We start from the raw sequence: 71,485 nt of genomic DNA on the forward strand, positions 1-71,485 counted from the left end.
TGTAAATATGAAGCAAATAAATATTTAGGTTTTTTAATACTCCAGCGGAATCCAGCAGTTCCATTCACAAAGCAGCCTGGGCTCGGCCTGGGGTGAGACTTCCCCATGCTGCACGGATGAGCCCACGCCCTCCACCTCAGTCCTGACTGTGCTCCCAAGTCCAGCCGCAGTGTGGGCCTCCTCCACCAGCACCCACCTGCTCAGACCCATCTCTCCTCCCCATGGGCCCCCAGGCCTGGTGCCACAAGGAAAGGGGGTCTGTCGGGGTTGAGGTGGGCAGTCAGAGTTGCCTCCCTTCATGCAGCTCATGATTGGTGAGTGGCCTCCGTGTGAATCCAACACCCAGTCCAAGGCCTGGCCCAAAGGAGGGGCAACTGAATACTTGATACAGGTGTGGAAATTCACACCAAAGAGAAAGAGCCAAGAGAGGGTTGTCCAGGAGGTTTTGAGTAGACCCTGTGGCCCTTGCTGTCCTTCAGGTTGGCCAGGCAGTAAGAGTAACATGAACACATGGTCATCTGTTTTGCTTATATGGGCAGTAACCATTAGAACAGGGTTGGCCACAGAGTACTGCTAGGTCCAGTGCTGACAACCCTGATGTCCCCTCAGATGGCAGTGCTTATCAGGACAAAGGCTCCGTCACACTGCCAGGGTCCCCAGCTATGCACCTGTGGTGTGTGAGCTGCTAAGCAAAGGAGTTCTGATTTTAGAGTTTCCCCAGCTGCTGCAGGGGACCCTAAAGATTTTTCTTCTGCAATTAAAAAATTTGAGATATAATTCACACACTATAAAATTTGCACTTTTAAAGTATAGAGGTCAATGGCCTTTAGTATATTCATAGAGTTGTACAACCGTCAATTCTAGAACATATTCACCACCCCAGAAAGAAACTCTACACCTGTTGGCAGTCACTTTCCATTTTGCCTTTCCCCCAGCCCCTGGCAACACTAATCTATTTTCTATCTCTATGGATGTGCTTATTCTGGATATTTCATTGTGATGGCTTTTATATCTTCACTTGGGCTTCTCTATGGGCCAGCCTGGACATCCTGCTTCAGTATCTCAGCCAGGCCTGGGACCTGCTCGTGGCTTTGAGGTCATCCAATGAGCAATGTGCCATGTGTTTAGGAGTGAACTTGGTGCGTGCCCAAAGCTGGGGTGTCTCCCTTTTCGAGGCTGGGCCTAGTTTCTGACACTTTGACAATAAATAGGCTGAAAGCTCAAGACATTGAGACTCAGAGCAATCAGAAAGGGTTGCTCTACTGCCCCTGTGTGATCCACCAAAGCCATGTTTTACAGTTACTGCCACGTGGTCTCAGCTCTCTGTCTATCAGACTATTTCTGAGATTACTTCCATTTCAGATCTCCAAGCAGATCTGGACTCGCTCACACTTTTTTTTTTTTTTTTTTTTTGAGGAGGGGGGACAAACAGGCTTTTTTGATGGAGCTGTGCACCTGCTACCAAAGGTGTGGGAGCCCCGGGGAGACACAGCTGGCCACACTGAGACCCAGATGTAACTCATTCCCTCATCTGAGGCAGGTTCACGGTGGGGGAGATGGCGGGGGGAACGACACCGTTTTTCACTGCTTTGGAAGTGACAGTAGCTGGCATGGAGTCTGAACAAATTTCTCCCTGGAGCCTTTCCAGAGTTTCATGTTCCATTTGTGGTGAGAATGTGAAATTTCACAGAAAGATATACACAGAACTAGATGTCACTTACTTGAGAATAATAGTTAACAGTCTTCTCTTTTCAGTTTTTGTTTTTGTTTCTTATTTCCATCTTTTCCTAAAGAGAAAGAAGAAGAAAAGCATTAAATATGGTGAATGTTAAGGAGCTTTAGGTCTTTACAGGGGAATCGACCCTGGCTGCACAGGCACAGCCTCCTCCGAGCTCCTCCCTAAGCAATCCACTGGCACTGGCCCCTCACAGACCCATCCTGCCCTGGAACCTCACCTGAGAGACATCCTCCTCCCAACCTCCAGCCCCCCAACACACCTGTACCTCCCAAAACTCCTCCTGTGTGCTCATTCACTTTTTCTCTCTTTCACTCCTTCCTGGAGGTTATCAAGTCTGCCACTGCCCCAGACTGAGTGTCCATTCTCTCCCACTCAGGGCCACCCCCCCATCTTTCCCCTTCCCCTCCACTCAGCTGCCAGATGCTGTCACTCTTGTGATTTCACTGCAACAAGAATGAAATTGAAAGTCCTTACCCAACCACCTCTCTGACTCCCACTCCTCCCTCTCACTCAGTGTGGATGCTGGCCACAGTGGCCTCCTCTCTGTTCCTCAGACACTCCACTGCTGGACCTGCATTTACCATCCCCTCTCTCTAGAATGATCTTCCTGGGTTATCTGTGGGGCTCGCTCACTTCATTCAGGTTCTGCTCAAATGTTTTCTTTAATCCTAGTGCTCTGGGAGGCTGAGGCAGGAGGATCGCTTGAGGTCAGGAGTTCCGAGACCAGCCTAAGAGTGAGACCCCATCTCTACTAAAAATAGAAAAATCAGCCGGGCGTTGTGCATGTGCCTGTAGTCCCAGCTACTCCAGAGGCTGAGGCAGGAGGATCACTTGAACCCAGAAGTTTTAGGCTGCAGTGAGCAATGATTGTGCCACTGCACTCCAGCGTGGGCAAAAGAGCAGGGACCAGTCTCAAAAAAAGAAGATTGTGAATGCAGGAATGAATCTTTCAGGCTCAGCTTGGGCGTCTGTTCCTTTTCTCTTACTTTCTATGCCTTTATGCCTTGGTTAGGTATTGCTCCTCTGGGGTTTCGTCCATCCTCCTCTGTGCTTTCATGCATCTGGTATTTACCCCTATTAAAAAAATTACTGATGGCAATATACTGTAAATTTTTCTATCTACAAACTTGTCTTTCTGCCTATCTAATCCTGTTAATCCCACGAAGACAAGAGTGTTTTTCCTACTCACTAGCGTGATTTAGAGCCTGGGTCTGTGCTTGGCACAGAGTAGGTACTTAGTGTCTTTTGCATAAACTAGGCTTTGAAGGTGGGGGTGGGGGGCCATCTGGCCCCTTCTCTGCTCCTGAATAGGCCTAGATCCTGCAGTAGGGAAAACACTCATTGGAATGAGCTGGGGGCCTTGAAAATAACCTCAGGGTTGCACTTGGGAAACACTAGTGAGTCCTAGGCGGGGAGGCATATAGGCATACAGGACGCCTCAAGAGCTCTTTCTGCTCTTCCACTCAGCTAGGTGACTTTGGAGTCGGATCGCTAGATAAAATACAGGGCACCCAGTTAAATTTGAATTCAGATAAACGAGTAATTTTTTAGCATACGTATGTCCCATGCAATATCGCAGACATTCTTAAACTCAAACGTTACTCATTATTTATCTGAAATTCAACTTTAACTGGGCATCCTGCATTTATATTTGCTAAATCCAGCAACCCTATTCTGGCAAGTGCCTGTAGGCTGGACGTCCCTCTCTGGGTTTCATTTTTCCCATCTGTGGAATGAGGATATTTCTGTGAGACTTGCCTCGGGGATTCCTCAGGCAGAGCAACCCCCACCAAAGGGTCGTTCTTCCGCTTTGAGGAGTCATGTGAGAAGCGCGCTGGTCTGGGGTTGTTTCTCGCTGAGTGAATACGAGAAGCCCCTTCCTCTGGGGGCCTCGGTTTCCTCATCCGAGCAAATGAGACCGTCAGAGGTGGAAACCACACTCTTAACCACCGCTTGGCGGAACTGCAATACCCCAGCTCCCAGCCTCTGGAATCCCTTACCACAGCCGCTTGTCTTTTAGGCAGCGGACTTCCGGTAGCGGGACGTCACTTCCATATCCAAGCGCCTCCTAGGCTTCGAGCCACGCACTCTCGCGCCCTCTGCCGGCTCGGAGGAGGGACCGACTTTACCACACAGTGATAAGAAACTAGGCGTGGTCCATTGGCTGAAAGACGGAAAGACACAGCTCCGCCTCCCCAGCCTCCACCAATGGAAAACCGACCCTTTGCCGAGGGCGGGGCTCCCACGGGAAAGGGGTCAACCCGGGACGGAGGCGGCTTGGGAAGGGGCGATCTGCTCTCCGCTGGGCTAGAAGGGCCCAGCGTAACGCCGGAAGTGGGCTCCTTTGCCCATCAACTACTTCCGCTTCCACTGACGGAGGATCCGAGCGAAAGAACCAGAAAGATGTATGGTTCTAGGGAGACTTGTCTCTGGTGTTCTCCTCAACCATTCATTTCATAGCCGAGAGAAGACACCTGCTGAGTTCACTCAGAAAATGAGGGGCCTTGTACTAATTCTTGGTTTCCAAGCCAAGGAGTTTTACATTTTAAAATCAAGAGCACCTGGCGTCCGCCAGGCCCTGCCTTCGCCCTCACGCATTATTCATTTAATCCACCCAAGCCTGTGGGGTGAATGTTATCACACGGACTCCGACCCCTCACTGTCTGTGCTGGGATCCTGGTTCTGCCGGTTATTAGCTGTGTATCCTGGCCCAAGTTCCTCTCTCTGCCCAGTTTCTGTGTCTGTAAAATAATGGGATAATAGTACCTACCTTATACCATTGTTCTAAAGACTAAATAATTAACATTTAAAAAACAGAACATCACCTGGTACATGGTAACCATAGTAACCACGTAAGTTATTTCCATTTACAAGTTAGGAAATTGAGGCTTAGATATGAAGTAACTTACCTAGAACAGATAGCAGTTAGTGGAGGCAGTTAGTGGGAAGCATCTCTGCCTAAACTGAGGGACCTCTCAATCACCATACCCTCCCAGCCCTCTTCCTGTGTTTAAAGGAAGTCTGTGAAGACTATAATTGTCTTCATAGTACCGTGTGTATTTAGTAGCACCCTATTACCAAATGGCTGCTCTCTGGGCATTTTAATAACTCTAATGAAGTTGGTGAGGTTCTATAACTTGTCCCTCACACCAGGGGCAAGGCTTCTGGGAGAAGTCAGAATGGATGGCTCCGAGATCTGTCTCCTGCTAAGCCCACTGATGGAAAATCAACTTCTGAACATGTTACTATAAATTCAAGATCCTATGAGATATCCAAGTGGAGATAATTGTGATTTGATGTGGTAAGAACTGTGTTAGTGGAAAGCACAGGGAACCAAGGGCAGTCCGATTACAGATACACAGAACTGCCTGCTGGGGTTAGGACAGACTTGGCAGAAGCAGCGGGTCTTGGTGTGTGAGTAGAAGCTGGCCAGGTAGAAATGGGGAGGTTGAGGGGAGCATTCCAGAGCAGGGGAATGGCATGTACAGGGCAATAGTGGTGTGATTATTCAGAGTCCTTTCTTGGGAACTAGAGTACAGGGTGGAAGATGAGAATGGAATGGAATTTGAGGACATATGAAGGGTTATGTCTCGGAGGTATCAGCAGGTCATCAGAATTTCTGAGCAGGTGAGAAAGGTCAGCTTTGCACTTTAGATGGCACATGAGGAGGCAATGAAGAGGGTGTGGTAGGCAGTCTCTAAGACGTCCCAGTGATCCCATAGCTCAGTATTCATACCCTGGATAATTCTCTCCCTTTGAGCATGGACTGGGTTTATTGATTCCATTCTAATGGATAGAATATGTTAGAAGTGATGGGTTGTCATTTATGAGACTAGATTACAAAAAGCCTGTGGCTTCTGTCTTGGCACCCTCTCTTGCTCACTTGCTTTTAGGGAAAACAGTCATCTGTGAGCTTCTCTGTGGATAGGCCTGTGTGTCAGGGAGCTGATGACTCTGATCAATGGCCAGCAAGGACTTGAGGCCTTCTAACAGCTGTGTGAGTAAGCTTGGAATTGGATCCTACCCCAGGCAAGCTTTGGAATGACGGCAGCCCTGGCTGCAGCTATGTGAGAGGCCCTGAGCCGGAGGACCCAGCTGAGCCACACCCAGACTGAGGTAATAAATGTCAGTGGGTTTAAGTTTTACCTAATTTTAAGGTAATTTTTGGTGCAACAATAGATAACTAACACAGAGGGATTAGAAGCAGTGAGAGAAAGTGAGGAAATTAGGAGGAGATTGTTGCTGTAGGCCATCTGTCTGATGACGAGAACCTGAATTGGGCAGTGGATGTGGGGGTGAAGAGTGGGGGATGAATTTGAGATATGTCTGGAAAAAGAATGGAAGATGTCTGGCAATGGAGTTGGGTGTGGGAGCAAGGGAGAAGGCAGAGGGGAGAGCAGCACCAGTGTTTGGTAACATGGGGGTTGGTATTTGCTAGAGCTGCCAGCAGGCAGGTCACAAGGGATGAGTTTAAAAAGTAGCTCCTTGAGATTTCTGACAACAACAAGATAGATCAACAAAATAGGCTCAGGGTTGGACAAAGAGAAAATAGTCACTGTGAAAGAAATAATGCAGAAAAATAGAATTGAGCAAGAGCTGGAAGGAACTTTCTTCCCTGAGTTAGATTTACTTGTCAAAGTATATAGTGTACCACTCTATTCATCCAGACATTCATTTAGCAAATATTTACTAAGTGCCTTCTCTGTGTCAGGCATTGTTTCAGGCACTGGGAGCACAAAAGTGAACACAAAAGTCCCTGTCTTCATGGTGTTCATAATTTGGTTGCAGGGAAGAATCAAGATTTTTAGCTTCTGGATGTCACTATCTCTAACATTGCTTAACTGTCTTAATCTTTGAGAATTTCAATATACACAGAGAGAAGATCCTTCCAACACTCTGTCCTCTCAGTTTCTTGGCTTCCTTCAAAGCTCTGTCCTCAGCCACTCGCTCCCATGGTCACACCCTAGACCATGCCATGAAGCGAATTCTCTCAGCATCACTTGTTGTAGTTCCAGTTATTCTCTCTCATATTCTGACTCTAACAGTCCTTCAACATCGGGGACTGCAACCTATTAATCCTATATTTTGCATTATGTCTCTCCCTGTTAATGTCCTTTCTTCCAACTATATAAGTCAGAATAAGCTAACTGGTGCTGCAGCAACAAACAATCCCAAAATTTTAGTGGCTTACGTTTTAAGCTTTAAGATAAGACTTTCTTGAGGAAGAAAGAAACATTTATTTATTGATCCCCTACTGTGAACCCCTTTGTGAGTGTAACGACCATGGACTATACCTCAAAGATTTGAGAGGATTTGCTCTTTTGTTTGCCAGAGAGACAAAGGGAAGATATTTGCGATGATGGGGAGGAGATGTACAAAGGTACGCAGGTGATGGCTTTAGTGTGTGGGCAACAACGATGATGAGGCACGTTGCCTCGGCCTCCTAAACATCTCTTGAATTCAGTTACTTCTCAATATCCTGCTGCTACAGCCAAGGGTCCAAGTTACCATCATCTCCTATCTCTCACACTGTCTTCAGCGGCCCCCGAATCCATCTCCCCAACTACAGCCTCAACTCCTCTCCTGTACATTCTTTAAGTGTAAGTCACAGTGATCTCCATAAAATGAAAATTTGATCATGTTCCTGGCTTGAATCACGCTTTCTGCATGAAGCTAGGACTTTTAAGCCAGTCCTGCACAGCTCTGAGGGTCTAAATCTGTGTGTCTGTTAAGTTATCCACCAGCTTCCTGTGGCCATGGGGCACTTGAAAAGTGGCTAGTTCAAATTGAGATGTGCTAAAAGTGAAAATACACCCCAGACTTCAAAGGTGTAGTCCAAGAAAATATTGTAAAAGATCTTATTAATAATTTTTACAAATACTACATACTGAAAAATTATATTTTGCATATATTGGGTTAAATAAAATGTATTGTTAGAATTAATTTCACTCATTTATTTTTACTTTCTTAATGTGGCTATTAGGAAGCTTAAAATGATATATATATATCTCACATTATATTTATATTGGACCTTGCTGACTAAGCCTAGCTTCATCTCTCTTCATTCCTTTATTTTTAGTTAATGAAAAGTTTTTTTTTTTATTGAAAGTAACAGAAAATGACTTTGAGGGGAATCGAATATTAAAAATTAGGGGAATTGTTTGCAAGGGCCTTCTGAGTCAAAGGAATTGTTGATTGACCAGTCTGGGGAAGGAGCAGGGCAGCTCGAGGGGCCTGAGCAGCAGAGGTTCACAGACATTAACGTGACTCAGCTCCATTTCTGGGTCTGATGTCCCACATTCCAAATTCCTGGGAAGAGAGAATCTGATTAGCTCAGTTTAAATCAGGTACCTCTCTGGATCAGTCCTCTGTGGCTACAGGAAAAGCTCGCTGCGAGTTGCCCACTGCTTATTTCCCACCCCTGCCCTGCAGCTTTCCTACAAGGCAGCATGAGCTCTCTAACCTCTAGGGGTCAGCAGACGTTTTCTGTCAAGGGCCAGATAGTCAATATATATTTTTTGCTTTGTAATCCATAGTGTTTGCCTTGCAACTACTGTATTCTGCTGTGCAGAGCAAAAGCAGCCAGAGACAATACATAAATGATTGGACTTGGTGGTGTTTCAATAAAACTTTATTTACAAAAGCAGGCAGTGGGCCAGTTTGCTAACCCCTACACTGCACTTTCTGTTTCCTCTGTTCCTGGACTGTCCTTTTGCTCCTTCCTTCCAGCAGGCTCCTAGTCATCCTTTAGGTCTCGGTTTAGGCACCACTTCTTGGAAGCTTTCCCTAGTGACCTCTGGTGACCAGTTAGTTGTCCCTTCTCTGTGCTCCCACAGACCCCAGTACCCCATCACTTCTCATACTCTGATGTCATTGTTCAGTTCTAACCATTAGCTTACTAGTTCTGGGTCTCATTTGTTGTAAACTCATCCCCTGGCACGCCTGGCACACGGTAGACACTTGAGTATCACTGGATGAGTGGAAGAAGCCATGAACCTTGTGGCTGGCAGACAATCAGAACTAACATCCTGAGATCTTGGGCAGTGGTGAGAGTTCTGGACTTTTTTTTTTTTTAATTGGCTATGTGAGAGTCTCCTCCTGAAACTCTCTTACCTCAGAAAAGCACAGATAACGTGAATACTTTAAGATAGGAGAAGTGGAAAATTCTAAGGACCGCAAGCTTTGGAAAATGTGAGAAGCCTGGGGTGAAACCAGGAGTGTGCCCGTCCAGTGCCTGGAGGAGACTTTCTGCTCCTTGGAAAGTTTCCCTGTGGGGGTCCCACAGACCCAGGGGGCCCCAGGGAGGCAAGGGGAGGCAGTGTGTGGTCAAGGGCAGCCTTGGCCCACACTCACTCAGGGCCATAGCTACAGGGCGGCAGAATGAACTTCCTTGACCCGAGGGGTTGGTGGGTAATGTCCGACAGAACCTGGCCAAGGGCAGGGGAGGCTGTGCAGCCACACACCACGATTATGGCCTCTGTGAGGCTTTATCCAGCTGAGCACATCGTCCCTGTTGCTTCAAGAAAGTAAGAGTTTCTCCTCTTAATGTCACACCTGAATGCCACATCTTTGGGCAATACAGACGTGAGAGGGCTTTTCCCAAGCGTTTTGCACAAAGAGACTAAGAGTAAAAGAAATGGATCCTCCCTGTCATTGTAGTCCTTGAGTGGCTTACCTGAGCCCCTCATGGGGACGGCGGGCTGGGCCAGGTGACCCGCAACCGCCGGCGGCACGTCTTCCATAGGATGCAGCTGACGACCAGCAGAGTGGACGAGGAGAGCAGTGCCGGGATGGCAATCAGCACAGCTTGCAGGCTACCCACGTCTGGCCAAGGGGACGGGGCGTCAGGGTAGGGGGAGTGGACTGCTCCCCCGGGGCCGGTGTGCCCCTGCCCTCAGCAGCTGTGGCCCACACGACATTGGGCTGCCACACATGGAGGAGGCATGGTGCAGGGTGAGAACAGGCTGGGGGCAAAGAATGAGGGACCTTGGGCAAGTGGCCAGTTGTCCTTTCCTTTAGTTTTTGGAACTTGGAAGGTGCTTGGTACATGTTTGGGGACCAAAATGGAGAGATGTGATACTGATGACACCGGGTACATTACATGCCATATCTTACTCATCCTGGCAAGCTGCCTCTGCTGTTACCACTTACCAGCTGGGGAAGCTGCGACGCAGAGGCTGGCTTCTCTGAGGTTACGTTTATAAGGGGCAGAGGCAGGATTTGACCCCGGGTCTGCATACTGCCAGGGCTTCATGCTGTCCATGGGTTTCCCTACACCCATGTCCTGAAAATTTACCATGAGCCAGGCATGTGGCCCAGCCCAGTAAGACAACACCTGGCACGTGGGAGGCCTTCAGTAAATTCTAGCTGTCGTTGGGTATCACTACTGTTTGACTCATTTGGTCCTCACGGCAACCCAGCAAGGGTAGATATTTTTATTCCTATTTTCCAGATGGGAAGACTGAGGCTAGTGAGGTGAAGTGTCTTGCCTAAGGTCACACAGCTGGTAAGTGGCAAGGCCAAGATGCAAACACAGGCCGACTCCCTTTTTCCATGCCAGCGAAGGTGCTTAGGTAATGGAGGCATCTGATAATACTGCCTCCGTTTATTCAGCTGCAGAATGAGAAGGTGTCCTTGGAAGAGGAGTAAACAGAGGACCTTTAAAGGGCTGTCCTCCGGAAAGGACACCAGTCTTATCTGGGGGGATCAGAAGACAGAGCTAGGACCAGTGAAGACACACAGGGACCCATGTAAGGAAAGACATCCTAATAATGATTGTCAGGTAGCAGGATGGGCTGCTGCACAGGTAGTGAGCTCCCTGTCATTGGAAGCATTCTGTGGTGTGGGAGACTGTATGAATCAGATTCCAGAAGCACCTGTGGGCGCTCTGGGTTCTTGTCCCACAGCGGCTGCCAGCTTGCTGTGCCTGTCCTTTCTGGGGCTCTATGACACAGGGGTATGAGGAGTCGTCATCAAGCTTTGAAACAGCTCCTCGTGCTCCCAGGAGAAATTCCCAGCTCCTCACCCCTTCCATCTTTCCCTTCCTCCAACCCCCCCCTGCCCCCAGGCTCCAGCCCTGCTGGCCCTGCAGCTTTCTCTCTGGGCTCCCTGCCTCCAGCTTCGCTGCACCCTGCACAAATGTGACCATGCTGCTTCCTGCTGAGAACCTGCCAAGGCTCCCCATAGCCCCCGGGGTGGCTCACGCATGGTTTGACCCTGGCCTGCTTTCCTCTCTAGCTCCATCACTCTGACCTTTCCTCACATTTGACCCTCAGCCACATGGTCTCATTTCTGGCCTCTTGTGCCTCACACAGGCTGTTCCCCTTTCCTGGAACACCTTGCCCATCACTTAGCCTGCAGGTCTCGGCTTTGGCAGTATTTCCTCCCGGAGGCCCCTCCACTCTGGCTCCTGTGACCCCCTCTTCTCCTACCTGCGTGTTCAGCACATGTTCTGTGATTGCCTGGTCACCACCAACTCTTTGACAAAGACCTGGGACTCATCTGTTGTTGCTTATCCCAGGGGCTAGCACGCAGGAGGCACTCCCTGGGGCTTATTGGGTAAGTGATTACATGAGGGAGTGAGGGCGTGAAGAGCACAGTGGGGCTGTCTTAGAGGAGGGTGGAGAAGAAGGGGGGTCTCTGGCCCAGCCCCCCCCACAGGTAATGTCACCTCTTCTTTCTTGGGGACTTGCCCAAAGCCAGCACTTCTCTGGACTGAGTTCAGGGAATGTAGCCCCAGGCTGGGCTGCACAAACATGGCCTTCTCCACCTGACTGCCCCAACCCCATCCAGTTCTGGGCGTTTGACTGCAGCCCAGGTGCTGTTTCTGGTTCACCTGCATCCCTCCGTGAAAACTAGCCAGTGCTGAGAACACAAAGTCTGGATTCAGCCAGCTGTGCCGTGAACTCGCTGTGTGACCTGGAGGAAGTCACCTCCCCTCTCTGGCTTTAGTTTCTTCAACCGTAGCAAGGGAAAAAGTATCCCTACATCCATCACAAAGTAGTATGGGGCTTGGAGGGATAATGAGAGCATAGGTTTGGGTGTCACACAGCGCTGGGCTCAAATCTGAGCTCTACCACTTAATTGGAAAAATCATCTTAACTCTCTGGACTTTGTGTTCTCATCTGTGAAATGGGGATAAAAATGGTATCTCCTTTTAGGCTTGTTGTGAGGGTTAAATGACATGACAGCCAGTAATAACTATTATGTTAATGATGTCTCAAACAAGACCTGGTGCATAACTGGATCCAACAAATCGTCAGGTGTGCAGGAATTTTGAGAGAAAAGAGGGCATTTGAAGACGTGGGTTCCAATTGGGTTACAGCATCCAGAGCTGGGGAGGTGCCTTAGGAACCACGTGGTCCATATTTCCCCTCATATAATCGGTGAGGAGACTGAGATCCCCAGACAAGGAGGGATCTTGCCCAAGATCATACTTAATTCCACATGATTTGGCTAGTAAGTTCCTTGGGCAGAGCATGGGCTTGGGCCAGGACGTTGGGTATTTGCTTTGGGAATCAGAAAATGTTCAAGTGGCTCAGCCCCCTTCCCATCCTACCCCTGGTACCCACCTGCCCTTGCCCCCTCCCCAGTCCCACCAGTCTCAGGGAACGTTGGCCCAGATACAAGGGCAAGTAGCACTGCCCTCCGCCCAGCCTGAGTCTGGAGGCCCCCCCTCCTCACAATCGGGACCACCCAAGACCCCTACCACCTCCGTCCCCACTCAGGGGTCCAGGGAAGTGGCAGAGGAGAGGGGTGGGCATCTACTTACTGCACCGGTGGGCAGCACTGGAGAAGTTGCAGGGGGGCTGCATACCCTCCATGAGGTGCTGGGACTTCAGCTTGGGAGGGCGGAGGCGGCAGGTGCTCAAGGCCTTCTCAAGGCATTTTATTTCTGAAAGGAAGCGGCAGGCAGAGGGTGCACCCTAGAGCAACAGGGCGACTCAGAATGGGGGTCAGGAAAAGTAGGCATCTGGGGGGCCCCGAGGTCAAACATCATATTAAACTGATGCTGTAGAAGATTATCTAATGATGTGGGAAAATGCTCACGGTCTTTTATTAAGTGGTGGTGGTGAGGGAACAAAAGGCTATGGAATGATAATAGGTAGAGTGTTTCAGTTTTTTAAAAAATATACTCACACAGAAAAAAGACTATAAACTTTATCACCAAAATGCTAGTAGTGGTGATCTCTGGACAGTGGCTGATGGCTGATTTTTACTTTGTATATCATGACTTTTACAAATTTTACAAATTTACTTTTACAGATTTTACAAATTTACATATTTTATAAATTTTCTACAATGAGCATGTTAGAAGAAAAAAATTACATAGAAAAGCATCACATTTCAGATGAGCAAACCTTTTGACCAACAATTCCATTTGTAGGAATTTACTCCGTAGAATGCATAGAAAGATGAAGAATAGTATGTGAAGGAAAATCATATTTTTGTAAAAGAAAATGACATTTTGTTTATGCATAAGCAAAAATGCCTAAAGGGACTTGCACCAGCTGTTAACAGCTGCTGACTTCTAGTCTCTGCTGGTTCTCCCTGGTTCTCCCTGCACAAAATCTGGCTGGGGTGTGGTCCGTGAGCCTCGTCCTGGGGGCTCAGCTTCCATTGGAACATCTTTAGGGAGGGGTTATGTCTGGTCTCTAAGATTCCTCCCAACCTGGAGATGGGGTTGTTTCACGATTCTAGCTTGACATTAGCCAGTTTCAGCCTGCAAATGTTTTCTGAGGCCCTCGCTGCACCCAGTGGGAAGAACAGGAGGACACGGTGCCTGCCTCGAGACGCTTAGGGTCTAGTGATGGTGGGAGACCCAAAGTCCTTCTTTGAAAGCATGGGAGCAATGAATTCTGCTGGACCTAGTGACTGGCACAGCCTGTCATGAGTGGGATGTGACGGATGGGTCAAATTTCAACAGGAAGGGAGAGGAGGGCACGAGGGGGAAGAGTATTCCAAAAGCAGATGTGTTAAGGCCCAAAACCACGCTTACCATGCTCTGCTTTGGAGCCCAGCACTCCAAGTGCTCAGATTCTAACATTCTATGCACTGTTTTTCCTCCTGCAGAGGAAGCCCTGCAGACAGAAAGGCTGTGGTGTGTGGCCATCATGAGCCTGTGTCAGGGTGCTGGTGGCCAAGCGTAGGACAGACCCTCTTGATAAACAGGAGCCACCACCACGTCTGGCCTGGTCTGTGCCCACAGTCATAGTGTAGTGCTGCCCACATGGTGTCATAAGAAGTCCCCTCTCCCTTCCTATCACCCGCATAGTCTTCCCCCACTGCTTGTCAGGGTGCCTGAAATGCCACCATTGGCTACTCTTTAGGGAGCAGTTCCTGTTACAAATGTACATAGGTCAGGGACGGAGAAGCATCCCAAACCATGAGCCCATTACCCTGAGGAACACGGGAGGGTCAACTTCGATGGAGGAATGAAGGAATTGGGGAAGGGCTTTCCAGGAGTGTGGTGGAGGGAGGTCCCTGAAGAGGAACAGGAGGGTGAGGGGGGTACTATTGGGCAAACTCCAGGAACCTGCCTCAGGCTAGAACCTTAGCCCATCCCTCTTGCTGAGACAATGCGGACCAGAGACCCTTAAAGTGGCGATGAAGGGAGCTGTCCAGGGTCAGCAGTGAGTCAGGGACGGAGCCAGGGCCCACTCCAGGTGTAGCAAGGTCTGCCCACGTCTCTACCCCCAGCCCCACCTGGGTGAGATGCACACACCTTCAAACCACCTGCGGTCCCAGGGCTGACCCTAGTGCCATGAAATCAGGGCACCTCCTTGGGCCATCAGTCCCAACACCCTCGCTTACCTGGGAATCCCTGCAGCTCTGGCAGCTGCCTGGGCTGGGCTGTGTCCCTGCTGGGGCTGGTGCTGGCTGTGGACTCTGCTGCCAGCCAGGGAGGGGGCGGGTGTGTGCAGGCACCAGCTGGCTGTGTCCTGCAGAAAGGGCAGTTGGGGTCCAGGCCAGCTCTCCCCAGTCCCTGGGGAGGAGGACAGAGGAAGGCTCCCAGCTCTTGGTGCCTGGGGCTGTGGGGGCCCTGCTCACTCCTCTTCTCCTTCTGCTCAGGCACCAGGGTCCCAGGGGAAGGAGGAGGCACCAGAACCCACAAGGGGGGTTGCAGGTTGCATGAGAAGAGCCAGCGGCTGCGAGTCAGGAGACCAGGGGCCGGGCTTGGCTGGGCCCCGCAGCCCGGTGTCTTTGCATCTGGGTCTCAGTTTTCTTCTGTGTCAGTGGTGGGGTTGAGGTCAGTGGTCTCTCAGCAGCCGTGCTGGGGTCTGTGATGCTGTCCAGCCTGCTCAGCTAGACTGTCTCCACCCCAGACAGAACTTCTTGATTCTGTCACCATTTTGTCCCCTCCTTCCCCTCTCTGAGGAGCTGCAGTTCCCAACTCTGGTAGGCACCCCTAACCCCCTTCCTAGACCTTCCTAGATGTGGGGCCCTTTCCCTGTGAGCGCCGCCCTCCCCAGCCTGCCCCTGCCCCTTCCATCCTGCCTCGGTGCTCTCAGCTCGTCAGCGTCCCTCCCCTGCGTGTGACTGGGAACCAGGACACCTGAGTGCTGGGCTCAGCTCTGCAGTGTGCTGTGTGGCCTGGAGCTAGAAACTAACCCTCTCTGGGCTTCGGGTTGGGCTGAGGATCACCCAGACTCTTCCAGCATTCAGACTTGATCACATCTAGTCCCACAGTTTTGGGGAGCTCAGCAGGACTTGGGGCTTTGTGTCTCTGACTCCAGCCCCCTGAAATGTCCTCCCTGGTCCTGACATCAGGGTAGGAAGCCCCTGGGCCTCTAGTCCAAAGCATCAACCTTCCCCTACTTCACCCAATTCCTAGGGCGAGCAGGGAGCATTTTGTAACAGTCAGAAATACGATAAAACTGCCAAAATTTTGAAAGCTGGTAAAAGACTGTTTGTTCTACTCTGTATCTGGGGTTAAGAAAACACATCATTTTCATCACGATAGAAAAGAAAAACAAAGAAAAATGAACATATTTCAAAATAAAAGTATCTCTGCCCCCCAAAGCGTTCGTATTTTTTTGGAGGCTGTGCCTCTTGACTGCATCTCTCTCCCTCTCCCTCTCCCTGTCTCCCTCTCCCCTCTTTCCCTCTCTCTGTCCCCCTCCCTCTCCCTCCCTCTCCCTCCGTCTCCCTCTCTGTGTTCTTGCTCTGCTTCCCATCATCTCCTCTTCCCTTTTGTTGTTCGGGATTCCAGGGATATCGGGTGGAATCGTTGGTGTCCCCGAGTAAGGAGAAATTACCGTGTCCTGGTGGGAATGATGATTCAGCACCCTGGTTAGTACTCCACCTCCCTCTCCCACCTCCCTCCCACCCCCCACCCCCTGCGTTTAAGCCTGTGACACGGGTCTCTGTAACTGACCTCCTGATGGTGTGCTTGGGGGTGGCGAACAGAGCTGGGACCCAAGCAGGCAGTACTGCCCTTTTGTGAGCAGTCAGCCTCCCGGGACGGCCTGTCCCCTGAGCCCCTGAGCCAAGCTCTGTGTTGCCAAGAGACCTTATCTCTGTTGTTTTCTGTCCCGGCTGCCACCCCAGAGAGAAGGATCCAGAGCTAATGGCTTTATTAGGTGCTGATCAGGGCAAGCCGTGGGACCCAACATTGGACTTACAGAATCCTGCACCACCAGAGCTGGGACCCTGGCAATCAACTAGATCCCTAACCCCTCCCCAGTAGAGTCGGGGAAACTGAGGACCAGGGAAGGAGAGAGTCCTGCTCAAGGTCACATGGGGCCTTCAAAAGGCACCCTTGGCCCCAGGAGACACATGAGGCTTCACCGCAGTTGAGACCTGACTCACAGTTGCACAGTTCCACAGCGGATGGAGTCTGGTTAAACTACCGCTTTGAATCCCAGGGCATCACAGTTCTGGTGGCTGCTGCCTGTCACGAAAGCTGCCCTCAGAGTTAAGCAGCGTTTCCAGAGAGGTCCAGCAAGCGGTTTCGCTTTAGCTTTGAATCGCCCTGGTCTGATTTTCAGTTCTGCTGAGCACTGGCCGCGGGTCCTCTGGGATGTAGTTTCCCTGCTCCAACGATGGCACAGTGACAGCAACCTCATGGGCGTGTCTCGATGGTTAGGTAAGGGGGTAAAAAAACACCATCACTTTGCTTGCTGTCTACAAATGGGGACTCCGAGTGAGGTGGTGGCCATTCAATCGATTTTTTCCAGCCCAGGGGCCCGAGGTGGGGCTGCCTTCGTCTCTGCTCTTCACTAAACCGCCTTAACTAGGGGGTTCCTGGTATCAGCCTGACAACCCAGCTTCTTCATTCAGGAATTCTCTGGACACGCATGCAAATATACCCCTTGGAGGCACCCTAATTTCCTGGAGTCCCCAGTTGATATGCAAATTAGGCCCCTCCAGGTACTCCCAGACACTTGGAAACGGAGAGGGAAGCGTGGGAAGTGCCAGCACTTCTTGGAGCTGTGCCGAGGTTGAGTGGGGAACAGGGCGGGAGGGCTGTGGGGGGGCTGCTCCTCCTCCAGAGGGAGAGGGCAGAGTGAACACAGACTCACCGAGCAAAAATGGGAGGGCACGGTTTTGGGGGAGTCATAGGATCTGAGAGAATGGGGAGTTTGGGGGTGCTGGGGCTTCAGAATCCACCCCCATAACTTAGTTGTAAACTGGGCTGCTCTCCACCCATCAGAGACCCCCCTGCCCTCCCCCATTTACATCCCTCTTCCTAGAAACCCAAGCAAGTCAGCGAGTGGCGTTCCTGCTCCTTTCTCCCCACCTCCAGGCTAGAGACGAAGACCCACCTGGTCCCTCGGAAAGCATCCAGTCTAGTCTCCCTCGTTCTGCAGGTGAGGAGACTGAGGAATGGACCTTCAGGGTGAAAAGGAGTCAATGAAAAGCCAAGACGAGGCCCAGGACTCCTGCCTCCAAGGCTGCCGCACTGCACGACTGCAGAGGCCCCTGGGCCTCCCCCTTCGGTGTGTCCAGGTGCTGGGACTGTCGGCTCCTGGCCTGGCTGCTTCCCCGTCAGGCAGAGTGGGATGGATGGATCTCCTTCGACATGGCAGACCTGGGGACTTTCCTGGCCTGGGTCTTCCCATGCCCCTCCCAGGGCACAAGGAGGAAGAGAGACTCCTTAGGGTCAGAGCCAGAGGCTCAGGGGACCCACAGGGCTCCAGGCACTGACTCTGCGAGGCAGCTGGAGGGAGAGGCAGGGCCTCCCTAAGTGCACTGCACTTTACAGCTTTCCAATAAATCATGTGAAATTGGTGTTATTATCCCCATTTTCCACGTGGAAAAACTGAGGCCCAGAGAGGCGAAGTCAGGTTTCTAGTCACCCAGTGATGGAGCGTGGATTCGAGTCCAGGTCTGTGTGGTTCCAGAGACCAGGCTCTTGCCACTGTCCCACGGGCACCCCTCTGCCTGCTCCCAAGGCAAAGACCGACAGTCTTCCCTGGCTGGGAAGTGTCTGGACAGGGTCGTGGTGTGGCGTTCACCAGTGTGGGACATGGCACTCCAGGCCAGTCACGTCCTCTCTCTGAACCTCATTTTTCCTCCCCTGTAAGATGAGCATAATACTACTAATATTCACCCGGGAGGGCTGCTTTGTGGATTAGCCATGCCTGTGTACGCACACTGCCCGGGACAGAATAGGTGGGCCTTTGTGTTTGTCAAAATGAAAGGAAATGACGACTGACATCCCATAACTTTAATACAAATCGATCATAACTCACAAAATGGGCAACATTTTAAATAAAAATACTGCTGGGGTGGCCCAGATTCTGGTAGTGGAAGGGGTGGGGTGGGCCTGAGGATTATTCTTGCCCAGGGAGGCCCCAGTGGGCAGCAGCTGTTGAGTAGGAGCCCCCCAAGTCCAGCCCTTCTGGCTCCTTTGGGATGGTGAGCTCAGAGACCCCAAGCTCAGAATCGAGGCCCCACGACTAGGAGGAAAAGCTGAGGCCGGGAGACGTTTCGGCTCGGTCTTGCAGCCCACTCCTTGGGTGCCCGCCTCTGGGCAGGGACAGAGCCACAGGGCGGGACAAGGCCTAGAGGTGGGCTCCAGTCTCTCCTGAGTTCTTCACGTTGAGAACACCCCTCCTCGCTGCCTCCTAGCGAGCCTTTTGTGTGGCTGACACTGGGAAGGTGAAAATTACGTTTCCCGGACTCTCTTGTAGCCAAGGTTCTGGGTCTGACTCAAGTGTCCCCAGACAGAATCCCTCGTAGAGATCTGGGTTTGGAAACTGGGTTAAGTGGGAGAGCGGCAGGCCTCGGGACATCCGTTTGCTGGCACGGCTGGGGGCAGAGGGAGCACAGTTCCGCAGTCAGCAGCTTTCTGATGCAGTGGCTTCCTGCAGACGGGAGCAGCTTTCCCAGTCACAGCAGACATGATGAATTTGGTGGCTGGGAGCTGTTCTTGGAAATTCAGTCGCGTCTGCTCCTCCAGCCCTTCCAAGGATTTTGCAAGCCACCAGGGACCGGGTAATAAATCCTTGTCTAATTAAGCCAGCTAAAGTGGCTCTTGTTTTCTGCAATAGGATCCTAACTGAGATAGATGCCAAGTCTGGCGAGGGGTCCCAGCCAACAGCTCCTCCCAGCACTTGGGTCCTAATTGTAACAACTATTCCCAGCAGCCTCCCCACACCCTAGAAGGTCACGGGGTCTGGCTGACGAGGGCTGGCTGGACCCTTGTCCAGAGCTGCTGCGGACCTCGATCAGCCAGTGAGGCTTGTTCTGCAGGTGGCTTTAGGCTGATGGACTCTGCACCAGCTTGGGGTGTGTCCTCATCTGGCCCTTAGTCCTGTGGGCGGAAGGTGGTGACACAGTGACTGTAACATCTGGGCCTGACTACCGGGTACCTTCCACAGGCCCCAGCACCACTGCTCACCTGCAGATCCGTGGGAAAAGCAGGAACCTTATAGTTCTTGGGATGGGGGTGACAGGAGAGTGTGGTTCTCAGACGAGCCTAGAACCAGCTGCTGCCTGTGTCCATTGTGGGCTGGGGTCAAGGGTAAAGTGGCCCATCACTAGCTCAGTCAGGTGCAGGTCTTAGGCCACGGAGCGCAAGAGGGCTCTGTGTATCCTTTGGGTTGCCAACCACTGGCCACACTCCGACACCTCCTGAGGCCAGGCAGCTGGGCAGAGGGAGACACAGGGAGGTAGTCCCCTGCCCCTGAGAGGACGGGGATGAGGCTCGGGCAGGGGTTGCCCTGAGGAGAAGCCAAGTCACATCCTTGGACCAAAGCTGTATCCCCATCAAGGTCAGAGCTACAGAACACCAATGCTGGAAGACAGTTCAGGAATCATGGGGCACAAATTCCATGTTACAGAGAGAGAAATGGAGGCTGATGGGTAAACAACTGGCCTGAGGTCTCAGAGTGGCCTAGGTGGGCCAGAGTCCAGGGTTCCCATCTTCTGGGCAGGGCTCTTGCTGGTGGCAGTGGCCCCAGAAGGCTGTGGTCTCCAGCGCCGGGACTAGATCCGGACGGTGTTGATCCGCAAGGGCTGGACATTCTTGCCATTGGCGTGGCTCTGGCCGGGGCTGAAGTAGGAGCAGAGCTTGCCGGGGAACTTCTCGCGGAAGGTATAGAGCCAGGACATGTCATCGGCGTTGTAGAAGATGAGCAAGCCTTGGTCATAGTCCAGGAAGACACCCACCTTGTCGAGCTTGTCCCGGACGTTGAGCCGTGTCCAGGGCTCCGTGCAGGCGCTGTACTGGTTGCCATCGTGCATGACGATGCAGTAGAAGCCACGGCTGGGCTGGATCTGGATGCTGCCCTTGCGGCTCGCGGCTTCATGTGCCAGCCCGATCACCCACTGGGTCTTCTCGGCCACCACCACCTCCCAGTAGTGGACGCCGCTACTGAAGGCTTCAGAGCCCAGCACCGACACCTCCACGTCGAAGCGCTTTGGCGAGTCCTGCAGTGGCTGTGGGTGTAGGTTGCCATAGGCCACGATGGTGCAGTCGTCAGACAGGATCAGGCGCTGGTGGGCAGTGCCTGGGTCCAGGGTCAGAGCGGCTGGCACTGTGGGGGCAGAGGAGGGACAGAAGATGAATACAGAGAAGCCTGCGCACCCTCTATGCAGTGTCTCCCCGACGGCAGGGTTCTGGTTCGTACCCAGGAGGCCACTGCCTGCTGTGTGACCCTGAATATAAGCTCACCCTCTCTGGGCCTCCTCTTCTTCCTCTGTGAGGGTGATGGCTAAGGTCTTTCCAGATGTAAACTTGGCTGCAGGAGAGCAGGGGCTATGGCTGCTTGTTCACTGTCTGATGCCCGGGCAAGACACATAGTGGGCACTCACAAATGTACACTCAGTTAACTAGAACTGGTCCAGAATTAGGGACTTTTCAAGCTGGGAGGGAGCTTAAAGACCACATAGGTGCTACCGCCTGGTAGGGGGTGATTTGGAAATTTGTGGGGGTGTTGGGGTTGTCTCAATGACAGGTGGGACCCAGTCATGCTAAAGACCCCGGAGGAAATGCACAGGACAGTCTGACACAGGGAACTTCTGCCTCACACCTTCCCCCACCCCCAGGGATTTCCAAACATCCCACCAGACATTTACGTGGATGAAAAATCTTTTTTTATAAGGACCTGAAACTATAACCTAACTCCATTTTATGTATGAACATGAAATAATTTTTGCAGTTTTAATATATACTGAATATTTTGGAATGCTACCCTGTAACCTAAGGGAAGGCTGGATTTGTTTTGTTTGGAACTTCACTAAGAATTGTTGGCTTTTTGGGAAAATACATCTATCACTAAGGGCAACAGCACTGACTGATACAACCCACCTGTTCGGGACTGCACGTGAGGGAGAACGGCGTTGACCTTTGACAAGAGCCCCTGACTACCATTGCGTTTTCTGGCGTGGTTGAGAGTGGACATCTACATATCGCCATATGAAATGTTTTATTACAAATAATTTCCTTCTACTTTTCCTTTATAGTATAGCCAGAGTATGTATACACACATACATATACACACATCGCACTTGAGATTGAGAAAAGGTTATACTTGAAATTGTAGAAAGGTTATATTATCTTTGAGATGTTCTAAATTATTTGCTACAAAAAGTAGACAAGGGTCTGAAAGGTTGAAAAACACTAATGCTAGGCCAACTCTTCCATTTGACAGATGGGGAAACTGAGACCCAGAGAGAAGACATGACTCGTCTCAGGTCACCCAGCAAATACTGGCTGAGCGGGGACTGACCGAGGCCGTCTGCAATCTGGCCCCAGCCCACCTCTCACTGCCACTCCCCACCCCACTCAGGCCCACAACAAAATCCCCTGCCCACTCTGTTACCCCGACCCCCACCTCTTTTCTGCTTGTTGCAATCACAGCCACGAGGCTCAATTCAAGGGGCCCATCCTTGGAAAGCCTTCCTGGTCACCCAGCATGTTTGCTGACTCTTGCCTACGAAATTCCTTAGTCTTGTTTGTGCCCTGTCACCGGCATGGGGTACATAGTCTTCTGTGCTCACATCACATCGTGTCCCATTTGCACCAGGAGTGCAGGGACTGTGTACCCTCTAAGGAGGCTCTCTCCTGCGTGTCTAGGGCCCAGCGCAGGGCCCGGCATGAGGCAGGTATCCAGAAAGACTAAGCAAGTTAAATTGGCTCCATTCGTGTCGGGCAGGTGGCACAGGCTGGGTCACCCGGCTCTGGGCTGGCCACACCGGCTTAGCAGGTCTGGCTCTAAAAGTCTCACGACCTCTCGTCAAGACCTCTGCTCACTCCTTCCTCCCTGAGGGACCTGGTGACCAGCCAAAGGAGGAGGGGAACCTAGGACTGGCTCTTCTTAGCCTGGACAACCATTTCCAGGCCAGAGCGAGACAGAGGTGAGGAAAAGCGGAAGAGGGAAGCCCGCCTCCATTCCTCGGAGAGAAGGACTTCTGCGTCCATTCTCTGGCTCTTTCCGTCTCTGGTGGGGCGGGGACATGACTATGCTTGGCCGGAGCACCCCCCCCCCCCCCCCCCCCCGCTCCCATCACCTCTGTTGGCTGCGTGCACACACAGAAACAAGACGCCTCAGTGGTGGTGACTGTCCCCCTCAGGGAGCGACAGCCAGTCCCCGAGCCGTGCTTCTGTTCATACGCCCCTGACAAAGCTCACTGCCCCTTCCAAGATCTCTGTCAGGAATAAATTCAGTTTTGCATTTTATACTTTTCTTTCCTCTCCTTAGAACTCAGAGTGCTGTATGGAAACAATTAGCTCTGTGAAGAGAGGGCTCACTGGAAACACAACCCTCTGTCCAGGGACATGAAAGAGGGGGGCCGTGAGAAGACAGACACGGAGTCCGTGGGTGGACGCCTCGCCCTGCAGGCTGACTGGTCACAGGGCGGCATGTCAGAGCCAGCAGGCTCCTGTCCCCCGGAATGCGGGGAATTCCCACAGTGGGGTGGCGGTAGGAGGGGACGGGGGTGTGAGGTGTGCTGTGGCGGAGGAGCTGGGGAGAGAAGAAGAACCTAATCAGATACAGACGGGCAGCTCCTACGGCAGGGGCATGGGTCACACTCAGGTGTCTACAGCAGGGGGGCGAGGGGCAGAGCAGGCCAGTGTCCAGGCGCGAGTGGCAGCAGTTCTGAGTGCCAGGGGAGACCTGGGCCTTGTCGCTAAGGTGCCCAGGATGGTTTGAGACCAGCAATAGGTAGGAACCGAGGCTCAGGGAAGGGGTGGGGGGCTCAGCCTCGGAAGCCTACGCAGGGTGAAAGGGGCATGGCAACACCCTCTCCCCCTCTGAGAAGCTGGTCCCTGTGGAGCGACTGGCAATCCCTCCACCCATCCTTTATCCTCAGGAGAGGTGACAGACCCAGCACAACAAAAGCAGTCCCCTGGGGCTCACTGTTTTACAGGTCAGAGCTCATTTCTAGGTCCCAGGACACCCAGTTGCATAAAAGCAAAAAGCCAGTGCCTACTGAGGCAGCCTGTCTGGTCTCCAGGTGTGCTCTCCACCCCTTTAAGCCTCTCTCAGACCTCAAGGTCAAAGGCACTCAGGAAGTCACGGACTATGGAGGCCTCAGGAAACATTTCCCGGCCACCAGTCAGCCACTCTGCAGCGGCCCAAGCAGCAGAGAAAACCCTCCCAGGACACAGCCCAGCACCTTTGCGTGGCAGCCAGCAGCTTTCAGTGTTTCTTTGTTCTCAGAGACTCGGATTCCAGCCTGACAGGACAGGAAAAGCCTGCGGCTGTTTCCTCTGGCCAGGCCTTTGAAAAATTGGTCCCTGAGGCCCTCCACTTCTCAGGCCCTCAACTGCACAGGGCAGGCGTTTACAAAACGTCCTCACACCCACTAGCTCATGGGAACACCACAGCAGTCCGAAGGGCACAAACTACTGTAACCATTTTTCAGAAGAGGAGACTGAGGCTCCAAGGAGACCTCTGTGAGTTAAGTATCTTGCTCAATTTGCTGCTTGGGGTGGAAGCAGAGTTGGAGCTTGAGCTAAGGTTTTTCACATCATGTTCTTTCCATCACGTGGCCTCCCAAAGCCTGTTCGGCAAGATGGAGGAACCATCAGATGGTTCATGAGCATAAGGATAACAAACAGGTATCAAGTACCTACCAAGTCACAGGATTATTATCATGAATAAATACTTTAATTTTCACACCTACCCTGAGAGATAAATGTGACTATACCTGTTTTATAGATGAGGAAATGAAGGCTCAGAGACGGGAGTGCTTTGCCCTGGGTCACACAGCCAGGCAGTGACTGTGCTGGTACTCAAAATGATTAGATTCAGCTAAGTGGGGGAGGGAGGAGCTTGGCTCAGAGTGGGAGCTGGCGGGAGTGAGGAGGGCAGTGTCTGATGTCCTTGGGACAATGGCTGCCTGGCCTGGCTGGGGAGGCAGTCTGTGCTGGGAGCTGGGGAATCCAGACCAGGTAGGCAGGAAGGGTGCGTGGGAGGAAGGCTTTCTGATGCTAGGCTGGGGCTGGGGCAGGGGGTCAGGGGTGGTTTAGAGTAGAAGTTCCAGAGCAGGGGAGTGACAGGTGCTAGATGGGGTTCTCAGGTGACCCAATAGGAAGCCTGAGCCCGAGGGGAGGGGCAGACAGGAAGCTGCTAGAATCTGTGGGCTAGGTCTCTGGGGGCACCGCTCCCATCTGGACATAAAGGGCTTTGGTGCTGGCAGAGGAGCCAGAGTGACTTCACAGGCCCCACAGACAAAGGAAGGGGCCCAGCCAACCAGGTCACTGTTCTCTGAACTCCCCAGGGGCCTCTGCTCTCGGCAGGATGTTCAGGGCTCGTGCTACTAGCTGCCACTCTCTCAGCCTTTCTCCTGCAGGCAGCTTTCTCCGGGGCAGTGGTTTTCAACTGGGACCATTTTGCTCCTCAGGGAGCATTTGGCAACATCCAGAGACATTTTTGTTTGTTACAACTGAGAGGGGTGGCTACTAGCATCTAGTGGATGGAGGCCAGGGATGCTACTAACATCCTACAATGCACAGGACGGTGCCTACGACAAGGAATTATCCTGCCCCCAGTGTCAGCAGTGCTGAGGGTGAGAAGCCCCGCTCTGGGGCAAGCAGCAAGCCCCACATCCATCTGCTCACCTGTGAGGGAGTCGAGAAGGGGATCCCAGCATCCCTGTCTTACAGAGGAGGAAACTGAGGCTCAGAGGAGGAAGTGACTTGTCCAAGGCTGTGCAGCAGGTTCCTTCATTCAACAAATATTTGAGTGCCTGCTTTATGCCAGGCACTATTCTAGCAGCAGAACTGGGACTCATTCATTTCTTTCTTCATTCATCAACAAACATTTACTGTGCTGGCTGCTGGGGATGAATCAGAGCCGGCCCCCGACCCCTCCAAACTCACAGGCCAGTGAGGGTGACAGCCACACAGACAATGACAAAACAGTGAGACCAGGAAAGCCCAGGACTGCCTGGAGAAACCCAGGAAGGCTTCTCAGAGGAGGTGTTTACACACTAAGTGAAAGAGAGTAAGAGTTGGCCATCAAAGGCTGAAGATTGTGTAAGAGGGATCAAGGCAAAGGGAACGGCATGTGCAAAAGTGTGCAGGAGGGAGAATATGGCTCATTTAAGACCTAAAGATGGTTCATTGTAGCAGAGTATGATACTGAGGGGAGAATGAGAAGTTGGGCCCAGACCTTATAGGGTCTTCGATGTCAGGCTGAGGTGCCTGGTCTGAGCTATGACAGGGATGGAGCAGGTGGCAGCTGGGACAGCGAGCTCCCTAGACCCCCTGCTCAAGGGGCTCCCCTGGGTCAGTGGCTGGGCAGGGAAGAGGAGCCTGGGATGTGCTTCTTGCCTCCTGGAATTATGGCCCTCACCCTGCTGGGCCCCAGTGCGGAAGTCCCTCTAAGGCTGAGAGCACACAGAGACCCCACCCCAGGAGGACAGCCCAGAGCCACCACCCAGTCTGCTGGAAAGTGGGCCCTTCTCCCACTCTGGCCCCCTCTGTCAACGAGGGCACAGGACCAAGTTTAAGAGAAGTAGGAGGTGTCTTTCCACTTCTGTGAAATCAGTAACAACTTATGGCACCCACAGGGGAGCCCCAGCTCTGTGGCTGTCCCAGCTCTTTCTGTCCTTACCCCGAGGGCACAATCCCCACCCCCCCAACCCCCGTCTGGATCCCTCATCCCCCACCCTGGCTCTCAGTTCAAACATGGTCTGCTCTGTGCTTTCTCTGGCCCATCTCCTGCCCGCTCTGGGCTCCCATAGCACCATGGAAGTCCCTCATCACAGCCACTGGACTGTCAGAGTCTGGTGGCCCGTCTGTCTCCCCTGACTCCTGAAAGAGCCTCAAGGGACTGTTCATGTTTGTAGGGCAGAAGAGTGAATCCAGACAGGTGGAAAGAACTCTGGCTCCTGTGTGACCTTAGCACGTCAGTGACCCTCTCTGAGCCACTCTCCCCAGCTGCCTTCCTGGTGTGTGTAAGGCCAGAGAATGGCCAGTTAGCTTAGCAGGTAAGGACACAGGCTCTGGGATCTGACATTGGGGTTTAAATTCCAGCTGTACCATTCACAGGCTGTGACCACGGACAAGTTCCTAACAGCTCTACGCCTCAAATGTCTTCATCAGAAAAAGTGATTATAATAATAGTGCCTACCTCTCAGGGAGAATTCCCTTCTATATCCATATCTCTCCTCTAAAGGACATCGGGAACACGCAAGGTTCCCTGCTGCAGTCAGCCTGAATCTACCCCGTGGGCTGTGTGATTTTGGGAAGGCATTGATCTCCCAGTCCCAGGGTCTGCTAACTCTACCAAAAACCTGTTTCGGACCTTCTCCTCTCTGCAGACCTCCCATCACCTCCTCCCCTTCCCAGCTGATCACCTCGCTTCCTACCTCCCTGGGAGGGGTGCAGCCGTCAGAAGTGAATTCCAAGTTTGCACCACGGCCCCTCGATTTCCACTTGTTCCACCAGCAGGTCCCACTGGTGGGCGGCAGGCAACGCTGTCGCTCCTTCATCCTCAACTCTGCCCCCTCCACTGGATCTCTCTGTCATCCCACAAATGTGCTGTAGCTTTTCTATCTCAAAAAAACAGCCGCTGCCACATTCCCTCTCCTTCCCTTTAAATAAATTTCCTTGAAAGCACAGCCTCCACCCACTGTCTCCACTCTCTCTCTAAAGGGCTCCAACTAGGCTTTTATTCCATGACTCCACCAAAACAGCTCTTCTCAAGGTCGCCAATGACTTCTACGTTGCTACGCCTGGAGAATCTGGGTTCTCCCACGCCTGGCTCTGCAGCCTTTGCCACCATTAACCACTCTCTTCTCCATGTGTCCACCACGTGGCTTCCAGGACATGGCCAGGTTGCCCTCCTGTCCCCTCTGACTGCTCCCTCTTGGTCTCCTGGGCTTGGTCCGCCTCCTGTCCCTGACTTACAGGAGCACCCCCAGGCTCCAGATGTTAAGAGTGGCTTTCTCTCTTTTCCATCTACCCCCCTTCCTAGGTGACCTCATCCAGGCTCACTAAATACTGTCCACATGCTAAGGACACCAGCCTTGACTTTTCTCCTGCACTGCTGACTTGTCAAACTAACCGCCTTTTCAACACCAGCACTGAGATATCTAATCAGCATCACAAACCTTACAGGCTTCTAGTCACCCTTGCCAAAATCCTTGCTATCTTTCATGTCTTCCTTCTTTATAAAAATATTTTTTATTATTATTTTTATTTCAAAATATTACGTGGCTACAAATGTTTTTGGTTACACGGATCTCTTTTGTAATGCTTAAGTCAGGGCTATCAGTGTGCCCATCACCCAGACAGAGTTCATTGTACCCATTCCTTGTCTTCCTTCTCTCATATCTGAGATCCAAGCCATTAGCAAATCCTATTGGCTGCCCCTTCAAAATATCTCCTAAATCTGATAGGAGATTCCTTCTCGCCTCTTCCACGCCCACCCTCTGGCTCCGCACCCCTGTCACTTCTCCCTGGATAACGCAGTAGTCTCCTAGTCAGTTTCCCAGACTCGGTCCTTCACCCCCTTCAGTCTATTCTCAGCCCACTAGCCTGAGGGAGCCCCTAAAAACCCAAGCCGGCTCCTGTCACTTCACTGCCCCAGCCCTCTAGTGGCTCTCATCTCACTCAGCATAAAATCCAAAGTTCTCACAACGGCCCACAGGCCCTTACGGTCTGGCCACTGCTGCCCCTCTGGCCTCCTCCCCTCATTTTCCTTCTCACTCATTCCACTCCAGCCATGCTGGCCTCCCTGCTGGTCCTTAAACATGCCAGACACGCTCTTGCCTCAGGGCCTTTGCACATGCCGTTGCCAAGCCAGGACACTCTTCCCTCAGGTACCTACCTGGTGCACCCTCCTTCTCAGTGAGGCCTTCGTACTGGGTCCCTATCTCAATCTCTGTCCTACCTCAACCTCCCCTGGCTGCCTTCCTTATCCTGTCTCAGTATCTAATACACTATGGACTTTACTTGTTTACTTTTGTTTACTTTCTTGCTCACACCCTAGGATGTAAGATCCATGAGGGCAGGGATTTTTTGTCCGTTTTGCTCACTGCTGTATCTCCGGCACCTAGAACAGTGCCTGGCGTGAGGTAGGTGCTCATATATATGGTACATGGAGAATGAGTCAGTGGAGCACCCAGGGCCTCAGTCTCCTCATCTGAAGAGTGGGTATAGTAATGGAACCTACCTCAGGGAATTTTATGAGGATTCACTGAGCTGAGTGATTGCGCAGGTGCCCAGCACAGACCCCAGAACACAGCAGGTGCTCAGCAAGGCACTCTGCTCACTTCTCCACCCCGCCCCTGCTGTGTTTAGGGCAGGGGGCTGGGCTGGGCTGGGCCATGCCTCAGGTAGCTCCAGCCCGTGGCCGTCCATGCCTTACCTGGGTGGATGTCCTGGAACAGGGACTTCCAGATGGTGTACTGCAGGGGGCCCGTGTACTTGGAAGTTGGGAAGTCTTCGTAGGTGAGGTTGGTCTCATGGATTTTCCCCTTGAGCCTGGAAGGAGAGCAGGAGAGGGGCTGCACTGGGGACTGGATTCCTGCCCCAGTGCCCTGGACCCTGAGTCACCTTCAGGGCAGCTGACACAGGGCAAGGTCATGAGTGAGAAATCTGCGGGACTCAGATTCAAGTGCCTGCTTGCGCCACCTCTGACCTCTCTAGCCATTACCCTCGGTTTTCTTGTCTTTTGAATGCTATGCTAGCTCCAGCCTTCTGGGCTTGCTGTGAGGATTATGTGGCATAACATATAGAAAGAGCTTGGCACAGTGCTTGGCTCAAGGTCAACACCAAACTCACGATGTTAGCGATCAGTGTGGATCACCAACAAACCAATGACTGAGTGTTATTCTAACTAAAGGTGCCTTTGGGGCTATAGAGCCTGGGCTTGAATCCTGGCTCTGCCACTTACCAGATGAGGGGCCTTGGCCAACTGATCTAGCACCTCTGAGCCTCAGTTTCTGCATGTGTGAAATGGGGATGACAGTGGTCACTACGTTCAAGGGACTGAGAGGGTTACAGTGATATAAAGCTTTTATGTATATAACATGTAATATCGACATTATAAATAATATATACAGTATATTTATAATATATACTATATGATTGTGAATATTATTAAATATTACTTATGATCTGTAATATACATGATATATGACATATAAATACATGAAGCCATTGGCTCAGGCTCTGGCACACAGCAGACATCCCATAAATGTTTGATGAAGGTTTGAATGAATGGCTTCTCTGCTAACGACTCCAGCTACCTCCGCTCCCACCACCCCGCACAGGTCAGGGAGGGGACACCCACCCGGGGAAGATCCCCGGCAGGTAGCACTTACCGCTCGGACAGTGAGGCCACCCCGGCCAGGAAGGTGTGCCGGTCGGTTTCGGCCAGCCGCTCCTGCAGGATCTGGGCCCCCTCCTGCACCTTGCGCAGCTGCTGGCTGTAGCGCTGGACTTTCTGCTCGATGTCGGTCAGCGTGCGGGCTGTGTCCGCCTCCAGCTCCTCCAGCATGGCCTTCTGCCGCTCGCGCAGCAGCCGGTGCAGCCGCTCGAAGGCCTCGCCGATGGTGGTCCGCAGGCTCTTGGTGGAAGACTGGGGGGGGGACAATCATCAGGGGTTACGGTGGAGGGTGGGGAAGTGCTGATGGGGTGCTCCCTGAGTGAAAGGAGGACACAGAGAGCCTTGACACGCAGAGGAGAAAGGGTGGGAAAGGGCACGCATGGTGGGGGAAGGGCACGGGCACAGGCACCGGGGGGTCTGGAGGGACTGGCACGGCCAGGGACAGCACATAGTTCTACGAGGCCCCTTAGGAGGCTGACCAAACGGTCCAGGAGAGACCGAGGAGGCTTGAAGCAGAGGAGCAGCGGCGATGGGGAGCGACACGGTTTGAAAGACATCTAGAGGGCAGCCTCTTTGGCCTGGCGGCTGATTGGCTACAGAGGTGCAGGGAGAAAGGAGCTGAGGATGATGCCCAGGTTTCTGGCTCGGGGGTAGGAGGGATGGGGAAGCTGGGGTGAAGGGTAGGGGCAGGAGAAGATGCTGAGTTCAGTCTTTTTTTTTTTTTTTTTTTTTTGAGACAGAGTCTCACTCTGTTGCCCAGGCTAGAGTGAGTGCCGTGGCTTCAGCCTAGCTCACAGCAACCTCAGACTCCTGAGCTCAAAGGATCCTCCTGTCTCAGCCTCCCGAGTAGCTGGGACTACAGGCATGCACCACCATGCCCGGCTAATTTTTTCTATATATATTTTTAGCTGTCCATATAATTTCTTTCTATTTTTAGTAGAGATGGGGTCTCGCTCTTGCTCAGGCTGGTCTCGAACTCCTGAGCTCAAACGATCCGCCCACCTCGGCCTCCCAGAGTGCTAGGATTACAGGCGTGAGCCACCGCGCCCGGCCCTGAGTTCAGTCTTTATTTAAAAAAAAAAATCATTCAAGAGGCTCCGGGGACGATGACAAGGAGATCACAGATGTCAAAAAGCTTTATGAACTGCAACGTGCTGGGCAAAGCTTGGTGGTCACTCGCCTTGTCCTGTCACCCTTAAGACTCTCTGGCTAAGGAACATGGTGTTAGGGCCACGATCAGAGGAGGTAAGTGTGGACTTGCATGATTCTCTTTGTCCCCAGTGGACTGTGAGGCCCAGGAGGGGTGGGGTGGGGAAGGGCACAGGTTGGGTGCCCCTCAGCCTGGGGAAAGCTCTAGCTCTGGGTCTCTGGCTGTGGAAAATCAGTTGCATAAGATCTATGAACCTTAGTTTTCTTATCTGTGAAAGGGGTAACAAAAATGACATTGAAGGGTTGTGGCGATGTTCATAAAATGTGTAACACAGTTGGAAGGGCAGAGAAAGAGCCTGGTGACTGAAGAGTTCCACTCTAACGGGCATGTCCTAGAAGTTGTCGTTGAGAGATGGCTCCTGAGCTGGGGCCTGAGGGATGGGCAGGATGTCAGCTGGGGGTGGGAGAACAGGCAGCGGGAACAGTGTCAGTAAAGATGAGCGTCAGGATGACACGGGGGGCAGCAGCGCGGCCAGGCTGCAGCAACATGGGGGGCCGGCCTCTGCAATTTCACTTTGTGGGATTCTGGCTGGGAGTTCATGGAGTCAGAAACCCCACTGTGTTCAGTGCCCAGGGCTCTGTGGGAGGCTTGACAAAGGCTCAATTAGGGCCTGTTCCCTCCCCGACACGGCTGCTGGCCTGCAGGAAGAACTGCTGGCAGCGGGCCAGCCTCCCTGCGCATGCCCACCCAGGACGCCTGGCAGACAAAGAGGGGGCGGAGGAGAGGCTGCGGTGGCCTCCCCGAGCCCCTCAGCTGGGGAGGGCTGAGGCTCCTGCAACGGCACATTGCCGATGGGGAAGATGGCTCTGTCCTCCCCACGCCACCTGGAGCTGCCCTACAAAGGCTCCCAGGCCCCACGGCCACCCCTCTGGTTCCAGCCAGACCACTCTGCAGCAGCATGGCCACTGGCCACCCTCTACTCACTGAAAGTTCTGCTTTTTGTCCCATCTCTGCACCTGCCGCCTGGCTGTCACCCATGTCCCTCAGGGCTCACCCAGGCCAGCTCCTCCCATTCTCACCCTTCACGCCTCCCCCATCTTCAACTCCCACTGCTTGGGGATGGCTGCCGAGTCTGCATGGAGGGCCTTGCATGTCTCCTGAGCGCCACGTCCATTTTTCCAACTGCCTCCCCAACACGTCCCCCTAGGGTCCCACAGGTCCCTCCAACTCACTCAGTCCACAAATCATCTCCTGTCTTTGCCAACAAACGCACTGCCAGAGTGACCCTTTCTAAAGTGCAAGCTGGATCACAGCCGATCCTGTGTTTAGGAACCTTCCTCGGCTCCTTGATGACTGTAAAATGATAATTCCTTAGCCGGGCATTCAAAGCCTTTTTCAATATGATTCTAACTTACCTCCCTAGTGCCACTGCATTACAATTCCACCTGCCTAGAATGACCCCTCACCCAAACCCTCTATTCAACTCGCAAACTGCTACTCATCCTGCAAGACCTAGCTTGAAAGCTATTAATACCTCTTCTGAGATTCCTTCTCTAACTTTTCTGAGCAGTTAGATGTTCCTAGAGCCTTTTGTAAACACTCTTTATACACTGTCCCACATTCTACATTTCCCTGCCTGATGAGTAGGAATGACATCTTCCGCAGCCCTGCACCCCGATGCCTGTCCCAGGGCCTGGCCCAAGATTGCTGCACAGAGCTGAGTGCAGACTCCATCTTCTGTCCAGGCTGGGGGTCTGGTGTCTCCAGGACAAGAGAGGATGGGTAGGGAAAGAGGGAGAGGCAGGAGAGGACAGCTCAGAAGTGGAACATCAGAGGGACAGCCACCCCAGGAGCCTCAAAGCACACTCCCAATGGGCCCTGCTGACCTACCTGGCTTGCTGACCACAAAGCCATTGCTCTTGCTGAGAATATTCCAGGGGACATCCCAGCACGAGGCTGGAACACGCACGGGGCTCTGACGGAACTGAACAGTAAGCTCCCAATTTGCCACTTACTAGCTGTGGGGCTTCAGGCTGGTCCTTCCACCTCTCGGTGCCTCAGTTTCCATGGTGATAAAATTGGGATAACAACACTTCCTTTCCCAAAGGATGTTTTTTCTTTTCACTCATTTGTTCTACAAGCACTTACTGTGTACCATACACTGTGCTAGGTTTTGGGGAGTCCTGTCGTGGAGGTGACATTCTGTAGGGTTCGGCTAGACAAGGATGGGGAAACACAACCCTCGGCACAGAGAAAGGTTCTGCTCCACTGCTGTGACCCGTTTATTCTAGTTCTTTCTAGGGCAGAGCCTACCTCCCTTTGGTGCCGTGGCTGGGGAAGCCCCCACCCCAGCCCACCACATTTCTTAGAACACCCTGGGGCCTGGAGGAGCTGGGGCCCTTTCAGAAAAAGACCCTGCCAAGAATGCGTCACCAGGGCCGACCAAGGAAAACACAGGGCCCGAGGAGGGAGATCAGAAAGGCCCTCAGGCCGGGCCATCGGAGGGGCAGGCGCCGCAAGAAAGCCGAGTCAGGCACCAGGTGAAATATGACCTCCAAAGCATCCATAGGCATTTCTTGTATAAACACCCCAGTCCAGACAGGAAGCGGGGCTGGGGGAACTGGAGGGGGAGGTGGCCCCACAGGACCCCCCAGAGGCAGACAGATGGACAGGAAAGCGGGGGAGGAAGAGGTCAGTGGAGAAAAACAATGGGGGGTGGAGAGAGAGGAGAATGCTTCTGGGGAGGAGAAACAGACCCTAATATTCTCCTGTCATCCACACAGAGGCTTCCATTTGCTTCTGATCACCTAAGAGGTATAGAGTCACCAGACGGATGGGGAAACTGAGGCTGTGGGAAGCAATTAAGCCAGAGTCCTGTGACTGTTTCTCATTTGCCGCCCACTGAGGGTCCTGCTCTGAGGCACTCTGGAATGTTCTATGAAGAAATGTTTGTCATGACCTTCCTGAGACCTCACAGCGGGTTGGTGGCCAAGCTGGGGCACAGATCTGGGTTTCCGGTGGCCTCTCCAGGCCCCAGGATGACCTCCGGAGCCCTGAGCATTCCTAAGGCTCTGCTCCAGCTCCTGCCGACAGTGGAGCCAGCCAGGAGTCGCCCTGGACTTCGCCGTGCAGAGTTGCTCTGTGCAGCCGGGACTCCGCAGGCTCCTGCCAGCCCTGAAGTTCCGGATGGGGCCTGGCAGTCCCCATTGTACAGACGGGAAGACTAGGGGCCGAGGAAAGTGTGCAATTTACCCAAAGTCACACCGTGGGTTAGCGGCGGCAGAAACCATGTCCTTCCTTCCTCTCAGGTCAAGGAAAAAGGGTTTTTCCCCCACAAACCACTGTAGCCAAAGACAGCAGGGTCTGGCCCTACTTGTCATGGCCTAGGCCTAAGCGGGGATGATACCAGGACTGGGCCACAAACCGTCAGAAGGGCTTCGATGGGACATGCTCAGGATTGGCTCCTCTGACAAGCGGTGTTTTGAATAAGGGGAGAGGGAAAAAGAGACGGGGTACATTCTCCCAGTCCTTCAGGACGCCAGGGGTTTCTGGAGAGTCCCTGGTCCCACCCTAACGTCCACACAAAGTGGGAAGGGAGAAATGGCCCCATCCTGAACCCAGGCACCACCCAAATCCTCGCCCTCAGTCCTCTTGGGGTGGATCCCGCCCCGTTTACCTTCCTGGAAGCCCCACCCTGGGCCCCCCCTCTGCCCCTTCACGCCAGGTCTGGTCCCTCGAAGCCCCGCCCCATCCCTGCTGGCCCCGCCCCATCCCTGCCGGCCCCGCCCCCGCGACCGGGCCAGCCTCACCTTGGTCTCCGCCAGCTGTCGCTTGAGCAGCTGCAGCGCCTCCGTGTGCTCCCGCTCGCTGTCCTGAAGGGCCTGAAGCTGCTCCTTCAGCTCCCTCTGAAACACACACGGCGCTGGGATGGGGCGCGGGCCACACCTGGCCCAGGCATCCCGTGGTGACGAGGAGCCTGGGGGAGGCGGGAGGCGGGGGGCGGGGGTTATCCTGCCTCTGTCCCCCGCCCCCCAACGCTTGCCTCCCGTCACACTTCAGCCACCACCGAGTCCTGTAGGGTCTGCCTCTTAAGTACCCCCCAGGGCCCGTCCCCATCTTTCATCTGGATCTTTGCAACAGCCTTCTCTCTGGTCATCCTAGGAGCTTCCGGTGTCCCTGTCACAATCACCCTCCACATACACCCCCTACCCGCCCCGACTTGGCCGCTGGCTCCCTGCTTAGAATCCTCCGATGCCATCTGAGACTGTACCCAGTCCACGCTGCAGATAACCGCCGACGTCCTCGAGCGCTCACAGTGGGTAGGCGCTGCTCTCAGCCCTCTGCTCGCATGAATTAATTGGAGCCTCCAAGTCACCCTAAGGGAGGCGCTATTATTATCCCCACTTTCCGACGGAGAGAAAGGTACAGGGAGGTCAAGGAACCGGCACCAAAGCACACAGTTACGCACGGAAGGGTAAAGCCTGGCTCTGGAGATCATCATCGTGACGCCAGGCGATATGTTTTCTACAACTGTGACAGCCGTGGTGAACAACAAATCCACCACAGACAGGATAACATTTTACATAAAAGCAGGATCGGTATTACTGATTGGTTTTTCCCCTTGCCTCAGGTTCCAGTATGGTTTCGCAGGGCACCGCTAGTGAACTTGATAAAATTTTCCTATTTTATTCATCATGGATTTTTTGCATTAATTTTGATTTAAGAAATATTGCATCAAATACTACTCATCTTGACCACTGAGTTTTCGGCACCTGCTTCAATCTTTGGCCTCCCTCACCCTAGGCCCACCTCTGTCTCCTGCATCCTCCCCGCTCACTCTCACCCAGCTGGAGTGGCCTTCTCCCTGTCCCTCCACCAGGCTCAGCTTGTTCCAGCCTTAAGACTTTGCACTTGCCATCTCCTCTGGCGGGCGCCCTCCACTCTCAAGAGTTTCTCACAGCGACGCCTTTGTATCATTAGCTCATCAACTCAGATGCCACCTCCCTGAAGAGTCTTGCCTGAGCACCCCAGGTACAGCGGCACCTCCTTACACCCTGTCACACACCTTGGTTCATGGTCTTCACAGCACCTTCCGCTGTCGGAAATGACCCGACTCGCTTACCGGCCTGTAGTTATGGTGAGTCTCCCTCCTTAGCATGCGAGTTTCACGAGGGCAGGAATCTTGTCTGGCGTGTTCCCAGCTGTGTCCCCAGTGTCTGGAACAGGGCCCAGCATGCGGCAGAGCCTCAGTAATTATCTGGCCCATGACAAATGGGATGTGGAGGTGGGTGCTCCCAGCACAGGGTCCAGTTGCCGGCACTTATGGGGAATCTAGCCCATGGGATCATAGCTAGTTCTCCTGTCTGTCCCTCTTCCATCCCCATATTAGCCTATAAGTCTTCCAGGGCAGCCCTCACTGCTCCCTCTCTTATGCCCCACACCCAGCCTGGCACTGAGACGGGGTTCAAGGAAGCAGGAAGCCTGCCATGTGCATTAATTTCCTGGAAATAGCCTCTGAGTTCCCCAGTCGGCCAGGGCTGTGAGTGGTGCCCAGGAGGCTGACCTACCTGTTCACATTCCCCTCCCTCCCACTCATTCAGCTGGTCAGACCAGGGAGGGTCCTCAGAAAATGTCTGGTTCGATTAATTTGACAGACCAGGTAGCAACATGGGAAAATGGGCATGATGACATGCCAAGGGAAGAATGCAGAAAACAAAATTATCTTGGCTTACTATTGCTTAGTCAGTGAACAAATATTTATTGAGCAGTTACTACATATGGGCACTACTGAGGCACTGGGATACAGCAGAGACCAAGATGGACACAGTCCCTGCCCATAGGGACTAGTCTAGTGGGGAAAACAGACAACAAGCAAGGAAAATAATAAAAGTGTGAGATAATTACCAATATGGTGTGTGCCCTAGAGAAAATAGAGCAGTGTGGGATGGGTGGGGGGTGGGGTAGGGGCTTTCAGTAGGGTGGTCAGGGAAGGCTTCTCTGAGGAGGTGACACCAGAGATGACAGCTGAAGGATGAGAAGAGCCAGCCATGAAAACATCGGAAGACAGAAAAACGGGAGCGGCTTGTTCTGCCAGCAGAGAGTTGCACAGACACAATGGCTGGAACTCCAGCAGCCATCTCAGGCCACGAAGCAACTGTGAAGACGGAAGGCACAAGCTGAAACCAGAAGAGCAGAAGGCAGAGGAACCTGGGTCCCCAGATGACTGTGGGGCTGCCACACCATCACTAGACTCAGTGACATGCTAGGAAGATGGCTCTCTGGAGGGAAAAAAGCCCCCATAAGTGTCAATTGCCAATTTCCGTGGTGTAAATGCAAGGTAGATTTCAAGCTCTTACTGAAGGTAACCGGACACAGAGTTGGGAAGAAATGTGCGCAGTCAGCTCTCTGAGCTGGTGCCGCCGCCTCTAGCGCATCCCGCCTGGCGTCCTTTCCTATAGACTTGCTTTACATGGGAGAGAAACGCACCCCCATCTAATTTCAGCTACTTTAGTCAGCTCTGTTATTAACAGCTGAAAGTCATTCCTAATGGATTCACGCGCTGCTGAGTCCTTGCAGCAGATGAATCTCTTTGCCTAAGAGTGCAGAAGGATCACTCCTCACGTCCTCCCGACAGGCCTGGGGCCGTGCAGCTTGGGACACGGTGTGGCTGAGATGCAGATGTTTGAGGAGATGGGCCGAGTGCTAGGATTCTCCCCCTTGGTGGTCCCTGTGGCTCTATGTAGGACCCAGCCACCCAGGCAGCTCTTCAGCCTTTCTGAGAAATCGCCCTGGAGGCCACGTTCCTCACATTGCTCAGGGCACCCGAGGGACTTGGACAAATTCCTCTCTGATTTTGGAGTCAGGGAACAAGAACAGCTGGCCTTGCTCCTTCCTCCTGGACCCTGGGAGCAACGGAACACTTACTGGCCCATTCCACAAACATGTGCTGGGCCCCGAGTGCTGTGCTGTCAGGCATGGGGAGAGGGATGAGGGACAAGTTCCAACCCATGATGCCACAAGGTGCACATGAGTTGAGGAGACAGAGACACAGACACTTACATCACAGTGAATACTGGGGTAGTGTTAGGGGACCCCAAATCTCCTCCTCCCATGTTTCCCGTCTTGGTGAAGTGCACCCCCAACCCCCCACTGCCATCCAAGCCAGAAACCTGGGAGTCATCCTGGACGCCCACTGCCCCCAAACCAGTCCGCCCAGTCATCAGGTTTGCTCCGGAATTTTTTCTCTCCTCTCCGCACCCACTGCCCCTGGTTCATCACTTCTTTTCTGGACTGCTGCCCCAGTCTCCCTTCCCCGGAGCCTCTGTGCCCTCCTGCTGCTCCAAGTGCCCCATACGGCAGCTGCAGAGGGCAATTCTAAAGAGCAAAGGCTTCCTGCCTGATACCCCCCTGCAGGATTTCCATGTTGTCCAGGAAGAAAGGCACACAACCTTAGGGCGGCATTCAAAGCTCTTTGCCACTGGCCCCAAGCTTCCCCTCCAGTCCTGCCTGAGGAGGCCGGGGCGGGGGATGCCTGGACATAATGAGGGCTGAGGACCTGAAGAAGTGACTAGGGAGCCTCACATGGGACTCGGTGACCGCTCCATCTCCCGAGCACCCAGTGTGTGCCAGCCTCTGTGTCCAGACTTGTGCTGTCTAATACGGGAACCATCAGTCACATATGGATATTTACGTTACAATTAATTAAAATTAAATAAAATTGAAAATTCAGCTCCTTGGTTGCACTGGCCACATTTCAAGTGCTCGATAGCCACATGCGCCTAGTGGCTACTGTATCAGACAGTGCGGATGCAGAACTCTGCATTACCCCAGAGAGTTCTAGTGGACGGCGCTGCTCTAGACGCACTAAGCATCCTGCAGCGCTCTCCTCCGGGCCTCTGCTTATGCTGTGCCCTCTGGCCAGAATGCTCACCCACACGTTCTTCCCCACTTGTTGGACTCCTACGCATCTCTGAAGACCCAGATCAAATGTCACCTCCCCTGGAAATCCATATCCCAAACTCCCCACGCTGTCATCAGATACTCCTCTGTGCGCACAGTGCCCTACACTTGTACCCTGGTGGCACACACTGCACTTTAACTGCAAGGTTATCTGTCAGTCTCCCCTACTAGACTGTGGGCCCTTGAGGGCAGGGGCAGTGAGGGAGAGTTTCACACTCTCAGTATCGAGGGCAGGCCCAGGCACAGCAGCCTCTGTAAGAGTTTGTGGGATGAACCTGCCCAGGGAAGAGGCTGGGCTGGGTCGGAGCTCACCTCTGAAAGGGTGGAGGGGAGAGAGGGCCCCGGGCAGGCAGCTCCCCCTAGGCGGGCCAGGTGCAGAGCCCAAGGGAACAGCTAACTTAGGCAAACCAAACCCTGGAACCCACAAGGCAGGACTTGGGAGGCAGCCTGAGCTCTGTGTCATCCCCCCTCCACACTTGTCTCCTTCCAGGCCTGGGGTCAGACAGGCTGGCTCTGCCACCCACTAGCTGTGTGACCCTGTGATGTCACCTAGCCTCTCCATGCCCAGTCTCTCGTCTATGAAATGGTGTAATTGTCCCTCCCAGGGTTGGGTTTAGCCTCGCAGGGCACAAAGCCTGGCACACACTGGGTGCTCGGGAGATGGAGCGGTCACCACGTCCCATGTGAGGCTCCCCAGTCACTTCTTCAGGTCCTCACCCCTCACTATGTCCAGGTGTCCCCCGCCCCCACCTCCTCAGATGGCCAGAGCAGGACAGGGCAGGAGGGACCATCTGGTCCAAGCCCTTGAATTGCCAGAATAGGGAACACAGGCCCAAGGAAAGGGACCTGCTGGCCCACAGCCACACCACTTGACGGAGGAGAACACACTGGAAATTTTACTCCCAGCAGAGAGAGGTCAGACAGGAAACAGGAACCCGTTGATAAACTCCCAAGTAATAGAGCTAACCCGGAGGAAGGACACTGATGACGGCAGAGGCCCAGGACCAGAGGGGCTGGGTGTGGTTTGGGTTTGAATTTCCCAGGCATCTGGTCACCTCATTCTCACAATCCACAAGATAGTGCCTTTATTGCCTCCATCTCACAGGGGGAGACTGAGGCTCAGAGAGGTTAGGCACCTTGCCTAAGGTCACACAGCTAGTAAGCGGCATAGGTGAGGCTCTCAGCGACTCCAAAAACCTCTCTGCCTCCTGTTCAGTTCAACGCAGTGATTTCTGAGCACTCACTGAGGGTCAGGCCTTGCGCTGGCCACTCCAGGGCTGTAGACACAGTCCTTGGCCTCGAAGAGTTTGCAGTTAGTCACAGGGGCAGAGACTCAAGTAGGCAGAATACAAGGGAGAACAGGATAAACATGGAGGGCCTGCCTAGGATACAGTGCCGCTGTCACCACCTGGCTGTATTTGTGACACCCTCTCTCCACCTCAGTTTCCAAATCTGTAAAGTGAGGCTATAACAGCACTTGCCCCATAGGGCTGCTGTGAGGATTAAATGACTTAATTCATGACCTGACATGATGCACAGGGTGAGCTCAATCCACCTTAGTTGTTGTCATTATCACCATAGTAATTATTTGTGAAATAGGGACTCAGAACCGGGGAGCTTCAGGACAGAGTTTATTTCTGACGGAAGCGAGGGAAGACGATGGGCAGGGCTCCTGCGAGTCTCCAGGGGGGGCCAGGGCACTGCAGGTGGGGAGAACTAGTCAGGCAGAGGCACACCTGGTGTGTGCAGGAAGTGGGGCAGTCAGGGATGGCCGCAGCCAGGCGTGTGACAGGTGGGTGGGGTCACAAGCTGGAAAGGCCAGTCGGGGCTAGCTGGGGCAGGGGTGGGTGTCGGAGGAGGCCTTGAATGTCAGCGTGGGAGAACTGAACTCTGCAGGGCCCCCTCAGAGCTGGGGCAAGGCAGGATGAGGGGACTGGGGAGGACACAGCCGCAACCCTCTGCCCTACCGCTGGAAGGAGTCAGGGCTGGTGCAGCCCTGAGCACACAGTGATGCAGATACATCAGCTGCCAGGCTCTGGGGCTCCCACTGGTTTGAAGAGGCCAGGACCCCAAGGCCAGACCTCCCCTCCTTTGAGGCTACCCCTCTCCCCAACCCAGGGGACAAAGCTGCTGTGGAAAGCCACCTCCGCTCTGGCTTCAGGGACCCTTCTTGTCCTGATGGAGACAGCACGAACTCTGGAGTCAGAGGAGCCTGAGTTCAAAGCCTGACTGCATGACCTTGGGAAAATCACTTCTTCCCCTCTCGGGGCCCCCTCCTCGAGCCTCATCGTGAAAGGGGGATAAGAGCCCCTTCACAGGGTTGTGGTGAGGGCTAAATGAGATGGCACCTAGGCCAGGGCCCAGTGTGGTGCTGGTGCCCAGTAGGTGCTCAAGCCTCTCCTCTTCTCCATGCCCAGTACTGCCCTCTCTTTCCCCCTCTGGCCCAAGGATGCCCAAAATCTGGGCACGGCAAATTGAACTTACCTTCCCTCAATCCTGCATCTGTGCTTAGAACCCAGATGCTCCTCCTCCTCCTGACAGCCCCCGAATCCTTCCGTATCTTCAAGCCCCAACCCTCACTGTGCACTTCTGAGCCCCACAGTCTCTGGCAACCCCTGGCCACTCCGTGCCTCCAGCCCACCCTGCACACTGCCCCAGAGTGCCCGGTCCATCTGACCCGGCAGATCTGACCCGGCCACACTCATCTGCTCAAACCCTTCTGGGCTCCCAGCATCTTCAGGATCAAGCCCAAGCTCCCAGGGTGTACGCGGCGTGTGTGCATGCGTGAGCGTTCGAAGCCCTTCCTGAGCTGGCCAAGCCTCACTTTCCCACTGTTACCTCCCTGTCCCTTAGCCTCCCCTCCAGCCACAACAAACCACCTGAATGTGTATTCACGCCCATGCCTGTCCCGGGTCAGACTCAGATAACCTGAGTTCAAGTTCCAGCTTCAGTGACGCTTAGTGGTTCTATGACCTTAGGCATAGTTTCTGAACCTCAGTTTCCTTGTTTGTAAAATGGGGCAATGAGACCCACCTCATAGGGGTGCTAGGAGGAATAAACGAGAGAGAGAGAGAGAGAGAGAACAAGAGAGAGCGAGTGCCTGCCTACCCAAGCACTGAACCCTGTTCCTGGCACAGTCTGCACCAGGCCATGGAAGCTGCGCACGTTTTTATTCCCACTGCTCATAACCACGTCTTGTCCTCTGCTCCCTGGCCTGAAGCACTCAGCACGTCCTTCAGGACTCAGCTCAACGGGGCAAGTCTCAGTGACAGCAACCTGCCAGTGTACGGCCCGTCTCCCAGGACCATGGCAGGGCCAGGTCTCATGTGGCTCTTTCCTGGGCTCACACGAGGCTGGCCTTCAGTAGCCACAGCAGGAGTATAGACCAAAGAAATGATTGAATGAATCTCTGAACCCAGGATGGAACCCATCTCCAAACCCTCCATCCATATCCACCCTGAGTGTCCAAGCAGAGGTCAAGGTCGGGAAGGTAAATGATGCTGTGAAAACACCACTGGACTGGGAGTTAGGAGGGCAGAGCTCTGGTCTAACCTTGGGCAAGCTGGTTTCCCATCCGTAATGCGAGGAGAGGGTTGGCCAGATGGTTTCTGAGGTCCCTCCACATTTGGATGGACCTGAGGCAGTTAGAGCATGGAAAGGAGGGTGAATTCTGAGTCAGAAAGACCAGTATGGATTCCAGCTCTTCTTCCTACTTGCAGTGTGACCTTGGGAAAGTTCCTGAATCTCTCGGCTACAATGTCTTCATCTGTGGAATGGTGCTGATCCCAGTTCCATCCAGGGAGTACGGAAAAGAGAAAGGGCTCTTGTGAGGGTTAAATGCCCATAATACAGCACCTAGCACGTGGTAAGTGCCCAATAACTTACTTTGTGCCCCCAAACTTTGGCTACTATTTTTAGAGTCATCATTCTGTCATCGTCACTCCCTACCAGATCTTTTTTTTTCCTGTAAAATAAACATCTTGGGGCTCCCAGCTTCAGTCCTGAGTTTCTACACTGTGGCCTGTGCTACACCAAAGTGTCCCGGTGCCCCTATGACAAAGGAAGTGGAGATGCCAGCAGCCAGCCCTGGGTTTGACCCACAGCCAGCCTCGCCCCCGTGGAGGCTGCTGTTTGCACATAAATCCTGCCCTCTCCTGGGAAAAGTAACAGCAGAGGCTGCTTCCCCAGGACACAGACAATCCCGCTGTCCACGGTTCAACATAAAGTGCCTTCACATCTGTCATTTCTTCGGATAGGCAGTGACTCTCTCCCTCTTTACACTTGAGGTGGGCAGCCTTGCTCGCTCTTCCACTTCCCAGACTGGGTACCAGGGCGCAGAGAAGGCAATGCCTTCCCCTCTGCTGGAAGAAGCCAGAGCCAAGATTTGAACCCAGTCCCCTACCCCTGCTCTCTCCTTGGGTGGCATCTCTGGATCCCCACATTCCGCTTGCCAGGGCTCCCGTCCAAGGCTGATCCACTGCTGTCCTCACTGGAGTGAAGGAGGCCTTGGGAAAGGCTCCAACGCTCCCATGAGTCACAGAGGGGGTGGCTGAGACTGAACTGGATCCTCTCTCTGGGGGTTAGGATCCTGAGATGGCCAGAGAGCCGGATGACACGCCTGACCACGATGACATGCCAGCCACCTGCCCTCAGGGTGTCAGCTGGCACGGACAGATCTTGTCCCAAGCCTAGCCCTGTGCCCAGTGCTCTCAAAACAAAGACAGGCAGGGTGGGCGGGAGACAATTACCCAGTGCTCAGGGGCTGCATGTGGCCCAGTCAGACTGGCTTCAAAATCAGGCCCCGCCATTGACCAGCTTGGTGACCAAACAAGTCACTTAATTCCTCCAGCCTCTGTTTCCTCATCTGTAAATGGAACAAATAATAGTACCTGCCTGGCAGGGTGTTACGAAGACTGAACAAGGTAATACAAGAAAAGCTCTTAGCATAGACCCAGGCATTGAGCTAAGGATCAATGAGTTTTGGCTGAGAAGCCCCAAACCCTTTGGAGATGGGGTCTCCTCGCTCCCCTTTGCTCAGTGGTCCAGGCACTCAGCAGTGGGGGTTGGGGGAGGAAGACACCAACACACACACACACACACACACACACACAGAGTCATGCGCATATGCACATTATGTAAAAATTCTTTAGAAGTATATAGTGATTCCAGTGATGTTTATCCATGGGGTGGGATTATGGGGGGACTTTAGCTTTTATGTTATACAGCTCTGCTTCTTGTGTTAATTTTATAATCAGAATAAATAAATATATCTAAACATTTTGTGCCTATTGTGCCAGGCACAGTGGTAGGTGCATCTGATAGAGGATCCCTAACCCTTACAACTTCTTCCCAGGAATGTCCTATTGTCCCATATTATAGACGAGCACTTGGAAGCTTAGAGATGTGAAATGACATGACCAAGGACACAAATCTGACCCCTGAAATGGAATCTGGAGTACAAAGCAATTCTGCTTGGTAGATCAGGGAAGGAAGGCTTCACAGAGGAGTTGAGTAGGATTGGAAAGTTGGTAGGATTTCTCTAGGTAAGGGTTCTCAGTCGTTGGTGATTTTCACCCCAGGAGCCATTTGTCAATGTTTAGAGACATTTTTGGTTGTCATAACTGGGGGAAGAGGCGGTGGTGTTTGCTACTGGTATGTAGTAGGCAGAGGCCAGGGATGCTGCTAAACTTCCTACAGTGCATAGGCCAGCCCTGCACAACAAACAATTATCCAGCACCAAATGTCAACAGTGCCGAGCATGATGTAACACACTATAGCTGTCATTTGTTGAGTGTTCCTATATGCCAAGTGCAGTACTACATTCTTGTAAACAACATCTTGTTTAATCCTAAACTCATTACTTCCACGCTATCAATGAAGGACCCAAGGCTCAGAGATGGTAAGTAACTTTCCTAAGGTCACATGGCCAGTAAATGGTAGAGCCAGGATTGGAGCTACCTGAGTACAGAGCCAGAGCTTTTGATCTTTCTGCTCTCTGCCTCAGGGATTTATAATACATGTAAAAGCTCCAGGCCAACTGCTAGGTAGGGTGTCAGGGGACTCAGGCTGAGTGCACGCCCGGCCTCCTCTGGCTTCGAGGCCTTAGGCAAGTCTCCTCCCTCCCTCTCCTCCACTATTTCCCCATCTGTCAAGTGAACGCTACACCAGATGATCTCCAAGGCCCCGCCAGCCAGCTCTGAGTCAGTAATTCTCCAGGGGAGTTCCAGCAGCCACCAGCTGCTGGGGGAGGAGGGGATGTGAGGGGTGGACTCAGCCTCGTGCCCAGGGCATAAATAGCTAATGAGCCCACTTTCCCATGAGGAGGGAGAGGCAGGTGGGGATGGAAGGTGGCTTGAACCTCACCCAGGAGCATATCCTCTCCAGGGGTGCAGCAGGTTTTTCTGCCACCACCTTGCCAAGCCTATGGGAGACACCGAAGCAAGGCCTTCCTTCTCAGGACGAGAGGCAAGTCTGGGCATTCACCCATCTGGGCACATGAGCTCTGACAAGCAGGAGGAAGGATGGGAATGCATGTGGTTTCAGCCCTTACTGTGCGTCCAGGACCTCAAATAGCAGGTTCATCCCAGGTTAGCCTCATGCAATTCCTGGTAGGAAGGGAGCATCCTGACACCATTTCACAGACTGAGCATCAGAGTTTACATGAAGTGACTCACCAAGGTACACAGACAGTGCCCAACACAGGTTTGGAACCCAAGTGGGTCTGACCCAGGACAATATGCTACAGAGTAAACAAGTGGCAGTCCTGTTTTTCTTTTCACCCCAAAATGAAAGTGGTTCAATAATGTTTGTGGAAAATATATGTTCAATTTCTCCTGCATTCCCCTGGTCACAGAATGGAGTGCAAAAGCTCAAAGCACAATAATTCAGATTTCCTGGTTTGCAGGAAGAACAAAGGCTCTGAAGCCGAGGCTAGAAAGTTAGGGTGGGGAGAGGGTGAGCGACAGGGAGGGATCTGGGTCAGGCTGTGCCTTCCAGCTCTGGCCCTCTCACTGTCTGGCAGTGTGGCTTTGGGTAAGTCACATCACCTCTCCAGACCTCAGTTTCCACATCTATCTAATGAAGAGGTTGGACAGATGCTTTCAGACAGTCCCTTCAAACTCTCACAACTGGCACCCAATCCTGTCAAAGGTTCGCTCCTCCTCCCTGTTCATGTGACTTCACAGACGGGGAGATGGGGACACCAGCAGTGCCCAGCACAGAGGGCTGTGGGGGTGGAGGGCCAATGCCGGCCACAGGCAAGCTCCCAGAGGCCCAGGGCCTTGCTCACCCTCTGATGGGGCCTCTGTCCTCAGAGAGCTGGACAGGAAGGGGTCAGTCATGTTTTCAGGATGAAAGGGACAGGGAGGGGGCAATGGTGAACATGGGCCATTTCTCCTGGGGCCCATGGGCAACTGCTGGGTGTAGGTCGACTCACAGGGGCTCACGTATGGAGGGGTTGGGACCCCCCCTAATACAGATAGAAGTAGTTATTTAGCTCCTGCTTAAATATTTTGAGGGCCAGAGAACTCATTATCTCCCAAGTTATCCCACTCCATTTTCATAAAATGTTTGAGTCAAAAACCTTCTGCTTCTGAACACTCCACAGTCTGGGCCAGCTTAGGCTTGAGTTAGTCATTCATTCATTCAGCCTTTACTGGTGTGTACTGTGGGTCAGGCCTTCTGCCAGGCTTTGGGGCCATAGATAAGAGAAATAAGAGACTATCCCTGGCCTTGGCGAAGTGTGTGCTAGGCTGGTATCCCAAGGCCAGGAATGTGGGCCTGCTGGATTTAAATGGTTTAGCTTAAGAAAATGATCCTAGACTCAAATAATCTTGGGAACCATTTTATTAAACACAGTTAAATGGATTTCTTTGCTACAAAATTTCTCCAAGGCTTTAATATGCAAATGCACACTGAGAATCCTCCAAAGGGGCCCATATAGGAAATATACTATATTTCCAAAATTTCCTAAATATAGCTGCTCTTCGAACACTTTTTAAAACATCATACTTATTAATACAGGGAATTTGGGGAATTGCACCTCTAATGCTATTTTTTTGGCCAGTGGAACTTGGGGAAGGCTTCAGAGAGACATTCGAGCAGGGCTTTGTGAGTTGAGTAGGAGTTTGTCAGTGAAGAGGAGACGGTTTAAGGGAGACCAATTAGAGTCCTAGAGCAACTATGCTCAGGTTTCTTTACATGTACTGTTTCACTTAGTCTTCAAAGGTCCTGACGTGGGTGACAGAGCCAAGGAGGTCATCAAAAGCCCCTGGAGACTCCTAGAGGTCTACCCGCCCCCCCTTCTTGAATCACCTCACTTCTGGGACTTATTCTCCAAATCTTGAATCTTCAACTCCTGGCGTCACTCTCAACCTGGCCCCTACTCTGGTTTAAATCCAAAATGGTCTTTACAGTATCCGGACTTGGCCCCAGCCTTAACCCCTCATACACCTTGGCCTAACCCTTGGCACCCTAACAGGCCCTCTCAGCAGTTTGCTACCCTAATTTAGACTCCTCCCTTAGGTTTAACCCTCATCTCCCCAGCACAGTCTAGCCCCGTACTCCCCCTAGGTCCTGAAGCATAGCTGATCGAAGCCCCGCCCCATCGGGGGTCTCCCAGCCTGCTGGAGCTCACTCAGCTGCTCGGTTCAGCACAAACCCATCCTCGCGGCGCCGCCCCCTGACAGTGGCCCGGTCTTTGCCCACCTCTGACTGGGCTCCATTCACAACCCTGCCCCAGCCCAGTACCTGGTCCAGTTCTGCTCTCCCTTGTCCCTGCCGTCTCAGCCCCACCCTCGCCCTCTCCCCAGCCACGGAGCGGCCCCTGCGCCAGATCGATCTCAAACACCGCCGGGTACTCACCGCCCGAGGCCCCGCCCCAAGACCCCGCCCCTCGGCGCGGCCCCGCCCCGCCCCTGCCCTGTATTAATTCTGATAGGGCCCTGACCCTGCCGGCGCCCCGCCCCGTGCCGGTTCTGACTGGGCCCTGCCCGCGGTCCAGCCCTGACCCCACCCCCCGCCGTCCCCGCCCCCGCCCCGGGCCGGCCCGGCAGCACACCTGCAGCTCCTCGAAGGCATCGTCGATGCCGGTGACCTGGTGCTGCTCGTGCAGCGCGGGCTCGTCGCAGAAGAAGCAGAGCAGCGCGCGGTCCGTGAGGCAGAAGAGCTTGACCTTGTCGTGCGCCTGGCAGGGTCGCGCGGCGCGGCGCGCACTGAGGATGGCGTCCAGCGGGAAGGCGCTGTAGCGCTCCACGATGTTGGCCAGCTTGAGGCTGGGCGCGAGCGCGGGCTCGGCGAACGTGCGCCGGCACTCGGGGCAGTCGCGGGCGCCCTGCGCCTCCTGCCGCACCCAGTGCTCGGTGATGCAGCGGCGGCAGAAGTAGTGCTCGCAGCCCAGGCTCACCGGGTCCTGGTAGATGCTCAGGCAGATGGAGCAGAGCAGCTCGTCCTTGAGGCTGCACGCCATGGCGCCAGGGGCGGCGGAGAGGGGGCCTGCGAGGCAGGGGCGGCTGAGAGCGCGGCGCTGTCGGGGGCAGCACCGAGCCACGGGCGAGGGGACGAGGCCCGCACAGGCAGGATCGGAGCTAGCGGAGAAGGAAGGGGGTGCTGCCGGGAGGAGGGTAATGAGAGGAAGGGGCGCAGGGTAGCAACGACCCGGGATGAGCGCTCAGGAGGGCAGTCTCGAGGTGGCGGGTAACCCAGAGCGATGGGTGCCGGAGGCTAGGGGCTCCAGACGAGGAGGTTCTAGGGGGCGGGACAGTCCGAAGGGACGGCAGCTGGGAGAGGGGGATCCAAAAGGGGGCGGAGGCCCTGAGGGGGTCGAAATCCCGGGAGGGGGGCGGTAGGGGGAGGGGGGAGAAGCTGGGGATGGGGAATTCTGGGGGAGGGGGAAGCCAGGCCAAGCCGCACCGCAGCTGTGCCCGGCAGAGAAGAGGCGGGGTGCCAGCGCGCTCAGCTGCCGATCCCCGCTCCAACCCCAGCCCGGCGCGGCCCCTTACCCTGGCGGGTTCAGCAGCCACAGCTCGGGTCCAGCTCAGCCTCTCAACCCGGAACCAGCCGAATCCGAGCAGCCGGCTGCCGCGGGTCCCTCCCCGCCCCCTAGGCGGGACCCAAGCGACTCCGCCCCCGCAGCGGGCGGGGGGTGGGGCGGGGCCTCCAGCCTATTGACCCCCGCCCTGCCCCCACCGTTCTCCTGCTACCGGGGAAGCGAAACCCAGCTGTTTCTCCCGGTCTCCGAACAGCATCCAGGTCTAGCTTAGGATCCCCGCGGCGGGACAGAGAGGGAACAGCAGATAATTTGAAAGGACAACGAATAAACTAGGAGCATCTGTCTGGATCATCAATTTGAAGGTTCAGGAAAAATAATATTTTGTATTAAAACAAATATGTCGTGTAATCTGCATAGAATACAATTATTGCACAGAGAAATGCCCTGCTTGCTTAGAGCACGTTCAAAGACCTCGCACTCCTAAACCCTAGGGTCCCATTTCCTCTTCCCTTACTTAAGGAGTGCTTGGGGGAGAAGTTTGGAAAACCATGGCTAATGTCTGACTCAGGGGGTTCCCTCCATTCGGCACATATTTCTGGAGTGCTGTATTTGTGTGTGTGTGTTTACGCGCGCGCGCGTGCATGTAAAAGGGGGGCGTAGAGCAGGAGAGGGAGGGAGAGAGAAGGTAATAAGAGACCTTGTCTTGTGTGCCAGATGGAGAGGGGATAAGGGATTTCTAGGCAGAGGGGGGAGCATGTGCAAAAGCATAGAGGCGTGAAAGGGGTGGGCACACTGAGGGGAGTGCAAGTAATTCTGTACTGTTGTGGGCGTGGTGGGGAAGGGGCTTAGATGAGGTGGAGGGAGATGAGTGTCATAGTAAAGAATTTCTTGAAGGTGTTGGGCTTTCAAGCAGGGGGATGAGCTGGTCCAATCTGGTTTTCAGTAAGTCTCAGAGACGCTTGTTATACCATCAGCAAGGTGAAGAACCCTTTCCAATGTCCAAGAGGCGACTTCTGCATAAGCACGGTGCTCAGTACACAATAAAGGTGTGTAGCAGAGTAATAGAAGCAAAGATGTGGATTGCAGGAGGAAGGAAAGACTGGGCACCAATGAGATGGCTGTTGCCATTGTGCCTGCAGAAGGCAAGACCTGAACTGAGGTCCTGACGGTGGGTAAGGAGAGAAGGCCAGGGTATTACAAGTACAGACATTATGAAATTTGGTGATGGATATGGAGGTGAGGGAGAGGAGGCTTTGAGGGTGACTCTCCAGTGTTTGCACCCTCCAGAAATGTTTTCACTGGAGTTAAAATTTATTGACATACAATTTAAGAAACAGCTCTAAGTTTAGTTCTTTGCTTTTAATGTGTCCTCTATCACACCCTCACCTGGCCCAGTGTGTGCATCACTGCCAGAAAAATATTGGTTGCTCATGCAACAGCCATTCCTCGACTTGTCCTTGTGATCAGAGCCATGATTTTGTTTATGTGTCTCCCTTCCCTGTGTGACCAAGGAAAGGGTGATTCCTGTTTGGTCTATGTCCATCACAGTGGTTGAATTCCTCTTGCCAATGATGGTTTGGGGAACCTCTGGCCTGAAAAACCAGAGGGAAGCCTATGGCAGAGAGGGGTCTTCTGGAAACGTCTCTTTACTTTCATAAATAGTTTGCTCTTTTTTCTGGGATGTGTTTGGTGGCAATGCTTGTAATTGCAGCAGCCATCTTGCTCCCAGTCTGAGAATGCAGCGAATACATGAGGTAGGGAGGGATCAAGAGAGTCCTAGGGAAGAGCAGCTTTTACTCTGACAAACAGCCTGGGCTTTAGAACACGTGAGATGGTTCATCCTACTGCCTGAGCAAGTTTAATGTAAGAGTAGTGTACTGTCACCTGACAACCCCAAGAATCCCAGCTGATACATTGACATGCACCCCAATTTTGGAGGCAAAAACAGGGCAGAGTGTAAATTATTGAAGCATTTGAAATGAAATGAAAGAAGGCTTGATGATGAATGAAACAGTGGCTTTATTATTTATTCAACATGTATTTGCTGATATTGACTCTGGGCAGGCCTGTGTGAAGGGATGGAATAAACTATGCTGCTTGCTCCCATGGAGCTGGCGGTCTGGAGGAAAACACAATGAGAAATTCCTATTGGCACAGTAGGGTTTACTAAGCACTCTCATGTGTATTATTGGATACAAATCTCAAAGCAATCTTAACTAGTATATATTATTTTATAGAGGAAGATATTGAGTCTCAGAAAAAGGAGATGTGGTGGAAATTGCTAGATGTCCACCAAAATCCATCCTCCTGTTCTACAGTAATAGAATAGCAGTTGGAGGAATGTCTGGTTCCCTAGAGACTGCACATCCCAGGTGCTCTTGCAGCTGAGTGAGGCTCTGTGACTAAGTTGTTTCGAATAGTAAGAAAATAGAAATAGACCTTAAGGCATTGGGATTTTGCTCTTCCATGCTCCATTTCCTCTTTCCTTGAGTTGGAACACAGGTGTTCCAGGGACCCAGCTTTAATAATGCTTCAGAAGGGCTGACAGAGCAAAGATATGGAAGGAACCTGGGTTCCTGAATGACACATGGAGTAGAGCCACCCACCAACATGGTCTAGAGAATGAGAAATAAACTTATTTTCTATAAAACACTGTCATTTTGGTCTCTTTGTTGTAGCAGCTTAGTCTTCGTCATGCTATTTAACAGTTGTTTTTGGAAGAGGTTCTGGTACTTTTATGCTATTGTCTAAATCCTTTCAGTAGATAAATTCCTCTCAATATCTAGCTCCAATCACCTCCAAAGGGTATTGAATATGGTTTTCTCTGGCTCAAAGTCACAGTCTCTTTTATCTTTCAAAATATTTTCCACTTTTTAGTCTTTTCACCCTTTGAGCTGTTCTTCCCCTGACCTTACTGCATCTCAGTTAAGATGCAGAACACAAAAACTGTTGGTTATGTTTAAGTTTGGTAAGTCATTGCTCTCTCTGCATCTCTGTGTTCCCACCTGATGCAGTTGAGGGGTGTAAACTGAGACTTAGAGATTCTGACTGCAGTGTGTGCCACCTGCTTCCATTCATACTCTAAAAAATAACATTTAGGAATTTTTCTTGGAAAGCTATCCAAGAACTATTGTGAGTGAAAGAGAAAGAAAGAAAGACCCAAACACACATAGACACAAACACACACAGACTTCCACATGTATGTAGGCATCACTTGTATAACATAAATTCTGTAGAACTAGATAGCAATTCTAACTGTGTTCATCTATGGGGTGGGATTATGGGGGGACATTAACTTTTACACCAGATTGCTCTGTTTATTATATTAATTTTGTAATCAGAAAAAATAAAGATACAGTTGATCCTCATTATTCCTGGATTCCATATTTGCAAATTTACCTCCTTATAACATTTATTTGTAACCCTCAAAGCAATACTTGAGGTACGTTTGCAGTTATTGTGGACATATGTTTACACAGAGAGATGAAGATTTTGAGTTGCCCACGTGTATGTTCCCAGCTGAGGTTGAACAAGGTGACACTCTGCTTTCCTGTTTCACCCCTAATAGTGTAAACAAGTATCCTTTCAGTGACCTATTTAGGGCCACATTTTTCTTGTTTTTGTGCTTTCTGTTGGTGATTTTGCTATTTAAAAAGACCCCCAAGCATTGTGCTGAAGAGCTATCTAGTGTTCCTAAGTGCAAGAAGGCTATGATGTGCCTTAGGGAGAAAATATGTGTGTTAGATAAGTTTTGTTCACACATGAGTTACTATACCATTGGCCATGATTCAATGTTAATGAATCAACTACTTATGTGTGTGTAGTTAGGTGTCTTTAAACAGAAACACATATAAAACAAGGTTGTATATTGATCAATTGCTGAAAATGTGGCCAGAGACTCACAGGAACCTGATGTTGTATCTTCTCTAGAGGCAATGATTCAGTATTTGCTAATTCAGTTTTGCAGTGACTTTATAGGACATAATAACTACTCTGAATAATCATAGTCAACCATATTTAGAATTGTTGTAACAGGCCAGGTGTGGTGGCTCACACCTGTAATACCAGCACTTTAGGAGGCCAAGTCAGGAGGATCGCCTGAGGCCAGGAGTTTAAGAGCAGCCTAGGCAACATAGTGAGACTGAGTCTCTACAAAAAACTTAAAAATTAGCCAGGCATGCTGGCACATGCCTGTAGACCGAGCTACTCAGGAGGCTGAGGCAGGAAGATCACCTGATCCCAGAAGTTCAAGGCTGCAGTGAGCTATGATTGTGTAACTGCACTCCAGCTGGGGTGACAAAGCAAGACCCTGTCTCAAATAAAAAAAAAAAAAAAAAAAAGCAGTTGTAACAGTATCGACCTATACAAAGTACCAACACCCACATCCCTTTCCATCCAGGTTATATTCACTCAAGCCCACTTGAAGGAGAGGGCAGGAGAACAAACATTCTTTAAGCAGCTCCCCTGTGCTGGGTGCTTCACGGTCATTATTTTATTTGATCCTCACAACAGCCTCTAGACTTGACATTTCTCTCCCCATTGGCAGATGAGGAATCTGCAGCTCAGAGTGGGGAAGTGACTTACCTAAAGCCAGAGCAAGTAGCAACACCGGCTTCTCCACCTCGAGCTGCTGGAGAAGCTCCCACAGTTGTGCAGCCTGGAGCTGGGCCATATCTGGGTGGTCGGCCCCATCCAGGAGACTTTCTAAATGGTCCAGCTGGGCTCCCCTTCTCGGAGCTTCCCGCCATTCCAAACCTCTGCCTGACTCCTCTAACCCCCCCAGAGACACTCCTGCTCCATCTGGAGGGAGGGACCTTGCCTCCCTCCGTGGAGAAAGCAGAGCCTTTCCAGGGGACTTCTCAACCTCCAGTCCCTTCAACCTGTCAATTTGTGTAGAGAAGAGCCGCGAGTCCTCTGAGAAATGGGGCAGAGTGTAAAATAAACACATGGATGGAGGAAATGCATTTCTAACTTTCTTCATCCTCACCCCCTGTCGCCTGGTCCCAGAGGATGAAGCCTGCCTTCTGCTTGAAACTGATTCCTCCACCTGGGCCCAGGTCTAATCCCCTCGGGCCTCCCCTGGGCCCTGACACCTTCAATTATCCCCCTCTTGACTCTGGGTTTTTGTCTCCTTCTTTGTCGTTGGCTGCTTTTCCGTGGCCTGTAAACATGTTCAAGTTTCTTTCAACATGATGCTCTACAGTTCCCACCTTCAGCTGCCCTTGCATTTCTTGCCTTTCTCTGGCCCAGCTTCTCGAGAGAGGCGTCTGCACAGCTTCCCCTGCCATCGTCAACCCACCACAGCCTGGCTCTGGCCCCGATCACTCCACCGAGCTCGCTAATAATCTCCTAATTGCCAATTAAAAATGGTTTCTGATACACAGTTGCTGCTGTAGAAAAACAAAATAGAGGAGAAAACTAAGAAGAAATTTGAAATATTCATGATTCTACCACCCAGAAAGAAATATCGCTAATACTTGGATTATATCCTTAAAGATGTTTTTCACATATTATATATGTGCCTGCACACACCCGAACACTCGGGGTTGGTGGGGAGAGGAGGAAGGAAGGGGGAGAAAGGAGGAGTGGGGAGAGAGAGAGAGATTTTTCAAAAATAGAAATGAGTTCACTCTCTAAATCAGTGCTTCTCAACGCACAGTCTTAAACCACATGTGTCTTAGCATGGGTGCTAACTTTGAGAGCTGACTTTGAGATAAGGAATGGAGCGGAAAATAGTTTATTTGGGGCATACAAGTGACACTAACAGGGAAGTGGGAAAGTGACATAGAGGAGAAAAGGCAGCCCCATAAGTGTGCGTGATTATTACAGGGGCAATCGAACATTTATCTTGCACAGAAACTCTGAGAAATGGTACAAAGCACGTGCCTCAGAAGTATCTCGCCCCCAGGGCAAGGGATAGGTGTACTCCAGCTTTGAGTGTTGAGGCCGCTCCCCAGTGGTGTTTAATTCCCTGGCGCTTGTGAACGCATGTGTGCAGTCAGTGTCTGTATTTCCGGGGAAATGATCCCTCAAGCACGATACAGATGCTGGTAGTCGGAAGTCTTGGGAACACACTGACAGTTTTGAGGGACACGGGCAGGGCATTGGCAGCATCTGTTATATCTGACTCCAGGGATACTGCGCAGTTTCCCTGCAAGGAACACCAGCCCTTGTACCTGCTCAGACAAACTTGCACCTGCATTAAGTTTCATGTTCTGTCACTGCTTCTTCAGTTGGTGGAAAGTCACAATTTATTAATAGAAGAGAAAGAGGAGGAGGAGGAGGAAGGAGAAGGAGAGGATAAGAGGAGTCAGGGAACAAGCCCCAGGCCCCCCTGCTGTAGGTGGTCCCGAACAGTAACTGAATCTCATCATCTTCCTTCTCTACCACCCACTCTAGACACCCCTCGCCTAGGCTGGCAGGGGCCACTTACTCCTGCCGGTCCGGGAACTCCTTTCTTTGCCTGCTGCTCTACTGGCATAAGGAGCCCAACATTGCCAGGGGGAAGATATAATTTTAGGTTTAGTAAAACCATTATTATGCCCTCTGGTAAGAATGTTCTCCTCCTACCCTCTGGGAACTAGGATCTCCAGTCTACAGAGCATAAAGCTGGGGGAAGGAAGCATGCATCTACCCAGCGGGTCAGCAGGAATGAAGGTGAGAGTGGCCACTCACTTCCTGGTTCCCAGACTTGTGTATCCTGCCTGTCAGGCATACAGCACATAATAATGGCGAGTGGCTCAAGGCATATAAATACATTTAAGGACAGCATCTCAACCCCATCTTCAAGCTGATGCCATAACTATGCCTTCAAGTGGTTATTCCAACGTTTTCTCAGGATGCTACTTTCTGGGCAATATGGCACATAGTAGGACCAGTGAATAGCATGGTCCTGTGTGCACTTCCTCCATGATCATGTTATGGGGGATCTCAAAGGATAAATCATACACTCTGGGAACTCTCAGATACTGGTGCTAGCTAGGACACTGTGGACAGAAAAGGAAAAGATGTTATCAGTCCCATGAAGTTATAGAGGAATGAATCATGGACCCTCCAGGGTGGCTGTGGCCAATGTGATCAACCTGGAACCATGTGGCTGGGTGCTCTCCTTGAGGGATGGTATGATATTAAGAGTTCAGACTCAGTCTCTGCTCTGATGGATTGGACACTTAGTAGTAGTCCCTAGGTCAGCCTTGGTGAGAGGGAGGCCATGCTGTTGGGCCATGCATGGTTCCATCCCTGCCACCATGGCTACTCGATTCACAGACCCACTGTACGTGCTGTGGGTTGGCTGAGGAGCGAGGTAAACTCATTTCCACTGGTTAGTTATTCTGATTTTCCAGTGCCTCCTCTACAAGGGGCACTGTCTGGTAGACAATGAAATAAGACAGAGATCCAAATATTTTGTGTCTTCTCTCAAAGATCAATCCACGTGCTTCTTCCCCAGACCTTATCAACTGCAATTTTTTTTGTCTTATTCTTTGCAGGTCCCTGAGCAATTAGCCAAACCGTTCACTACCGCCCTGGAGTCCTAACCTCGGTCACCTCTCTTTCTGCACCAAGTTGATGACTCAATATACTGCTTGAAGTTCTGCCCCTGGGAAAAAGTCCCATTACCACCACCCTTCAGGAGCCCCTGAGTGGGGCTGTATTGCAGCAGGAGTGCATTTTGTTTTCTACCAACCTATTGTGCCAACCTGTCCATACACCGGACCCAAGTTCTTTCCTCCTCTGTCATCTGGTCACAAGGACCCCCGAGTTCAAAGGTGTGAGCTGAGGGAGAGGCTCCAGTGCAAACAGAGGTGCCAACCCGGGGGGTCTGGGCTTGCTTCTGTAATTTATCTGTGACCTCCGGTCCTGCTCAGGTCTAATCCTGAATGTTCTATTTCCAATCTGCAATGGATTGCTGTTGCACCTGCCCAACTTTATAGCTTGGTAGATCTGACAGTATACAACTTACATGGCTCTGGCCACATGGTCAGTAGATCCCCCATGGTCAACTGCTCAGTAACCACTAGAACCCAGTAGCACGCCAGGCATTGGTTGTCACATACTGAATAGTTCCTTGCTGCACATGCCCTTACTCCAGAATCCTAGGAGTTTGCACTAAAAGCTCCTACTGGGGCCTGCCAAAGGTTCCATCTGCATCTTCATCTCCTATGAACACTTCTATCACATGGCATCTGATAAATATAATATCTTGGAGCAGCATCCCCAGAATCAATGCACTGGAGCAGTATTCCCATGTGAGATATATGCCGTCTCCAAATCCAAAGAGGTCTACTGAGCGACTCTTCTGTGATAGTAAGAGGTGCAAGGTACAATTACTTGTCCATTACTTTGGGGGGGTATGTCTTTGCATGTCCTAGGTCACTGAACCCTAAAACCTTAACTGTCGAGTCAGACCCTTGAATCTGTTCATCTCTCACCCTCTCACGCATCTGTCTTAGGGGCGTCCGGGTTACCTGCCACTTCTTCTTCCTCAGGTCTGATTAACATATCTTTTACATACACAACCAGTACGATGTTCTGAGGAATGGCAGGAACTACCCTGTGACAGAGTAGGAAAGGTAACAGCCCTGAGGCAAGACCACAAGTGTATACTGCTGTCTGTTCCAAGTAAATGCAAACTGCTCCGAACATCCCTCCTGAAAATGACTGGGGAAAAAGGGAAACGTATTTGTCAGACAAGTGTTGCACACCAAGTGCCAGAGGTTATCTCGGTGAATTTTAGTAAAGATACTACATCTGGCACAGAAGTTGCAACTGAAGCTATCATTTGTTTATGGTAGGACACAATCACACACCATGATCTATCTTTTTTTTTATTTTAATTTTTGCAGTGGCCAGTGTGGTGAATAAAATAGGGATACCATGGAGACCACCACCTCTGCATTCTTTAAACCTTTTAGGGTGGTGCTAATCTCTGACATTCACCACAGAGTGCAGAATTACTTCTAATTTACTCTCTTGTTTGGGGGTGTATGTGCAATTTGAGATCCTTCCACTCGGTCTTCCTATCATTATGGATCTTTCTTTAAAGATTAAGAAACTAACGTGAGGTTTTTACCACCTGCTGAGTGTATTAATCCCAATTAAGTACTCAGGGAATGGAGAAATGGTCACAGGTGCAGACCCCTGAGACTCACTGTGAAGTGGGTTTTGGCAAAGCCTCCGTTTGTCATCTTGCCTCTGTATCCCCTAGTTTAACTGGAGGGCCATGGTGGCATTTTGGATTCCCTGGTACTCGTGTCAGTCCAGACCCTGTATCCTCAAACCATAGAAATATCTGGATATTTTCATTCTCCAGTGTACAGTTACTCTGGTTAAATGGCTATAGGTCCCTTTGGGGAATTAATTCTGTATATATCTGTGGCATTGTGGGCTCCTTACTCAAAGGAACCCAGTCTTTTCTTTAAACAATGAGCCCTGGATCTGAGGACTGGCTTAAGCATGGAAGATGGGTGAAGAATAGTGATTTTCCATTGTGAGGGCTCACATCAGTCTTCGGATCACATGCTCTTGATCTGTTTTGATTATGTTTGTCAACAATATCCTTGTTGGTTGCCCACTGATCTTGCCCTTAGGAGCTCCAGGGTCTAGTGGCCACCCCACAGATCCCTGTGGGTAAGGGCCCTTGTTGCCCACCGCGGTAATTCCATCCACCTTGCCTCTGATGGTGAAGTGCTGCTACCTGGCCTCTGCTGTTCTGGAACCTTATTGTCACCATTAACAGACACTAGGGGGTCCCATTCCATAGCAGCTTCGCCTACGACATAGCTTAGAAAGGACAGCCACCACTGAGGTGCTCAGTGACGCCAGTGCCCCCCTCACGAGCTCATTCCCTATTGCTCCCGTGAAGGGAGCATACTGGAGACACTCAGCTGGTGGCCTTTTGGTTTCAGGCAATAAATTTCTTCTCTGAACCTTTGACTGCCTTTGCCAGTTCTGGCAGTTCATGCATTTCTACATAGTTTATTGTTAACAGTTTTTTCTGTCATTCATTAAGCTGTTGCCTCTTAGGGCCTCTTAGCATCACACCCACCCTTCTATACCACCTTGTGTAGTGCTGGAGCTGGTGCTCAGAGATTCACATTCCAGCACTGCCAGTGCTGCCTGTTACCCGCTGCCACTGAGGAGTGCGGGGGGAGTTGCCCAGGCTGAGGCAGGAAGGAGGGACTCGCTTCCTCCTATTGACTTCCTGTTCCAGTGAGCATCACCCTAACAATGCTTCTTCACCATGGCATCAGCAGTGCCTCCCCTTAGCAGATGCTGAATCCAGTTTGCAGTTTTTCCAACACTTCCTAGCACCAGCTTCCAACGCTTTGGTGCCCCTCTTCACAGATTTGCGTTTCGGTTTCTTGGGACGCCTCTTCTAAGCTAATTCCACCTCTTACCTTGTTTTACCAGCCCTGGGCATGGTATCTGCTCCTGTCCTCGCTACCTTTGTGATAACTTAGCACTCTCTTTTCACCTTTAAAGTTACCTAGTGAATAACTGTTTACCTACCTAACGATGCTTCACATGAGAGTCTATGTTTAAATTAGCGGTGTGTAGTCTGCCTCCTGATTGGACCCTAATAATTTTTTCGCCAAGTTTCAAGGAACCATCCCAGCTCCAAGTGTTCTTGCCAGGACGGTAGATCCAGAGGCCCAGGAGAGAGCCTCCATATCAACAGTCTCTTCTCTCCTCCATCCCTATGTTCCATTCCCTGTCCTGACTCAGCACCCTCAATATCCATTCCCAGGCATGTCCTCCAGCTTTTTGTTGGTACCTATTAGCAAGGTCCTGCAGTTCTTTTAGAACTCCTTTTAGAAATCCTGTTCCTCTAACCAGAGACAGTTCTTCCCTGTTGGTACCATGGTGAGACTTGACCGTAGTGATTGACCTAGAAGACACAGAGGAGGTAGGAGGAGGTCTTGAAGAGGGCAGGTCTCATCTTGCAAAGTATCTGCCCTAGGTGAGGCCTCTGCATAGTCTCCATACAGGGGGACGGAGCCTCCTGTCCTCTAGGAAAGGGGAGTGGGACACTCCTGCTGCTCTCCTCATTAGGTCCTGGACATGGTTTTCAGCCCTATCTGCCCTCCAGCTGAAGGAAATTAGGGGATTTAAAAATGCTGTCATAGCAGTTTTCTGGCTTTGATGCTGTGCCCTAGGTTGGTAGTGGACTAATTTTACCCTATCATTTTCTTCCTTTAGCACATCAGTTGTGTTTAACAACGGCCAAGAGATCCCACCAGTTCTTCAACTACCATTGCCTCCACGTCTCTCAGATGCTGGGTAGACTTCAGAAACGGTTGTATCCCCCATACTTGTATCCTAGCCCCCAGTTCACTGTAGATAAGAGTCCTTATAATGAGGCTTCTACAATACGGTAAGGGCAACAGACAATGGGATCCTGTTGCCACTGGCTGGCAAGTTATCCAAATCTAGAAGCCACCCTAAGGATCTGCTTTCTAAGACCACTTCTGTCTTAGCTTAGCAGTCCAGAAGATTCCAAGACAAAGATTTCAGTTAAATTAGCTCATTTGGGAAGTGATCATTGGTAGGGAAGTAGGAAGTGATAAGGGAAATAGGAAGTGATACAGGAGAGGAAGGCAACCAATAAAAGTGTACTATTGAGCCAGGTAGCACAGTTGGTTATTAAAGCTTGATTCAGCAAGGAACTCTGGGAAATGGTGCAAAACATGCCTCAGAAACAACTCATCTGTGGGGCGAGGGAACTGGGGTATGTATGTACCAACGCTGAGAGTCCTTGGTTCAGGGTGGATGCTAAGAGTGGGCAAGAAAGGTCCAAGGGCTGTGGATGGGGTGTTGATAGCATCTGAAACAACCTGCATCTACATCTGTGTCATCTGCTTACTTGTTTAAAGTGCAGATTCCTGACTGGGGAAACTGTGTGAAGCATATATGGGACTTTTCTGCAACTTCCTACAAATCTATAATTATTTCAAAATAAAAAGTTAAAAATAGATGGGATGACCAAGGAAACAAATTATGTGTAAATGCCGTTAACAAAAAAATGAATATATGAATTTAATACAGGTTTCTGGGTTTACTTTCAGTGAGTATGGGGTACTATAGGAAGAACAGAAGTCTCTTTCATCTCTTACTCTAAATAAATAAAAATGCTAGATAAAATATAACAGATATATTTAAAAATATGTAGCTGAGCTCAAAAGCTGTAGATAGAGTTACCTGGCAGCGATTGTAATCACGGCCTGCATTCGTGTGGGTGTGAGGATTAAGTTTGCATTAACTGTGTAATGGTGGTAGTGGTGGTTGGGGGAGGGACCCTAGTCAAGAAATTGACATAAAATTTGTCTTGGAACTGGCTGAACTAATGGAGCATCTTATGACACTACCCATGGTACTCCTCTGCAATGCAGGGCATGCCGACGTCTATAGAAAACAACTCCCACTGAAGATAATCTCATAGTAAAAATACTACAAAGTGTGAGAGGAGAACAATTGCTAAGAGAGAAAGTCACAAGATGAAACAACTTGGATAATCCACATGCTGTGTTAGTTGGGTTGTCCAGAAAGTAAATGCAGAGATGGAATTAGGAGTGCAAGGTGTTTATTGAGGGGTAATGTCTGTAAAAGATAAAATGGAGAAGAAGCAAATTTGGACAGGGAGAGCCTCAGGCAGGATACAGCTCTGACAGAGTCTTGGCCAATCCAAAGGGGAACTATAGAACAAATACTGCTTGTTAGAGGAGTCCCATGTTGTGCAGAAATGGCAAGATGCTAGTACCCTTGCCATATTCCGCTTAGGGACTCCCAAGAAAAGGTGTGGCCTTAATTCAAAAGCTGAGGCAGATCCTAAAGGCACTAACAGCTTGAGGTTGTCAGCTAACTGCACTCCTTGTAGCTGAATAGCAAGCTCCTTCTTGAAGGGAGATTTGGGTGGTGCACATGCCAAAAAATTAGGATTATAGTATATTCTGAAAGACATTAATGTAAGTATGTTTAAAAGAGATAAAATTGGGAGTAGAAGACATAAGGCAGGAAGAAGAGCTTACGAAAAAAAGAATCAAATAGAAATAGTAGAAATGAAAACTCTAAAAACTATTAAAAACTCAATAGGGTGGGATGCAGTGGCTTACAGCAAGCACATTGGGAGGTTGAGGTGGGAGGATTGCTTGAGTTCAGGAGTTCACGACCAGCCTGAGCAACATAGGCAGACACTGTTTCTACAAAAAAAAAAAAAAAAAAAGAAAGAAAGAAAGAAATTAACTAGGCATAGTGGTGAATGCCTATAGTCCCAGCTACTGGGGAAGCTGAGGCAAGAGAATCCTAGGAGGTCGAGGTTACAATGAGCTATGATCCAGCCACTGTACTCCAGCCTGGGTGGCAGAGTGAGACCCTGTCTCAAAAACCAAAAAACAAAGAAAAAAAACCCCCACAAAAACCAAAATAAAACCCCTCAGTAGATATTTCAAAGACTAGATTAGACACAGCTGGAGAGAGAATTAGTATACTGAAATGAATCTGAGGAAATCACCCAGAATGCAGCACAAAGATGAAATTATGATAGACAATGTAGAATATTAGTGTAGTGAAAGGGCTCTGAAGCCACACACCTGACATTAAATCTCAACTCTGCTACTTACTAGCAGTAAGGATTCAGGCATGTTTTTAAACCTGTATCTCAATGTTCTCACCTATAAAATGGAGATATATTAGTACCTACCTCATGGTGTTGCTATGAGGATTAAATGAGTGTATAGTTCTTGGCACAAAGTAAGTGCTCAGGATTTAGTGTTATAGTTAATATTATAGAGGAATGGAAAATATGAGAAAGAAATTAAAAATCATTTATATTAGATTAGTAGTTTCACAAGGAGAAAACAGAGAGGCATCCTTTGAAGAAATTATGGTGGAGAATTTTCTGTAAGTGAAGAAAAATGAGTTCCTAAAATGAAAAGGCATACTGAGGTCTGAGTAGGATAAAAAATTCTATTCCTAGACATCTTTAAGAGAAGTTGAAAGACAATTAAGATTTAAAAAAATCTGAAAAGCTGTCAAAAATAAAACATTATCCACAAATGAATGGCATTCTGCCTGAAGCCAATTTCTCATCAGCAACAATAGATGCCAATGAACTAATAGCTTCAAAGTAATCAGAAAAACAATTATTAATAGAATTCTACATTCAGCTAACCAGCATTTAAGGATGAATGTAAAATAGAGATATTTTCAGATATACTCTTTCAGAGATTTTACTAATTTCAGATTTTTGCTCAAAGATTTATGAAGGATCAACTTTAGCAAGAAGAAAATTAAGCACAGAAGGAAAGAAATTCTCTCCCTGTCAAAGTGGAATAATGAGAACCAGATTTACCCTCCCACCTGGAGCAACAACAGCAACAACAACAACAAAAAAACTGGACAAAATACAGTCCTTATGTATTATCATGAATGACAAGGATGCATCCTGAGAAACACATTGTCAGGTAATTTTGTCATTGTGACACTGTCATCGAGTGTACTTAGACAAACCTAGATGGTATAGCCTACTATACACCTAGGCTAACCGGTAATAGTCTATTGCCCCTAGACTACAAACCTGTACAGCATGTTAGTATACTGAATATTGTAGGAAATTGTAACACAATGGTATGTATTTGTGTTACAGATATGTTTAAAGATATCTAAACATAGAAAATACTCAGTAAAAATATGGCATAAAAGATAAAAAGTAGTACACCTGTAGAGGGCACTTCCCATGAATAGAGCTTGCAGGACTGAAAGTGGCTCTGGGAGAGAGAGTCAGTGAGTGAGTGGTGAGAGAATGTGAAGACCTAGGACGTTACTGTACACTACTGTGGACTTTATAAACACTATGCACCTAGGCTACACTAAATTTATTAAAAATATTTTTCTTTCCTTAATAATAAATTAACTTTAGCTTACTGTAACTTTTTTACTTTATAAACTTTTTAATTTTTTTTAACTTTTTGACTCCTTTCTAATAACACTTAACTTAAAACACAAAGACATTGTACAGCTATACAAAAATGTTTTCTTTGTTTATATCCTCATTCTATAAGATTTTTTCTATTTTTAAAATTACTATTTTTTTTTACTTTTTAAACTTTTTTAGTACAAACTAAAGCACAAACACACAGGCTAACCTAGGCTTACACAGGATCAGGATCATCAATATCACTGTGTTCCACCTCTACATCTTGTCCCACTGGAAGGTCCTCAGGGGCAAAACATGCCTGGAGCAGTCATCTCCTTTGATAACAACACCTTCTCTGGAATACCTACATGAGGCTGTTTTATAATTAACCTATTTTATAAGTAGAAGGAATACACTCTAAAATAATGACAAAAATTGTAGTATAGTAAATACATAAACCAGTAACATAGTTGTTTATTATCATTATCAATTATTATGTACTGTACATAATTGTGCGTGCTATGATTTTATACAACTGGCAGCATAGTAGTAATAGGTTTGTTTACCCTAGCATCACCACAAACATATGAATAATGTGTTGCACTATGATGTTACTATGACTATAACATCACTAGGGGATAGGAATTTTCAGCTCCATTATAATCTTATGGGACCACTGTCACATATGTAGTCCATCATTGACTGAAACGTCATTATAAAGTGCATGACTGTGCATGAAACAATGGTTCCTATGATACTGGACATCAGGCAGCAAAGAGTAGTGATCTCTGAGAGGTGGGAAACAAGCAAGGTGAGCTCTGCAATTGCCCTGGCTTACTGTCTAAAGAAAATTTCCGGGCCACAGTGCAGAGGAGGGAATACACACAGAGCCTAGAGGTTTTTCTGAGATGAGGAGACAGAGCTGGGAGCCCAAGGAGGCCAAGGAAGCTAGAGTTTGCAGGGCAGAGTGCCAGAGTGGTGGAGAGCTTCATAACACTGAGTACTGATCAACATGAGGAAATGACCCAAGCCTGAGGAAAGAACCTCCCAAAAATATTAGAGAAAAAATTCTCAGAGTTCATACATAGCCAGGAATAGCGCCCTTCCCAATAGCCACAAAGGAAAAATTTCATAATTCTTGGGATATTGGATAGAGCATTCAGAAGGGCTTTGCCTTAATAATAGGGAACATTAACTCTAGACTAAATGCTACTCCTGTCCTGCCAAAGATGTTAAAATAAGACCTAGAAAGATCAAATTATTTCCAAGTAACTTAATTACATTCAAAACAAAGCTGAAGAATGTTCATAGAAATGCAAAAAGTATCCAGGACTCAAAAAGGTAAAATTTATAATGTCTGGCATCCAATAAAAAATCACCAGGCAAGTAAACAAGAAAAAAAAATACTGTTTATAAGGAAGAGAAAAATCGATCAATCAAAACTGACACAAAACTGACACATGATAGAATTAGTAGGAAAAAACATTAAAACACCTATTGTAGCCAACTTTCACATTTTCAAGAAGCTAGAAGAAAGAATAAACACATTAAATAAAGGAATGGAAGATATAAAAAGACCAAAATCAAATATTTAGAAATGAAAATCACAATATTTAAGGTGAAAAATATACTGGATGGCATTGACAGCAGTTTTGACACTGCCAAAGAACAGATTTGTGAACTTAGAGATATTAGCAATAGAAACTATTCAAAATAGAACACAGAAAAAAAAGACTAAAACAAAAAGAATATTAATGAGTCATGGGATAATTAAAGCAGCCTAATGTATGTGTATTTGGAGTCCCTAAAGGAGAGAAGAGAGGGAAGAACAAAAAAAAATTTGAAGAAATGTCTGAAAATTTTCCAAATCTGATAAAAAAATATAAACTCACAGATCCAAGAAACTGAACAAACTACAAACACAAGAACTATAAAGAAAAACACACCAAGGCACATCACAATCTAATTGCTTAAAACAAATGATAATAAGAAAATCTTAAAAGCAGTCAGAGGAATAAGACACATTACATACAGAGAAACAAAGAATGACAGTAGATTTTTTATTATAAGCAGTGCAAGCTAGAAGACAGTGGAACATCTTTAAAGTACTGAAAGAAAAAAAAATCTGTTAACCTGGGTTTCTATACCCATTGACAATATATTTCAAAAATGAAGGTGAAATAAAGACTTCTCCAGACATACGAAAGCTGAAAGATTTCATCATCAGCAGACTCATACTTACAAGAAAGTTTAAAGGAAGTTATTGAAACAGAAAGAAAATGATACCAGATGGAAATCTGGACCTACACAAAGAATGAAAAGCACTGGAAATGGCAACTATATGGGTAAAAATAATGATTCTTTTAATAATTATTTACATCCTTAAAAACTATAATAAACTGAAGCAAAAGTACTAATAATGTATTGTTAATGTGGGGTTGTAACATAAATAGAAGTATAATATCTGACAACAATAACACAAAGGCCAGGAGGGGCTGAGTGGAGCTGTGCTGTTATAAGGTTCTTAGACTCTATGGGAAGTGGTATACTATCACTTGCAGGTAGGCTGTTGTCTCAGTCCATTCCTGCTGCTATGAAAACTACCTTAGATTGGGCAATTTCTAAACCAAAGAAACTTATTTGTCACAGTTCTGGAGGCCAGAAAGTCCAAGATCAAGGCACTGGCAGATTCAATGTCTAGTGAAACCTCACTCTCTACTTCCAAGATGGTGACTTATTGCTGCATCCTCCAGAGGGGACAAATGAGGACTAGATGGAAGGGCTAACTGGCTCCCTTCAATACCTTTTATAAGGCATGTATCCCATCCGTGAGGGCGGAGTCATCATGGCCTAATCACTGCCCAAAGGCCACACTCTTTAATACTGTTCCACTGGAGATGAAGGTTCAACATGAATGTTGGAGGGGACACAAACATTGAAACTGTAGCAGCTGTAATAAGTTAAAGATGTATACTATGAATGCTAAAGCAACTACTAGAATAATACAACAAATTGTTAGCCAATAAGTCAACAAAAGAGATAAAATATAATCATAGAAAATAATCCAAAGAAGGAAGAAAAAGAGAAAAAAAGGAATAAAAACAAAATAGGACAAGTAGAAATCAAATAGCAAAATTTAAACCCAACCATACCAATGATCACATTAAATATAAAAGGTTTAAATACCCCAATTAAAAAGCAGAGATTTTCAGATTGAATAAAAATGCAAGGCACAGCTATATGCTATTTGTTTTTTAAACAGCCCACTTTAAGTATTAAGACACAAATAGGTTAAAAATAAAGAGATGGAAAAATATACATCATATTATAGCCAATCAAAATAAAGTGGATTTTGGAGCAAAGAATATTATTAGGGATAAAGAGAGTTACTTCATAATGACGAAGGGGTCAATTGATCAGGAGGACATAGACATCCTAAACATTTCTGCAACTCATAAGAGAGCTTTGAAATACATTGTTTTGGGCTGAATTTTGTCCTCCCAAAATTCATATGATAAAGTCCTAACCCCCAGTCCCTCAAAATGTTACTACATTTGGAGATAGGGTATTTAAAGAGATAATTAGATTAAGTTACGGTGGGCCCTAATCTAATGACTGTGTCCTTATAAGAGAAAATTTAGACATGGACAGTGTACAGAGGGAAGATCACGCGATGACACAGGATCAGGAAGGCCATCTACAGGCCAAGGAGAGAGGCCTCAGAAGAAACCAATCCTGCTGATACCTTCATCTTGGATTTCTAGCCTCCAGAACTGCAGGAAATTAATTTCTGTTTTTTAAGCCACCTAGCCTGAAGTACTTTGTTATGGCAGTCCTAGCAAACTAATACATGCATGTAGTAAAAATTGATAGAACTGCAAGAAGAAAGAGACAAATTCACAATTTCAGTAGGAGATTTCAACACTCTTCCATCAAAAGTTGATAGAAAAAGCAGGCACAGATCAGTAAAGATATAGAAGAGCTGAATAATTGATCTGATAGCCAACTTGACCTGGTAGACATTTATAGAACACTTCATCCAACATCAGCAGAATATACATTAATTTCAGCTAACACAGAACATTTACCAAGGCAGACCATATTCTGGGCCATGAAATAAGCATCAGTAAATTTAAACCAACCCAATTCATATAAAGTAAATATTTTCTGACAACAATGAAATGAAATGAAAAGTCAATAACAGAAAGATCTCTGGAAGATCTCCAAATAATCGGAAACTAAATAACATACTTCTAAACAACCCATGGGCTAAAGAACAAATCAAAAGACAAATTAAAAGTATTTTGAATGGAATTAAAACGGTAACACACATGTTGGAATTTGTAGGATGCTGCTAACATACATAAAGGGAAAGTCAGAGCACTAAATGCCTATGTTAGAAAAGAAGAAAGGTGTCAACCAAGGTCCTCAGCTTTCCCCTTAAGAAACATGAAAAAAGAGAAAATTAAATGTAATCAGTAAAAAGAAATAATAAAGATGAAAGCAAAATTCAGTGAAATAGAAAACAAAAGTAACATGTAAAATCAATGACAACAAAAGCTAGTTCACAGAGAAGACCAATGAAATTGACAAATCTCTGTCTAGACTGATCAGGGAAGAAAGAGAGAATATACAAATTATCAATACCAGGAATGAAAGAGGTGACATCACTACAGATTCTAAATATATCAAAAGGATAATAAAGCAATGGTGTGAGCAACTTTGTGCCACTAAGTTTGATAACTTAAATGAAATGGACAAGTTCTTTAAAATGCATAAACTGCCAAAGTTTATTCAAGAAGAAATAGATAACCTGAATAGCCCTACAAATGTTACATACATTGAATTTGTATTTAAAAGCCTTTCCACAGAGAAAACTCCAGGTCTAGAAGGCTTCACTGAGGAATTATTCCAAACATGTAAGAAGGAAGTAATATCATTCCACATAAAATCTTCCATAAAATTGAAGAGGAAGGAATGCTTCCCAATTCCTTCTCTAAGGGTAGCAAATTAAATCCAACAATATATAAAGAAGATACTACATCATGGCCAAAAGTATAACACACCCCAGGAATGTAAGGTTGGTATAAGCATCCAAAAGCAATCAATGTAATTCACCGCATTAACGGAATGAGAAAGAAAAGCTGTATGATTGTCTTACTAGACGGGAAGAAAACATGTCAAAAAAGCCAACTTCTAATCCTGATTAACATTCTCAGTGTGCTAGGAATAATATGGACATTCCCCAACCTGGTAAAGGTAATTTATTTTAAAAAAATTTTATCATATATATTTAAGGTGTACAACATGCTGTTTTGATATATGTACACATAGTGGAATAGTTACTACAGTCAAGCAAATTAACACGGCCATCATCTCACATAGTTACCCTCCCCTTTTGTGGCAAGAGCACATAAAATCTACTCTTCTGGCAAAAATTCCAAATACAATCCAATATTATTAACTATAGTCCTCATGCTGTACATTAGATCCTACATCACCAGACTTGTTCATCCTACACATCTGTGACGTATCCTTTGACATACATGTCCCCATTTACTCCTTCTCCCCAACTACTGTTTTATTCTGTATCTCTGTGTGCTTGACTTCTCCCCACCTTTTTTTTTTAGATTCTACATATAAGTGAGATTATACAGTATTTTCCTTTCTGTGTCTGGCTTATTTCACTTAGGTTCCTCTAGGTTCATCCATGTTCCGATAGAAGCCAGCATCTCGTTTTTTTTTTTTTTTTTTAAAGGCTTAATAATATTCCATTGTATATATGTACCACAGTATCTTTACTTATTCATCCATCAGTGGACATTTCAGTTGTTTTCATATCTTGGCTATTGTGAATAATGCTGTAATGAACCTGAGAGTGCAGACAACTCAATAGAGACAACTCAAACAACTCAATAGAAAGAAAACAAATAATCTAATTTAAAAATGGGCAAAGGACTGAATAGACATTTCTTCAAATAAGACATTAAAATGGCCAACAGGTATATGAAAAGGTGCTCAACATCACTAGTCATCAGGGAAATGCAAATCAAAACCACAATGAGATATCACTTCACATCTGTTAGGATGGATGGTTATTATCAAAAAGACAAGAGATAGCAAATGCTGGTGAGGGAATGCAGAAAAGAGAACGCTGTTGGTGGGAACGTGGTTTGGGGCTGGGAGATGGGTGAGGACGGCAGAGGGAAGGCTGTGGGGAAGGAGAGAGGAGGCCACCACCCATCACTCTACAACCCAGCTTCCTGCTCAGCATCAGGACAGGCCATGTGGTACAAAGATGTTTCCAGGGAGCTGTGACTTCCTGGCTCAGAGACGAGGAGACTGAGTTGGAGGGAACTGTTCTCCCAGCAATTGGTGGCAGCACCGTGTCAGTGGAAATGTGCTGTTTAACAGGGACCTGACTTCTGACCTTCAGATCCACCGTATCAAGTGAGAGCAGTGAGGAAAGAGCCCTGGCTTGGGGTCTGAAGGCCTGGATTCTGGTGCCCAATTTATCACTAGCTTGCTGTGCAACCTTGGCCAAGTCCCTTGCTCTTTCTGGGCCATCTAATCTATCACTCCTGTCTCAAAGGGAAGGCACTAGACCATCAGGCCCTTTCCTCTCTGACCACCCAGGACTCTCTCCAGGCAACGTCACACTGGGTCAGCAGATCCAGCCCCAGATCTCTGTGTCCTACCTTAGTGTCCCAATGTACCAGCATGCCCTCCTAGCAGGGGCACCCCCTATCCCACTGCTGGGCTCCACCACCTGGGGAAGCAAGACCCTCTGCTTGCTTTCTTTCCTCAAGATGAAAATAGCTTTAGTGTTGTCATTATAAAATATGGGCTCATTGTTAAAAACTTGAAAGTATAGAGGAGAAAGTCAAATTCAAGTGAAATCCTATTATATAAAGACCATTATGATTTTGGTAACAGCCTTCCAGATAACTCCTTATGTTCATACACACACACACACACACACACACACGCACACAAAATTGGCGTAAACTGGATTGTAGTATTTTAACCATGGTGCAATCCAAGGTTTTCACTCAATATGTCATGGGCATCTATGTAAAAAATATATTTATCTTGTTATTTTCAAAAATTTATTCCAATGACATAGTCACATACAACAATACAATTTACATAAATGTGTCCATGTCATCAGCATGAACATGGGCAGACTTCAGTCACCCCTTTATTTTTAGTGACCCCTTACTTTTCTCTGTAAGTAGATGGACCACAAACACTGCTGCAGTGAACATCTTTAAATATATATCCTTTTGCATTTTTAGAATAAATTTCCAGATGTGGAATTGTTGGATCAAAAATGTGAATATTAAAATTTTGATATTGCCATCCAGAAAGGCCCCAGGGCTAGGACAGGTGAATAACTAATTCTCACTTCTACCAACGATACAGGAGTGCCTATTTCTCAACACACTTTCTGAAAGAAGACATTATCAATTTGTAATCTAATATGTGAACATGTCCTCTC

The 71,485-nt window shown here is 49.7% G+C and overlaps 1 protein-coding gene across 1 annotated transcript; it reads right to left on the reverse strand.

The window, feature by feature from the left end:
- Positions 1-18,471: 18,471 nt before the first annotated feature.
- TRIM62 (tripartite motif containing 62) lies at positions 18,472-48,551 on the reverse strand. The gene is made up of 5 exons (XM_069477640.1): positions 48,144-48,551; positions 34,936-35,031; positions 29,972-30,228; positions 29,014-29,129; positions 18,472-20,724 (listed from the first exon to the last, which is right to left on the reverse strand). Exons 1-5 carry the CDS (start codon positions 48,549-48,551, stop codon positions 20,174-20,176), a joined length of 1,428 nt encoding a protein of 475 aa, XP_069333741.1. The 3' UTR covers positions 18,472-20,173.
- Positions 48,552-71,485: the final 22,934 nt, after the last annotated feature.

The sequence above is a fragment of the Eulemur rufifrons genome, chromosome 8, assembly GCF_041146395.1.
Source record: "Eulemur rufifrons isolate Redbay chromosome 8, OSU_ERuf_1, whole genome shotgun sequence".
Lineage (NCBI taxonomy): Eukaryota > Metazoa > Chordata > Mammalia > Primates > Lemuridae > Eulemur > Eulemur rufifrons.

Bases quoted from the DNA above. Each gene is read 5' to 3' on its own strand.
- TRIM62 (XM_069477640.1), bottom strand. From the start codon at position 48,551: ATGGCGTGCAGCCTCAAGGACGAGCTGCTCTGCTCCATCTGCCTGAGC. The intron at 30,229-34,935 runs GTGAGGCTGGCC...TCCCCCCCCCAG, and splicing joins GACAGCTGGCGGAGACCAAG to TCTTCCACCAAGAGCCTGCG. The intron at 29,130-29,971 runs GTAAGTGCTACC...CTCTCCTTCCAG, and splicing joins GTGGCCTCACTGTCCGAGCG to GCTCAAGGGGAAAATCCATG.